General features: G+C 42.6%; 1 protein-coding gene across 1 annotated transcript; it reads right to left on the reverse strand.

The window, feature by feature from the left end:
* Positions 1–3,693: 3,693 nt before the first annotated feature.
* On the reverse strand, positions 3,694–46,769 carry LOC138367906 (sulfotransferase 1E1-like). The gene is made up of 3 exons (XM_069330186.1): positions 46,609–46,769; positions 33,989–34,091; positions 3,694–8,095 (listed from the first exon to the last, which is right to left on the reverse strand). The coding sequence occupies exons 1-3, from the start codon at positions 46,741–46,743 to the stop codon at positions 7,998–8,000; spliced, it is 336 nt and encodes a 111-aa protein (XP_069186287.1). The 5' UTR covers positions 46,744–46,769; the 3' UTR covers positions 3,694–7,997.
* Between the last annotated feature and the right edge of the window lie 25,320 nt (positions 46,770–72,089).

Consider the following 72,089-nt stretch of genomic DNA (forward strand, 5'->3'; position numbering starts at 1 on the left):
CTCTTTCTTTAACTGTCAATATTTATGGGACAGTTGTTAGCCAATTATATTAGAAGCTACGAGGATTCAACAATTGATACAGATGGGAAGCGTAACATGAGTTTATTGAGAACAAATTATGTAATTCACTACTTATAAAATCCTACTTTAATACTGGCAATTGCTACGGGATCCAGACATGGAAACGTATCAAAGATCACACACATTACCTTAAGACCATTCTCTGCCTCTCAGTCGGGTGGATTCACTCTGTCCCCCAAGGCTTGCCTGATGACCTGCAGCATCACTGACCTGCAGCCTCACACTCTCCGACACTCCAGCACTGTCTCTCTCTATGTTCTAACTATCATACAGGGGTATATATACAACTGAATCAGAAGGGGGGGGGGACGTTTTACACTGTTGTGGGAACGTCTGGTGTGGACCTGTTCCTAGCTGATTCAGCTAACTTGGTCAGCACATCAGGGCATCAGCTGCCCATGACGTACAAAAAAGCAATCAAAATGTATCATTAGTGTGTTTACTAAGACTATCAGGATTTTTCAAAAACAGGAAACAAGCTGACTAGGGTGGAGCCAGATGATATTTCAATTAACTCTAGCTGAATCTGAGGTACAGGCTGATCTTACCAGGGCGTTCCCATGGTGAGTCATGGGTGCACTCTCCCGGCGTTACAACTACTACTATAAGTTTTTGTCATCCAGTTACTACGGTACATGTTATGTAGTCACAGAAACCTTCACAGCCCTATATAACCATCTTCTCAAAACCCCAGCCTCTTCTTATCAGCAAAGCTACTCCACCTCCACCTCTTCATTCCCCATCTTTCCTTACAACACTGTATTCCTGCCAAAACACTGCATTTGTTATAGTTTTCTTTAGCTTTGTTACTGTGAGTGATATTATGTCTCGGTTTTCTTCTAGTGCCCATTCTCTAAGTTCACTTATTTTATTTGTAATCCCATCTGTGTTAGTGTACATTGCCTTGACGTTCTCTTTCTTGTGTTCATTCTCATGTCTCCTTCTTGGTGAGCGTTCTGCTGATGGAGGAAGTTATTGCATTGGTGTGAAGATTTGTGAGATGGTTAACAGGGTCTCAGATAATTCTGGGGTGCAGGGTAGGGTTCAAGGGAAATGGGGGGGGAAAGGGAGGGTATGGGTTAATGGGGGAGGGGAACAGGGAGGATATTGGGGTGAGGGGAGGGTATAGGGTGAAAAGGGTGGGGTAAAGAGGGTATGGGGTGAAGAGGGAGGGGGTACAGGGAGGGAAAGAGAGAAGGGGGTTACAGTGTGGGACTGGAGGAGGGGTGACAGGGTGGGTATAGGGTGAGGAGTGAGGGAGGGAGGAAGGGTTGAATGAGCATTTGAGTTGGGATAGGGAGGGTTTCTATGGGGAGGAGGGTGGTGGTGTTGTTCTCCCCTCTAGTGGTGCTGTGTTGCTCGTTGGGGGTTTCCCATTCACCTCTGAGAATGTTTTATTGGGGGGGGGCTGTGATTCCCTGGTTTTTTCCTCTCTCCATGCACTTCTTCCTTGTGTCTGCTGCCTTGGCTCTCTCTTCCTTCATTATGTTCCTCTGGAGGAGAACTTTTTTTTGTGTCCTCTAACATATTGCAGTTTGATGTTCTTTGCTAGAAACTCATCCTTTGTGGTCTCTTTTTAAACACTATCTTTATCAGACGATCTCTGTCCTTTTTGTACCAGCCTAACCTGAAAACCTTCTCAATGCTTCGTTCAATCCCTTTATCTTTAACCCCCCTTTAGTATCTCTCTTACTGCCACTCTGTCCTTTCCATTCCATTCTGTCTTACTGGAGCCTTCCTGTTATTTAATGTCCACTGCTATCACTGATATTTTCTTCTCCAGCAACTGATTAGTGCACCTGGTCCTGTGACGTAGCTGCTTTCATGGCTACTTCCTTCACTGTGGACATTGCTTCTGAACTCTTTCTAAGAATTTCTGCAAATGTTGCATGTACAGTGGCAGTCCCTTCTATTGATACATTTCCATCTTCTCTTGGTATGATTATCTGATGCTAACCTTGAGTAGGGTTCTCTTCGAGGCTTCTTATCTTCTCCTTTGCTACTATCAGCTCGCTTTGCAGGTTGCTTATTGTATTCCTTATTTCATGCATTTCCTTTCTGGTTTCCTCCCTGCTTGGGCGAACATCTCCTTCATTTGGTCACTCTGATTTTTTCCTTTATAAATATATGTATGTGATGGATTTTGTGTTGCTTTTAGAGATTTCAAAGCGCATTGTGTCATGATCTTGCCGATAATTTCGACATAGTAATGCTAAAATAAAGTGAGACACTTCTCAGTCCAAATTGTGTGCTATCTCCCTTGATTAATATGAAAGTGAAACTGGATTTTATTTATTCCTGTGTTCAATAAACGATCTTTGGCTGTACACTATATTTATTAGGTATAAATAAACAATCTGGGGCCCAAACAATGTTTTATTAGAATTTAATTAGTCTTTACTAGTTACAAAAAAGAATTGGATCAAATAGTTATGCGAAGAGTACAGTGTACCAGCGGATGAATGGGCATAATAAGGATATATTAATAGGGCCTTCTGCTTATTGATGGGATAACATGATTGAATGGTACAAGTGGATAAACAGGTGTAAAATCACCCATCTTTTACGGGTAAAATAGGGTCTTATGGAGTTGTATATATTTAACTTGCTTCAAGTTGATGGCTCTAAAGTGGTTTTAATAGGGTATTTATTCGACAATAGGTAAGAAATTGGTAAATACAGGTATAAACCTTGTGCTATTTCCCCTGCTTCTAAGTATAGACCTTCTGCAGTATTATTTTATGGTGGCAGTTAATGATTGGTTCAACATGGGCTGAAAATAAATAGGAGATGCTGTATGGGCCTAAAAAAGCTTTCTGCAACTTCATCCTTATGTTTAATTTGCAATCTTTTAATAATCAATTAAATTAATAACAATTTAATAATTATGAAAATGGGATTAAATAAGTGAAAATAGGATTACATATGCAATTATGGAAAACGAACATACTGAGGAAAAATGAAGACTGGCTGGTTGATCACTTCATTGAACATTAGAGATGGCTGGAACCACATGCGTTGCTGAGGTAACTAAATTTAGGGATGACGAAAGGGGGGCCGTTTAATCTTCATGGGAAAAAAAGTAGGAAACGGAAAGGAATCCATGTATAATCGTCATAGAAAAATATTAGAGGCCAGAAGGGAGGCATTTAAACTCCATGGAATAATGAAAACCCCCCAATGGGCTAAAGCCACCAGGAAATACGAATGAAAACACCCCCTGGGCTATGATGTGCCATCAGGACAAAAATTAAAACACCCCCAGGGTTACGAGGTGCTGTTGAATAAAAACGAAAACACACCCTTGGCTACTATGACCCGTCGGGGAAAAAATGAAAGCACATCCAGGGCTACAAGGTGCAACTTACGAGGTGCTGTTGGGAAAAGCGAAACGGCACCTTGTAGTCTTACTCCCCACTACTCTTGCTGTGTTGACGAGAGCTGAGAGAGGCAACGTGATACAAGCATTTCTTTGGGTCCCACAGCATGTGCTTGTTGTGTTGGCGAGAGTTGAGAGAGGCAGCGAATTTAGCAAATAAACTTTAGAGTAAATATCACTGCTCTCCTTACCTAGGTGTTCTTAAAGTGTTCAGGTTAGTGATAATACTGGCATTCTGGGTCTAGTAACTTTATCAAAGACTTGTAAATTTTATACTAATAAAGAGCAAGATTTTAGCTTTAATACAGTGTACAATATTTACCTCAGCACTATAACCCACATAATTAGAGCAGTTCTCAGCCTACAGGTTAATGAGCTCCCTGAATGTCATTATGACCTGCGGAATTACAATATAACAATCGTAGATCATTGAAACAAGTATGAGTTAGTATTATTATTAACATCTTGATTGAAAAAAATTATTTGCAATTTTACCTAATATGAGTAATTCATTTAAGTCTTATTACAGTGAGGTGCTGCTCATAATCAGTATCACAGGCCACAGAAACATACACAAGACAATAGGTCTAAACTGTAGTCTGAAGCACATACATATTTCATGAGGTTACAATCAGCTACATCAGATATTATGCATGTTTTAATTTATGAAGTTGTAAATCTTACTGTCTATTATTCACTGCCTCACAAGGGCAGAGATGGGTTCACAGAAGATGCAACTTAAAAAAAAAATAGTAAAATCGTTCTCCATTTTTTAAAAAGAACAAGACAACTAAGGATGAATTGTTAGGATGTCTTCCAATACACCAGATTCAAAGAAATAGTTACACAGTTGATTATACAATAGGCCAAGAGGTCTAAAATCTTTTACACTTTCACATTCAGTAATGTAATGTTCAAGTGAATGAGTTAATGGTTTGTCACAAAGTTTACAGGCTGAATGGTCTGGTAGTGACTCAGCCTCATTAACCTGCCAGATGTGCTATGACTTGCACGTCTGTGTAAGCAAAGGAGACTTGCTGCAATGACTATATCACATTGCCTGGTCCGGTTACTGTGCTCACCATATAAACCATATAAATACCTATTATTATAAAAGTAGTCATAGCTTATAATACTGTAGCCTTCAGGTCTTTGGGCATTTCTTAGTTCTTCTAAATCTGAAGATCTCTCTTTGTGACGATGTCAACGTCATCTGTTGACCGCACCTGACCATATTTTATGCTCCTTGGTGGAAGGCTGTACAAGCATTTCTCTGCCTGTACAGGCTGTACAAGTATCTGGGTGTACATTTCTTTTAAAGAGTTACTTGTACATAATATTGAAAAATATTTTTAATGATAGATTTTGTCTAGTGTTGTTTAACCCTCTCCCCGTTAGGTTGTCTATTACTGCTAGGTTCGTGATAACTTTACCCAGACCTCGGGTTGGATCTGTGAGTTAAAAAGAGGCGCTACGGCCCTATAGAAAGAGAGACGAAAAGAGCCCAAGTTATAGGCCAAATAAGGCCGTAACACTCTTTAATTTGTATTTTTTTAATAACTGCATTAGATGGTCCAAAGTCATAATCCGTAAATTATTTCCTGCAAGCCTCATTGGTCAGTCGCTCTCCTCCCCCAACATGGGATGGGATCCACTTAAATTTTCAACAGAACTTATTATCATTGGCAAAAATCACATTTCTTTTAAAATTACAAGCTACCTCAGACGTTAATTGTGACGGGTTGAGATTTAAAGACTGCAAAGCACTTTTAGTCACACAATACCACTGCACCACCATGAAGTTCAAGTTACTCAGTGGCAAGACAAATACCCAATGTCTCAATTTGTGATGTATAGTCGTTCATTCTTTGCATTCCAGACATAATCATTTCATTCATATTATATACAGCACATGCACAACCTACTCTATCTCAACTCATTTGCACAGAACTATCAGAAAAGGCATAGAATTCATTCATTCATTCGGTTTCATTGGTTTAAGATTTTGAAGATGACTGCCAATAGCTTGTAGTGTTAAGCATCTCAAAGTTTTATTCTTATAGGTTGACTTTAGGCTGTTTGGTGTATAATGCATAGAGACCTGCACATCTTATCAAGGAAGAATATCTTTAACAATTTTATCAGGACTTAGAGACACATTCATTGTCATAAGATTATTAGTACAACAACTGAGCCAACTCACTGTGAGGAGCTTTTAGTGGAGGATTCAGTAAACAGTCAAAGAAGATTAGAATAAATCTCAATTTAATTTGAATAAAGATGGGGGAACATTTTTGTTTTTAATTGTGGTACAAAAAATAATATAAAATAAAACTATTCTCTCATAAATAGAATATAGTCTTAGTTCCTTTCTCATGATTATAATTCTGACAATTCTAGGACAACTCAAGATGATGTGTACAGCCTCATTTTGTACTACATCTTCGCCATTTTCATTGGTTTGTAGAAAAATTAGCAACATGCAAGGCATAATAATCATAAACAGGTCATATAAAGGCAATATAAAAGCTATGAGCATATTTGTTGTTAATGAAAATCCCTTCGCCCACAAGAGTTTTTAGAGGTTTAAGTCGCTCAATAAGTTTTTTGTGAAAGTTGCTGATGAGATCTGAATAACTGACCTCTATTCCTAGATATATATAAGACTCACACGTCTACACCGGCTCCATCATTTGTATAATTATAATGGGGAAACAAGAAACCTGGTTTTTATCAACAGAGATAATGAGGCCATATTCTACTATTGTCTTATTGTCTATTGTGAAAATGCATCAAGTAATGCTTGTAATTCAGTGTTACTGAGGGCCATAATACAAACATCATCAGCGTAACATATAACAGTTTCCCCTAGATTGTACAGGCAAATCATGAATAAGTTTGTGCATAAGTATGTTAAATAGTACAGAGCTTATGTGCCACCTTGAGGTGCCTGGTTCACGTGCAGACCTTCTTGTATTCTTAACTCCTTTAAATTGGACTCTTGCATGCCTCTTGGATAGGTAGCTCTTTATCCAACTCAAAGGAAAGCTTTTATTCCAAATTCATAAATTTTATCTAATAATATTTTACCGTTAGCTACATCGAAAGCTGACTTTAGGTCAACAAAAGCTACTTGTATCCTATCCTGAGAGCATACACAATATTCAGCAAGACGTGTTTGTGCACTACACTTGGGCATGAACCCATATATGTAGAGTAGAAGCTAATTTATCTCTGACCTGAAACTATACACGATTGAGAACAATTCTTTCCAACACTTTACATATGCAGAATGTGAGTGAAGTGGGTCTGAATTGTTGAGTTAGATTTTGGAATTGGTCCTATGAGACTTTGTGTCCATTTTTTTTTTCAAGATACTGTGTGAGAGGTTCATTTGGTAGAGGTCAAGCAAAGAGTGGCCGGGGACACCATTCAGTTAGCTCATTGCATTATTTCACAAATATTCTTTATGCTTCATATGTCTTTAATTTAGTGAAATTATTCTCTGAAAATGTCTCCATCAACTCATAGATGACGGCTTACATCATATGACATATTTTGTTTCATACGTCGTGAATTATGTGACGTCACGTGACACATTTTGGTTCACACATGGGATGTGCTGCTTACGCCACATGACACATTTTGGTTCACATGTGTTTACTAGTTGTGTTTTTACGGGGGTTGAGCTTTGCTCTTTCGGCCCGCCTCTCAACTGTCAATCAACTGTTTACTAACTACTTTTTTTTTTCCACACCACACACACACACACACACCCACCCCAGGAAGCAGCCCGTGACAGCTGACTAACTCCCAGGTACCTATTTACTGCTAGGTAACAGGGGCATTCAGGGTGAAAGAAACTTTGCCCATTTGTTTCTGCCTCGTGCGGGAATCGAACCCGCGCCACAGAATTACGAATCCTGCGCGCTATCCACCAAGCTACGAGGCCCCTAAATCTTGTATGTATGTATGAATCTTGTTTCGTCACATGACGTTTATCAATACAGATTTTTAAGAAAACTTAGTTTTTCTTATGAGCCCTGTAAGTACCAATCTTTTGCATGTATCTGGATACTATTTATTAATAATAATCTTTGTTATGGTACATAAGAATCAATAATAAGAAGAATTTTTGAGCACATAAACTATCGTGCTCAAAAATATATCTTCAAAATATTTAGTTTGAGGGTAAACAATTGTTTTCTTTATTTACCTACATTTATTTTATATATCTCCTAATCCTACAAAAAACACAAGTAAAACTAAGGAGTATATCCAATGAAATAGTTAATATTTTTATATCCTTAACTCATAGGTAAAGAAGAAAGTATTAGGTAATAAACATATACGACCGGGGTTAGGATAACTGCGCACGCCAAGGGTTAATTGTACACCACATTATATTGACCTGATATTCTGCACTTCATTATGTTGACCTATTAACAGATTTTGTCGTTGTCACAATAGTAAAAATTTTAAATTTTTGTTGTAAACAGTAATTTATTTAGTTTGTTTTTCAGTGTATGGAATAAATTCACCTAAAGGTAATATCTGTAGAATTATTCTCAATCCATAGGTTCATCTGTTGATCCATCTCAGGTGAGAGGTGGTTCTTCCAGTCTCCTGTTTCACCTGAAAATATTAAACCTAATTAATTCACATGCAATTAAGAGAGACTGTAGGTACAGTGTGTTATTGTTCATTGTAAAGTTATAGATCTTTTACATGTGTCATATTAAAGAATAATATTATATTATACGACTGATCATATGTTTTTATACATTTAGGATAAGAAACATTTCAATCCAAAAGAAAACATTACCATGTGTAATGACAAGACACATGCACTTAAAGTGAACTGAATGGGACTTCAATAACATATTCAAAACAAATCTGGCACTACACTTGGCCCAAAGAGACAACATTGTATAATGCATAATTATAACTCATAATAAAAGTTATACAACAGTCCATTGGATTTGTTACCCAAAACTCTACCTTCCAATCGCTTTATATTGGCGTTCCCATCACTACTATGTGTACAGAGGTCAACAGTTGAAGAAAGAGGCCCAGTCGTCCCACCCTGGCCTGGAGCTGAAGCCTCACCCTCTCTCTTGTGAGGCAAGTGTTATGACCACTATACCACATCATGCTCCCTCACTCATTATTGAACGTTGCGAAGGAAATAACATAGCATATGTGATTCTGTATATCGTTGCTAAGTTCTCAGTTTCCACGATGACTCTACTTCAGTCTCCAAGAAAACAAGTTATTTGTAAAGATGCAAATGTCACAAGTTTTTTCCTCAGCTTGACCAGAGCTTGTAGCTACTTTCATGAGACAGATATGATCACATAACTAATGTTATAAACTATAGCTACCTCAAACATCGCTCTTGTTCACTAATACCCTCTTGATAATGGTCTAGGGTGAACACCCTTCCATTCTTATGTCTCGACTGTCATTGTAACAGCAGCTCCCAGTGACACCCACATCCACCAGTCATTGTAACAGCAGCTCCCAGTGACACCCACATCCACCAGTCATTGTAACAGCAGCTCCCAGTGACACCCACATCCACCAGTCATTGTAACAGTAGCTCCCAGTGACACCCACATCCACCAGTCATTGTAACAGCAACTCCCAGTGACACCCACATCCACCAGTCATTGTAACAGCAGCTCCCAGTGACACCCACATCCACCAGTCATTGTAACAGCAGCTCCCAGTGACACCCACACCCACCAGTCATTGTAACAGCAGCTCCCAGTGACACCCACATCCACCAGTCATTGTAACAGCAGCTCCCAGTGACACCCACATCCACCAGTCATTGTAACAGTAGCTCCCAGTGGCTAAACACCCACCAGTCAATGTAACAGTAGCTCTAAATGACTGCACCGCAAATAGTCATTATAAAAGTCGCACTCAGAGTCTACACACCCATTAGTAACTGTTACAGTCGCCTTGAGTGACTACACACCCACCAGTCGTTGTGACAGCAGCTACCATTGGCTACAATTCAACCAGTCATTGTAACAGTTGCTCTCAGTGACTGCACACCCACAAGTCATTGAATCAATCGCTCAGTAACTACAACTTCCAGTCATAGTAATAGTTGCTCTGAGTGATTACAAGCCCTATTCATTGTAACAGTAGCTTTGAATGACTACACTCCCACCAACCATTGCAACAGTAGCTCTGAGTGGCTGCACCCAACAGTCATTATACAGTATCTCTGAGTGACTACACACTATCCAGGCATTGTAACATTTGTTATCAGTCACTTCACACCCACCAGTCATTGTAACAGTAGCTCTGAGTGACTACACACCCACTAATCATTGTAGTAGTAGCTCCCTGTGACTGCACACCCACCAGTCATTGTCACAGTATTTCTAAGGGAGTACGCCCACAAGTCATTGTAGCAATAGATCTGAGTGACTACAAACCCACCAGTAATTGTAAAAGTATCTGTCAGTAAGTACACACCCACCAGACATTGTAAAAGTAGCTCGAGAGGACAACACACAACCAAGTCATTGCAACAGTAGCTACCGTTGACAACAATTAAACCAGTCATGGTAAAGCTCCCAGTGACAACTCACCCACCAGTCATTGTAACAATAGCTCCCAATGACAGCACACGATCAGGGGGTTAGTGGTTTTATAAACTGAATACTGAACTTAACCAATACTTTACTTACTGGCGAACAGAGACCCCAACCACTCTCTGATAAAATAAGTTCGACCACGGCAACCACACTGCTGCTACGTCAATCTCTCCCCAATCCTGGAGTAAATATAATAAGTAGGGAGATCACCCTGTGTTACGGCCCTCTCGGGTCGCAACTGGGTTCTTACTCTGATGTTGTTAGAGGAAGGGTATCCGGCCCCAAGCCAGTAGTGGCTTTCAAGGGATGTGATCCGTAACGCAAGTAAATTAAAGGGGAAGGGAAATAAAGTCAAAACTTAATATAATATAATTATCACCGTCACCAATAAATAAGATATAAACGATTACACGGGGGGGGGGGGGATATAAACACTATAATACACGATGTAGTCTTCCTCCAAAGACCCTGGACGTTCACGGTGCCAAGTTCTTGGTGCTCTCGTGGCCTCACGACGAATCCTTCGAGAATGAGTCTACCCCGGCCACAGGCCAGCCAAAACACAGTTCCACTGGGGGCACCGTCGTGGAGGCCGTCAACCACAAGTCCAGCAGATAGCTGGCAGGTTCCGAATCAGCGACGCTGGTTAGGCCACTCCACGAGCGATACTAGGGTCGCGCCCTAGTCAGGAGCCTCGTGTGATACCACAGATCACTCTCCTTTCCACAACACCCCAGTGGTTAAGCATCTCCACCAGTCAGTCCCGGGTACGACAATCCTTCAACTGCCACTTCACAGGCAGGGTAACACCACAGTGTTCATCCGGGGGGCGACTCACAGTTGCTGCAGCAAACACTTGGTGACGAGACGGCTGCCTTGGGTAGACTGATCCAACTTCCATTACAGCAGTCCCAGGTCGACTCTGTAATCAGACACGTCATCAGTAACAGGGACACACAAAAGCACCTCACTTACAGGCTCAGACACAAACGCCCGACGTATCCACTCCATAGATGGCGTTGTTGTCTGGGCACCACCTCACCAGAGGTCAGCAGCGGCTGTGTTATGAACAAATCAGGACTGAAAACTAGCCCTCGTGGCCAGTACACCTCGTCCTCACCAGGTGTCGTCGTCCACTTGGAGGGGGTTTCGGGAGCTGACCCACAGATGGCGCGGTTGTCACTGCTCCGTGCTCGGACGCTGGATTCGGGTCTGTAACACCCTGTAATCGCCGTACACTCGGGGAAGAGTTTATCGTCACCTTTATGTGGGGGTGCGGCTCCAGTCTGGCCCCCTTGCTCATGAATACTCACCCTCTCGAGCCGCCGTCACTTCCCTACACTCTTCTTATTATGAGATGACCTCCTAATTCCCCTTTATGATGTTACTGAACTCAGTCAACCAATTTGCAACCGTCTCTCTCTTTCTCTCTCTCTCTCTCTCTCTCTCTCTCTCTCTCTCTCTCTCTCTCTCTCTCTCTCTCTCTCCTCTCTCTCTCTCTCTCTGTCCTGTCTGTCTGTCTGTCTGTCTGTCTCTCTTTCTCTCTCTCTCTCTCTCTCTCTCTCTCTCTCTCTCTCTCTCTCTCTCTCTCTGTGGGAACCGACCTGTGAGATTTATATTTATTTAATTTATATGAATTTATATAGAATTTATATTTACGTTAATTTGCATACTTCGATAGCAATTTGTATGATGTTAAGTGGACTGTATTTCAGCAATAATCTCACAAATCGATCCTCTACACATTAGGGGGGGGGGTTTATATTGAATTTATATATGCAGCCAATCAAACTACAGTATTAACTACACATTAGTTTACATTGAAGAGGTTCCTTATCTTATTGTACAGCAGGCCTTAGTCCACCAGGTATAACCAGGATGTAGACACCAAATTATCCTCTTTGAGGTAGCTTCCATCACCCAGTAACTGGTACACAAAGCATGCTTCCTCGTCTTGACCTGTCAAAAAGGCGCTAGCTATGAAGCCAGAATCCTAATATATGACAGCTATATCAGAGAAAACTCTGTACATGGAACCATAAAGACTAGGCTTAATTACCTTGTTTGAGTCGATCATTCGTGTTCTAACTGGTACGCCCTATCTACTGACATTAATGGCCAAAAATGATTAGATAAACCGCGGTTTCGGAAAGACACTTCCCTTGAGATTGATGACAGCGTGTTGATGATGGCAGATCACTACTCTGATCTTCCATAACACTTCGTCCAAGAGAATTTATAGGAGCCGTAATTTGCCCCACGACTCTGTGGTCTTAAACAATAATAATGGCTGACCACTCCCTCCTCACTGACGCTACTGGCCTACATTGTCCAGATGACAGTAAGTGATAGAAGGGTCACATTTACTCTATTTTAATTCTGATAATTAAGTTAATTTATATGAGATGTTTTTATGATGGTAAAGTCCAAAGACTAATGTATTTAAGAATAATTCCCACCATAATAGGTGGTGAATTTATAATAGTATGTGGTAATGATATCCCATTTTCTATAGACGGAAATTCCACTACAAGTTACATTTTCTATGGGTTAACTTGTTTATACAACACAGCAATATTATCTGCCTGTATGATATTATTAAATGGTGTCGGATTTTCCGACATAATTCCCTGGGGGCTGCTCACGGGTCTAAGTCCTATTTAGAACAGACGAACACCGATACTCCTCCTTCGAATTATTAGATTAATTTGATGTTAGTAGTTAGTAATCACACATTTGTGCGTCTGTTCGTACAGGACGGATTTCCCATACTAGAGTTGCAGGGGTTAGAATTCTAATGCGATTTCATTTCCCTGTTAACTCTTGAACGGAAAAATTCAAGCCTAATTACATATTATTTAACCCAGAAGACTGAATGTGATCAAGTACTACAGTCAAGTATGATTCAGGGACTGCAGTGAGATCAGTGACATTAGATATAACTTGAAGTTTGTTTAGGTAACTGGTCACTGATATATAAACACTGAGGCCCATGGAATACATCTTGATTAAATAATAAATGTATCAAATCAGTCATCAGATTTATTGGGGTTTAATTTAGTTAATTGATTCAGAAGATTGAATAGCTCATCATGAAAGTAAAGTATGGTTCTGAGACTGCAATAGGTTCAGTGACATTGGTCGCAGTGATTTGTAGCTGTTTAGGCTACTGTTCACTGATTTGCCACTGAGGCCTCATGAACTCATCTTCAGCTTTAAATGATGATACTAACATCAACCTCTGTTACTATAGTCAGCTGTAATCTCCTTAGTATAATGCTACTGGAGAAATATAATCAGCTGACAAATTTAGATTTCTATTGGTATTGTTTATCTGCAGCCATAGGTCTCCCCAGGCTGATACTGGGCCTGAGAGTAATTTACCTCCTGCAGAGTTTAACATGGTTATGCCCTGATATTTAGTAGGGCTACCAATGAATCGATGGTAGTAGTCTGTCCCAACAAGGAGACTGAAGTCGGTGAGGTGATCAGACTAAATATTATCTGCCAATTTTATTCCTCTATTTCTCAGGAATTTGGCTGTTGCTCTCAGACCTTGACTTGTAGGTCTACTGGTATTTTGTCCACCACAATGGCTTGTACTTGACAGACGTACCTGCCTAAACGTACTGATGGTTGTACCACCTGGTAGACTTGAGGTCCTGCATCTGTTACAAACCCTGAGATATTGAATGACATCTGAGCTACAGGCCTTAATTGTAGTTCATCTGCCAACTTTTTAGTGACATATGTTCTCTGGGACCCTTGGTCAAACAACCCACGGGTATGGACCTTGGCCCTCTTATTCAGGATGGTAATTTGGGCAGTAGGCAAAGTCGTATTACCTTTAGACTTTGCCGATTGGACACTCTTTGTTTGTTGCACCTTGCAGTACTGTACTGTGGTGGGAATGCTATCTTCCACCTTGGGGTTTGGAGACGTTGTTTTGGTGTCTCTGCACAATGCTGCATGGTGCTGACCTTTGTTACACCTATTACAGGTGTGTAATTGGGTATCACAGTCGTTGATGTTATGTTTCCTGAGGCACCTCGTGCAATGTTGCAAATCTTTAAGTCGCTCAACACGGCGTCACTATCAGGAAAATTAGGGCAGTGGTACATGAATGTTTCTCATTGCAGAACAAACATGTTCCATAGCTTCCAGTACCTTTGGTTTACGTTCTTGGGTGACACAGTAACTATAGGCTTGGAGGGTCCCACTGCATATACGCCCATACTGCTACTGTTCCACTTTGGTGTTGAATTATATTGTCTAGATTGATTTGGAGTACCTTTGGTACTCTGTGGTTTACTATTATTGGTTTCTGAGGGTTTACTTGGTGGTTTTAATTTGTCATGTGTTCGTAATTGATGAACTACTGACTTTAAACCCTCAGATATTTCATTCATGGATAAGATACTTTTATTGTAATGAGCACTCATTTGTCTCAATATGTCCCTAGGTATTTTCTCCTGGACAATTATTTTCAAGACCGACTCAGCCCCGTTTGTATCTGCTGTCAGGCTGAGGGCATTGATCAATGATTCTACCTCCAGCTTGAAGACTTGGAGTGATTCAGCTGAAGGTAAATGGGGTAAATGCAACAGCTCATGAACTAAATGTGATGTTCTTACTTCTGGATCAGCATAATTGTCCTTGAGGAGTTTTACTGCCAGATCATAGCCGTCATTAGTTAATCTCAGATGGGATACTACTGTTTTAGCCTCACCTGATAATTGGCCTTGCAAATAAGAGAATTTACTACTCTTTGGTAAAGATTGTTTTGAGTCCACAAGGTCAACGAATTTGTTCCAAAATTCGTCCCAATCTTCCTCATCTTTTCCTGAGAAAGTGGGTAAATTAATTGGAGGGAGTCGAGCTTCTGCTTGACTCGTATTAGATGCAACTGTTGTTGTTGTTGCCTTGTTCTGGGCAATTAATTTGACGTAAGGCTGTAATGTGGCCTGAGTGTGATCTTCATAATTCGCAAGATCAACCATAATGTCGTCTATTTCTGTTTCTGATAAATTGGTGTTGGCAAGTTCAGCCACATATGTTGCTATTTGGCATTTGATTTGCTCAAATTTACCTGCAGCTGCTTGATAATAGCTTTCCAGGTCAGCATAATCAACTTGAGATTGTTGTGACAAATCTTCACATTTCTTGATCTGTCTTGTTAAGTGGCCTTTAAGACCTGCAAGGGTTCTTTTCATTCTCCCTGCATTATCCATACTGGCTAGTTGGTGAAGCCTTGTGGGACTTGTACTTGGGTCGCTCATAATACTGAACAAGCACTGATGTTAGACTAGGGTAAAATTTCTGCACTCACTAGGCTGTAATCCTACCTCTACTAGAGGTTAGCACTTAAAATTAATACACATTATATATATACAATCATACACACTAATGATTTGAGTGATAAACCAGTGTCATTGGAAGTACCTTTAGGTTAGCTCTTCTATTTCACCCTAGGATGGTATAGACACTAATAAATCACTCAAAGGTGTAATGATCATAAGTAAATTATTATATATACACAACTCGAGTTGATAAAATTTACACCCAAAATAGGGTCTGCACCATTCATTAATGGTGCTGGGTTGTTTAATATAGTACAACTAGACTATGGTAATGGGACTAGGATGAACAATAAATAGTTCAACTAGTCAATGGTAATATCCTACCCTGTTGTGGGTTGGCAATTAGTAAATATTATGTTGTGAACACTAGTGCAATATATATTAAATAATTCTCTATTTTGGAGAAATAATATGCACAATTATTGATAATAGCCTCTTAATTGCCTCTATGAAACTTCTAATATTATCAAGAAGTATTAAATATTATTAGTGACCTCGCGAAATAAAGTCCACAAAATTCGTGGATAATCTCTCGCGAAATTTAACACCACGAAACCCGTGAACAATCTCGTGAAGACACAGCCACTAATTTGGCTGGCTTCAATATTAGCGCTGTCATTTCACAGAATAACACGCCATCAAATCTGTGGGTGTGCATGAAACCGCTGATGAGGCTGATCTGAACTGAGGGGACTCCTGAGCTCGCACGAGGCAACGCCGCCGTCTTTGACTGGCTTTGTATAAATCACACTGCACTAGTATATTTAATGAATCCACTGGTTAACTGGTTCATCCGGTACTAAGATGACCAAATAATCTGTCATCCGACTCGCAGATGACCAATAATGTGGGTTCATCGGGCCAATAATCTGTCATCCGGTTCGAAGGACCAAATAATTTGGGAACCGACCTGTGAGATTTATATTTATTTAATTTATATGAATTTATATAGAATTTATATTTACGTTAATTTGTATACTTCGATAGCAATTTGTATGATGTTAAGTGGACTGTATTTCTGCAATAATCTCACAAATCGATCCTCTACACATTAGGGGGGGGTTTATATTGAATTTATATATGCAGCCAATCAAACTACAGTATTAACTACACATTAGTTTACATTGAAGAGGTTTCCTTATCTTATTGTACAGCAGGCCTTAGTCCACCAGGTATAACCAGGATGTAGACACCAAATTATCCTCTTTGAGGTAGCTTCCATCACCCAGTAACTGGTACACAAAGCATGCTTCCTCGTCTTGACCTGTCAAAAGGGCGCTAGCTATGAAGCCAGAATCCTAATATATGACAGCTATATCAGAGAAAACACTGTACATGGAACCATAAAGACCTAGGCTTAATTACCTTGTTTGAGTCGATCATTCGTGTTTCTAACCGGCACGCCCTATCTACTGACATTAATGGCCAAAAATGATTAGATAAACCGCGGTTTCGGAAAGACACTTCCCTTGAGATTGATGACAGCGTGTTGATGATGGCAGATCACTACTCTGATCTTCCATAAACACTTCGTCCAAGAGAATTTATAGGAGCCGTGATTCGCTCCACGACTCTGTGGTCTTAAACAATAATAATGGCTGACCAGTCAATCCTCACTGACACTACTGGCCTACATTGTCCAGATGACAGTAAGTGATAGAAGGGTCACATTTACTCTATTTTAATTCTGATAATTAAGTTAATTTATATGAGATGTTTTATGATGGTAAAGTCCAAAGACTAATGTATTTAAGAATAATTCCCACCATAATAGGTGGTGAATTTATAATAGTATGTGGTAATAATATCCCATTTTCTATAGACAGAAATTCCACTACAAGTTACATTTTCTATGGGTTAACTTGTTTATACAACACAGCAATATTATCTGCCTGTATGATATTATTAAATGGTGTCGGATTTTCCGACACTCCCTCCCTCTCTCTCTCTCTCTCTCTCTCTCACTCTCTCTCTCTCTCTCTCTAAGCCCATAATCTAGGGCTGTCAATCACCTTAAATTGGATACCAAGTCACATTGGCATTGATGGTAATGAAAAGGCAGACTCACTAGCAAAAACTGCCACTGCTCTATCTGTTGTACAGTTCAAATACCTCCAAGTTTCTCACAGATTATGCAGCAAATCTAGAAGAAAATATTCTCAACTATCAAAAGTCGCCACAGAGGTAAAGTAGCGGAAGGAAGATCCACTGCGATATGGTACGAACAAGCTACTGGTTACTCATCTTTCAAGCCTGGCAAAAAGATATTCAGAGACACTGCAGTAGCCATACAAATTGCTGGAAGGTAATGAACCCAATAGTTAACTTTTTATTCTAGCATAGTTGAGGCAGTTGATAGTGGTATGGATTGTGATGTTGTGTACCTTGACTTTAGCAAAGCTTTTGATACAGTACCACATGAAATACCGATTAAAATGATAGAGGCTCATGGTATTGGGGGGTGCTATATTAAGTTGGATTAGGACATGGCTAAGAACATAAAAACATAAGAACAAAGGCAACTGCAGAAGGCCTATTGGCCCATACGAGGCAGTTCCTATTTATAACCACCCAATCCCACTCATATACATGTCCAACCCGCGCTTGAAACAATCTAGGGACCCCACCTCCACCACGCTATGTGGCAATTGGTTCCACAAATCAACAACCCTGTTACTGAACCAGTATTTACCCAAGTCTTTCCTAAATCTAAACTTATCCAATTTATACCCATTGTTTTGTGTTGATACTTTTAGTACCCTATTAATATCCCCTTTGTTATGTCCATTCATCCACTTGCAAACCTCTATCATGTCACGCCTAACTCTTCGCCTTTCCAGTGAATGCAACTTAAGCTTTGTTAATCTTTCTTCATATGAAAGATTTCTAATTTGGGTAATTAACTTAGACATCCTACGCTGGACATGTTCAAGTGAATTTATATCCATTCTATAATACGGCGACCAAAACTGAACTGCATAATCTAAATGGGGCCTAACCAGAGCAAGATATAGCATAAGAACCACACCAGGTGTCTTGTTACTAACGCTTCGATTAATAAATCCCAGTGTCATATTTGCCTTATTACGAACATTCATGCATTGATTCATTTGTTTTAAATTCTTACTAATCATAACTGCCAGATCCCTTTCGCAATCCGAATTCGCAATCTCAACACCATCTAGCTCGTATCTTGTAACTCTATCATCATTACCTAGCCTCAGAACTTTACATTTATCAGCATTAAACTGCATCTGCCAATCCTTTGACCATTTCAAAATCCTATTTAGATCAACTTGAAGTGGTAGTGAGTCTTCTTCCGAATTAATTTCCCCATTGATTTTTGTATCATCGGCAAATTTGCAATTGTTGCTACTCAAACCTGAATCTAAATCATTTATATAAATTATAAACAACAGAGATCCCAGGACAGCCTTGAGGCACTCCACTTTTTTGGAGTGGAGTGAGAGAGAGAGAGAGAGAGAGAGAGAGAGAGAGAGAGAGAGAGAGAGAGAGAGAGAGAGAGAGAGAGAGAGAGAGAGAGAGAGAGAGAGAGAGAGAGAGAGAGAGAGAGAGAGAGAGAGAAAGTGAGAGAGAGAGAGAGAGAGAGATAGAGAGAGAGAGAGAGAGAGAGAGAGAGAGAGAGAGAGAGAGAGAGAGAGAGAGAGAGAGAGGAGAGAGAGAGAGAGAGAGAGAGGGAGAGGGAGAGGGAGAGGGAGAGAGAGAGAGGGAGAGAGAGAGAGAGAGAGAGAGAGAGAGAGAGAGAGAGAGAGAGAGAGAGAGAGAGAGAGAGAGAGAGAGAGATAGAGAGAGGGAGGGTGTAACAAGCTAGGTTTGTTGTAAGAAGGTTCCAGAAGGTTCCAGAAGTCTCGTGTAGAGACCTGACCCCAGCAACGCGCATCCCCCAGGGAATTCGCAATGAAAATAATTGACGCCTTTGTTCATAGTTTCGTATAATGAATCATCCTATAGTATTCACTTATTTAGAGAAATTAGCCTTCATTCATTTTGCATTCAAATTGTATTGTATAGTATTACTGTTTATAATATCAAGAGTATTCTAATTATTGAGTTAAGTCACCATCAGTGACGTCACGAGCCAGCACTACTCTTTATTGCGGAGTGACCTGGCGGTCATAGGTCACAAGGTTCCATGTCCTCTATTTCTCAAAGGTCAAAGAGCAATTTTGTAATTGGAAATAGCTCTTCCTTAAAATGCTTGGGTAATTTAACTTCAGTTAAAATAATTCAACCAATCTGGATCATTCAGTGCAAACAGAGGTTAATTGTTAAACTTAAGCCTTGCTAGTAACTTGGTAAAACTTAGACTATGCAGAAGGATACAATCAATGCTCTCGTCTGGGTAGGACCAGACGAGCATGGGTAGGACAGTGTGTTTTGAGAAACAACTCGGGCAGGTGGCCTTCCATCTTCGGCCTCCAGACCAGCTGGTCGTCTATAGAAGGTAAAAGTTTGCTCAGAGTTTTGTAGTATAGGGATAGTCAATTCGTTGCCTGACTGGGAGTGCTCCAATTATTTAGATTTTGCTTAATTCTGAATAAATTAATTAGCTAGTAATTTGTCTTTTTATTAGTTTCCATGTGTGTGTTATATTTATGTGAATTGGTCCTTGTCACGTGGTCCCCACGAGGCCGAGTTGAATTGGGCGCCGATTCTAACACCAAATCGAAATTCATCATTACCGTTGATTTTTAATTAATTCCACACTTAAGATCCAAAGTCATATGTTCCTAGTGGGGATCAAGCCCCAAGGTTGATTGGTTAGCATGATCGATCCAGACCTCGATCATTGCCCAGTGTAACTGGTCTGGTGGTGGCGGCGGAATGGCGACCCTTGGGTTTTGCTAGAAGCCTAGTCCACATCATACGGGTTGTAGAATCTCAAGCCGGTAAATCGTCTTGAAACCACGTGGCGTGGGGTCGGCTCAAGTGAAAGTTTTGGGGTCTCTTGGTAGAGAACAAAAGTAAGATACGGGTAGAGGGAGAGAAAAGGGGGTAAAGATTATTCAGAACCCCCCCCCCCATCTTACAAGGGAGAAAGAGAGAGGGAGAGGGTGTTACGAACCAAAATTCCTCGCCCAAGCATGAAGCCGTGATGTCCACACCATGTGTGAGTCCCCTCCCAAAAATCCCACAACATGGACAACGCCATCTAGAGATGCCGGGAGATGCCGGCAATAAGTGCTGGATTCCTGTCCTAATCGGCACCTCTGGTGAGGTGGTGCTTAGACAGTGAACGCCATCTATGGAACGAAGAGATGGACGTTTGTGTCTAAGCTAGTAAGTGATGTTTCCTAGTGATCCCATGTAGTGTCCCCAGTACTGATGACGTGTCTGCTTTCAGAGTCATCCTAGGACGGCTGTGAGGTACGTTGAATCAGTCTACCCAAGGTAGCCAAGGTCTCTTCACTAGTCTGCTTTGTAGAAGCTGTAAGCCACCCCCGGACGACCTCTGCTGAGTGTGTGATTGCCTGCCTGAGTAGTGGCATTAACGGGATTCGCCGTATCCGGGGCTGGTTGGTGGAAGAGACAACCCACTGTGGTGCCAACCGAGGAGAGTGACCAGCGAGTCACACGAGGCTTAGGGCTAGGGCTCGCAACCCTAGTATTAGTCGTGGAGTGGCCTAACAGCGAGGCTGACTAGTACCTGCCAGCTACAGGCTGGACTGTGGTTGTAGGCCATCACGACGAGGCACCCAGTGGGATTGTAATTTGGCTGGCCTGTGGCCAGGGTAGATTCATCGTGGGTTCTGGGCCACGGAAGAGGAAACCAGGAAAGGCTACGCAGAGTGAGCGTCGCCAAGTGATCAGTGTCTTCAGAGGAAGACGAAGATGTATATACTGTGTAGTAATAATTCCCTTTTGTGGTTTTAATTTACATACGGAGGTGGGAAAGGAATATATATATAAATTAGTATACTTGTGTATTTAATGTACCTCCCCCGTTGATTTTACTTGCATTACGGAGCTCACCCCTTGAAAGCCTCTACTAACTTGGGGCCGGATACCCAAAAAACTAATACCATCAGAAAAGAACCCGGTTGCGTCCCAGTAGGGCCGTAACATTATTGGCATCCCCAGCGGGATCCGACCCCTTGTCAAGTATGTTTGACAGGGGTGGTGACGTAGTGCAATCCCCTGTGAATAATTCCCCTGTTTGTAATTATTAGGACGTTATACGTCCTGTTCAGTGTAGCGTGATCACGTGCAGTATTGGCGAGTGCGGTGCTCGGTGTGATTAAGTGCAATATTGGCGAAGTACAGTGCTCGGTGTGTTAAGTGCTCAAGTGAAGCGGTGTGTTAAGTGTTCGTGCACCACTTAAGTGACAATGGCGGAGAAAGTGACTATTGAGGATCTGGACGATGTTCAGGACTTTCTGAACAACGAGGACTGTCTTGCCAGATTGAAATATCTGGGAAAGCAAGAACTTGTGCTAGTGAGTGCCTATCTGGAGATCAAAATATGTGAAAGTGATTCCCGTGTTGAGATCTTGTGAAAGGTTCACAAACATTTGAAGGCCGGGGAGAAGCAGGAAAGGGAGGCACAGAGTACAAAGGAAAGTGAAGTGGTAGTTGCCACTGAAAAGGAAGATAAAGGTAGTGACGGTGAAAGTGATGCAGGTGAACTGAATATAAGTTTTCTAACTGTCAGAATGCGTGCCTTAGAAATAAATAGTGAGATAGAGTGGAAGAAGTTAGAAATAGAACGGGAAATTAAAGAAAAGGAAATGGCAATGAAAGGAAAGGAAATAGAGAAAGAACGAGAAATAAAAGAAAAGGGAATGGAAATGAAACGTTTGGAATTACAAGAAAGGAAAGAAGAGCGAGAAAGAGAAGAAAGAAGAGAAAGAGAGAGAGAGAAGAACGAGAAAGGGAAGGAAAGGCAACACGAGTTAGAAGTGCTACGATTAGGTGGTCAGAGGAAAACAACGGAAACAAGTAGCTTCGATCCGGTAAGAAATATAAAGATGGTCCCAAAATTCAACGAAAAGGAAGTTTCGAAGTTCTTCGCTGCCTTCGAGAAGGTTGCTGCCTCTTTGGCTTGGCCAAAGGAGAATTGGGCCATCATGATACAGTCCGTCTTAACTGGGAAGGCCCAAATTGCCTACTCCACGTTGTCCCTTGATGACTCCAGTGATTACAACAAGGTGAAAAAGGTAGTGCTCATGGCTTACCAGTTGGTGCCTGAGGCTTATAGGCAGAAGTTCAGGAACCTGAAGAAGACCTCGGAGCACACGTTCACCGAGTTTGCGACCATCAAGGAACGGCTTTTTCAGGAGTGATGTGCTTCTCGGAAGGTGAAGACGAAAGAAGACCTCGAGCAGCTCATACTGTTAGAGGATTTCAAAGACTGCCTATTAGGGGATCTGAAGACATACTTAGAGGAACAACAGATGGAGACCTTAAGTGCAGCAGCCACTATGGCTGAAGAATACGTCTTGACGCATAGGCCTTCTGTTAGGTATGTCCCAAAGACCTACTCAAGATATTCGGCCAAACATAAACCTGAGGATAAGACCTCGTAGTGCCGCCAAGTCAACTTCAGATAGTCCTAGGAGGTTTAGTCCAAATTAAGGACATAATGTGTTGGACCTGTGGAAAGAAAGGGCACATCGCTGCTAGGTGTCGTAGCAGAGCGGGTAACAATCCACGTAGGGAAGTTATGCTGGTATGTAGTATAGTACCACCGATGGCCACCCTAGAGAAGAGGAAAGAGTTGTTCGCCTCATATACTCCACAAGGGTATGTATCAAGTGACCACTTTGGTAAGCCCGCGGTAGTACTCAGAGACAGTGGAGCTGCCCAGTCTCTGATTTTGGAAAAGTCATTACCTGAAGGTGTATCAGCGAATGGGACACAGAAGGTAATCCTAGGTGGTTTTCCTTCCACATTGTATACGTTGCCCTTTTGATAAAGGTGCATTTAGAGTCCCAACACTTCAAAGGCGAGTGTAAGTTAGCTGTGGTGGACAGTCTTCCCATAGAAGGAATTGACGTTATTTTGGCCAATGACTTAGCCCTAGGTTTGTTACCTAACCATACCCTGGTCATGGAAGATCCAGTGTGTGAAGAGACAAGTCCAATTGCGGTAGTGCAAACAAGGTCTCAGGCTCAATTCCAGGTACCATCAGATTTAAATGCTTTGTTTGACTCTCCTCCTATCCCACAGGTTACGAGTAGCCATTCACCTGACCCGCCAGTCCCGATGCCAGTTCCTGAATGCTGGACTTGAGCCAGTCTGCTAGAAGTGCAAAGGAAGGACCCTCAAGTACAAAAGTTGGCTAATACCATAGAGTCTCCTACGAAAGGAGGTGATCTGTACATCTGGTCGAATGAAGTACTATGTCGCAGGTGTCCACCGAAATACCCCCAGTCAACTGAGGTTGGTAAGCGGATAGTCGTCCCAGCCGTGTTCCAATCTAAGCTGTTAGAAACGGCTCATGCCAATAGATTTGCTGGACATGGTGGGGTTTCGAAAACCTTTCATCAACTAGCTAAGTGTTTCTACTGGCCGCACATGAAGAAGGACGTACGTCGCTTCTACAAAACCTGCCACGCCTGCCAGATGGCAGGGAAAGCAAACCAGCCTGTACCTAAAGCTCCTTTATGCCCTATCCCATCCATGGGTGAGCCCTTCGAGCACCTCATTCTGGATATAGTTGGCCCGCACCCCTTCTACCTCAGGGGTGCAGTATTTGCTCACTATATTAGATCGGGTTAGTAGGTACCCAGAAGCGATCCCTCTTAAGACCATCACAGCTAAGGTCTTGGTGAAACATCTACTCTGGTTCGTCTCGCGATATGGTCTCCCTAAGACCATTCAGACGGATCAGGGATCGAACTTTATGTCCCGTTTGTTTGGCCAATAGATCGCCGACTTGGGAATCCAGCAGACAACCTCCAGCGCCTACCACCCCGAGTCGCAAGGAGCTTTGGAGCATTTCCACCAGACGCTGCAGGGCATGCTTAGGAAGTTTTGCTATGACCGACAGAGTAAGTGGGTTGAAGACCTACCCTACCTCCTATTTGTGGTAAGATCAGTGCCTAATGAATCACTAGGAATCTCCCCATTCGAAATTATTTATGGTCACTTTGTGAGAAGTCCCTTAGAAGTGGCACGAGACCATTGGCTGGACGAGGAGACCGACGTAGACGTTGTGGACTGGCTATCTACAAATAAAGGCAGGTTGTTCTCTGCTTGAGAGATGGCAAAGAAAACCTTAGAGAACACTCAGAAGACCAACAAGAGCAGGTACGATAAGAGGACCAAACAAAGGGATTTCCTGGTAGGGGATCTAGTTTTCGTATGTACTCCTACAGTGACCAGAAGTTTGAGTGCTAAATTTGTAGGTCCTTACCAGGTGTTAAGAAAGGTTACTAGTCACAATTACCTTCTTAACACTCCAGACCGCAAAAAGAAGGAAACTTTAGTTCATGTTAACATGATTAAAAAATATGAGGGCCAAGATACACTCCCAATAACCATGGTGACAACTAAAGATGACATTGAGGAGGATGAGAATGTACTAATTCCGATATTCTGTGTAATTTGCAGGCAAAATTGACGCATGTGAACGGAGGAGATCAACCATCAATGCTGAAAATGATCCGGAGATACAAGACAATCTTCAGAGATGTTCCAGGACTAACATCTGTCCTACAGCATGACGTTGTACTGGAGGAAGGAATCCAGCCTATAAAGCAACACCCCTACCGACTCAATCCCCTAAAGAAAAAGGTGGTGGAAGATGAGGTGGAGTACATGTTGAAACACCATCTGATAGCCCCAAGCACAAGCCCATGGTCATCCCCGATACTACTAGTGCCCAAACCTGGTAAGATATACCGTTTCTGTATTGATTATCGCCAGGTGAATAAGGTCACAGTAGCTGATACCTATCTTCTCCCCAGAGTAGAGGAATGTCTCGATGCCATAGGCAAAGCTAGCTACCTGACGAAATTTGACCTATTTAAGGGCTATTGACAAGTTCCCCTCACGGAGAGGGCCAAACCCATCTCTGCGTTCGTGACTCCCGACGGCCTGTTTGAGAGATGTCAGGTGATGCCGTTTGGGATGAAAAACGCAGCATCCACCTTCCAGAAGCTGATGGGTATTGTGCTGCGTGACGTAGAAAACACCTTGGTCTACATCGATGATGTATTAATATATGATGTTAATTGGCAGGACCATCTACGTCACATAGAGAACTTCTTCGAGGCCATGCTCCAGTCAGGGTTGGTAGTCAACCTGCACAAATCTGAGTTTGCCAAAACCTCTGTCATCTTTTTAGGTCATAAGGTAGGAGGAGGATGGATTGCGCCAAAGGCCAACAAGATAGAGGCAATAGTCCAGTACCCTACACCAGCCACCAGGAAGGACATCTTGCGTTTCCTTGGTATGGCTGGTTTCTACCATAAGATTGTCCGTAACTTTTCATCCATAGTCCCCCCTTCCTGACAAATCGTTTGAGGAAGGGTGTGAAGCTGTCATGGGATGAACATTGCCAGGAAGCCTTTGAGAGCCTCAAGGCGATTCTAATCTCTTCTCCAATCCTCAGGTCCCCGAGTTTTGAGGATAGATTTATCCTAACAATCGACGCTTCCGACTATGGCCTGGGGTCCATATTATCTCAGAAGGATGAAAAAGGGGTGGAACATCCTGTAGCCTACCATTCTAAGAAGTTTACCCCCAGTCAGCTCAACTATTGCGTCATAGAGAAAGAGACGTTTGCTTTAATCAGTTCAGTCCAACACTTTGAAGTGTATCTAACTAGTAATAGTCATCCTATCCTAGTACGAACTGACCACAACCCTCTAAAGTTTCTCGCCCAGTTTAAACAGAAGAATCTTCGACTCACCAGATGGAGTCTATATCTGCAACTATATCCCCTCCAGATTGAGCACATCAAAGGAGTGATAACGTTGTAGCTGATGCATTGTCACGCATCTGAACAACTGATTAATTTGGTTTGTTTCCTTTATTGTTTTTAGAAACCCAAACCAAATTCTTTTGGTGGGAAAGGCTACCCAGAGTGAGTGTCGCCAAGTGATCAGTGCCTTCAGAGGAAAACGAAGATGTATATACTGTCTAGTAATAATTCCCTTTTGTGACTTTAATTTACATATGGTCGTGGGAAAGGAATATATATATATATATATATATATATATATATATATATATATATATATATATATATATATAAATTAGTATACTTGTGTATTTAATGTACCTCCTCCGTTGATTTTACTTGCGTTACGGAGCTCACCCCTTGAAAGCCTCTACTAACTTGGGGCCGGATACCCCAAAAAACTAATACCATCAGAAAAGAACCCGGTTGCGTCCCAGTAGGGCCGTAACAGAGGGAGAGGGAGGGAGGGAGAGAGAGAGAGAGAGAGAGAGAGAGAGAGAGAGAGAGAGAGAGAGAGAGAGAGAGAGAGAGAGAGAGAGAGAGAGAGAGAGAGAGAGAGAGAGAGAGAGAGAGAGAGAGAGAGAGAGAGAGAGAGACCTGGACAATGCTGGGAACCCCTTTCCAATACTATCCTATAAAAAAGAATGTCTGTCTGTTTCTCTTGCTTGCCTTTCAAAATTTATCTCCAGACTTTGCAGGGGGGTAAGGGACAGACATAGGCTGGTCGGGGAACCTTGCCTTATTATGATTTCGGGGTTCAGTGTCCCTGCGGCCCGGACCCCGACCAGGCCTCCTCAGGCTTAAATTAAATTCGTTAAGAAATATTAGCATTTCTAAACACCCCCTTGGTCATAGGTATTGAGACTTGCGAGGAGACAAGTGTGAAATATTGCGTGTGACTAATGTGAAGTTGTTACTGAAAAAAACATGGAAATAGGAAGATTAGAGAAAGAAAAGCAAAGCCTCTGAATCTGATATATTTCTTCAGTGGATCTTTTGAGGGGAAGCAGGTAGGTAGGTCGATGAGATAGCTCGAGGGAGAGATAGCTAGATATTGATAGAAATAGAGATAAAGATAATTACAGGTTGGTAGAAATAATGATAATTACAGGTAGGTAGTGATAAAGGTAAGTACAGATAGGTAGAGATAAAGATAGGTAAAGATCTTAAGAGATAGAGATTTGGTAGAGACGGAGATAGATCTAGAGATAGAAAGGGGAGACAAACATAGAGATCCAGGCATCCTCGGGTACTACCATAGTATATATAACAAAAATAAAAATAAATTGGAGAAGAAAAACGAGTGTTATCTGGACTTTCATCCCTGGGAGACTAGATAGCGCACAAGTACTGCACAAGCAGAGGAAGGTCAGGATAGCAGTGCAGATACTTCACAAGCAGAGGAAGGTAAGGGATCAGAGGATACTGTACAACAAGCCAGGGGGCCAGATTCACGAAGCAGTTACGCAAACACTTACGAACCTGTACATCTTTTTACAATCTTTGGCGGCCTTGTTTACAATTATTAAACATTTAATGAGCTCCGAAGCACCAGGCGGCTGTTTATAACAATAACGACAGTTGATTGGGAAGTTTTCATGCTTGTAAACTGTTTAATAAATGTAACCAAAGCCGTCAAAGATTGAGGAAAGATGTACACGTTCGTAAGTACTTGCGTAACTGCTTCGTGAATCTGGCCCCAGGTTTTTGAGGCAAGAAGGACTCGAACAACAAACACCTCATGCACAAGTAAAAATGATCACGGGAAAACAGGAACCAATATTTCGAAGGGGAAACCAAGGCATTCTTGCAGAGATGAGTACTGAGTAGCATTAAGGTTATGTTCGCCAATGAAGATGCAATTACAAATAAAGGTGTAGGGTTGGAGGTATAGAAGGCTGAATAACACCCACACATTATATAGCAATAACTGAAACGAAACTAAAGAGTGTTATAAAAATATTGCAATCTTCTCACAAGGATATCAAGTAATAAAATAAGACGGTGGTGTAGGTGGGGTAACCAACCACTACAATCTCCGAGGTGATTGTAGCCAGGGTAATGCTATAGTCACACTGGAGCTGTGAGGAAGTATAAGTATTAGAAGGAACAAGTAAGCAAGAGCACACACTAGCAATAGCAACAGTTGGTGACAAGAAGGTAGTAGTAGTAGTTGAAGCGAGGAGTTACAACCCATCGCTAAAAAATACAAGGCCTATAGAAAAATATGACAGATGCAATGAAACTTGCCTAAAGGTAATGTAAAAAGCACCAATGGTGGCAAGGGGGATCCAGGGCTAAGAATCTTATAGTTGCGAAGTTCAAATACAGAGAAATAGACTGAATAAAAAAGGACCCCCCCCCCTCCACAAGGGGCATGAAAATGGAGAACAAAACTGGTAGATACGGGACAACACTTCCTGAAGCAACATATTACAGAAGCAACGAGTCAGGGATCTACCAGCAACACTAGACATGGTATTTACCCAAACTGTCCCAGATATTAAGATAATAGTGTACGAGATGCCCTCTACTGCCAGTGACGACTGCACTATCATGCTAGAGAACATAATGAAACTAAAGGAATATGATTAACCAAGGAACACATTGACGAAGAAGATATATTAGAGACGTTGGGATTTACGTGAAAGTGAGGGACTATCTTAGTGAAGTCCAGTGGGGAAGGGAAATCAACAATAGGATTATGGAATTAATTTATCAGAAATGTTCATATGTAATGGAGAAGTTCATCCCATTCAATAGGGAGATGGACGAGAAAAGAGAAGTATACTCCTGGTTCAATAGGGAATGTAGAGAAGCAAAGGAAAGGACCAGGAAAGTACAGAAACTGAGAAGCAATTTAAAAACGACAATACAGCAAAGGTTAAGGCCCATCTAAAGCTGTTCTATAGCCAGATAAAGAGGAAATCATAAGGAATTGACATGTGATGAGGTTGGAGAGACATGGTAGAATGCTCACGGAAAATGACAAGGAGGTCTGTGAAACACTCAACAATAGATTTTAGGAGTCTTTAAGAACGAGCAAGTGTGGCGACCAGGCTAACGAGATGAAATACTAAGGTATCACTGGACGAAAAATGAGTCAACGTTGAGAACATTAGTAAACACCAGGATGAATTAGACACAACAACATCAATAGAACCAGGCCAATTATCACCATGGCGGTTGCAAGAGGCTGCAGAAGTACAATGTCACTCGTTGACTACAATTTTCAATAAAACATTTGAGACTGGAAAACTTCCAGAATTCTAGACAAAAGGCAAACATAGTTTTTGTATTCAAATGTGTGAAGACAGAAGAACCTAAATTACTCTCCAATGTCGCTGACAATATTCTGTGTAAAGTGCTGGAAAAAAGTAATCAGGTTGAGAATAAGTAAACATGTGCAGAGGATAAACGTTGTAGCGAAGATGCAACATGGATTGAAACAGAGAAAAGACGTGCCTAACAAACTTGATAGAGTTCTATGAAAAGGTTATTAAAATAAATAATGAAAAGAAAGGCTGGGAAGGGAATATTTGTCGAGATGGTTAAAAATCTTTAAGTGCAGTTGCTAATGAAAGGCTGGCATACAAGATGAAGAAGGAAGCTGTGATAAATGAAGAAACAGCTCTGGATAAAGTACTACCTGAATGACAGAAAACAGAGTCAGAGACGAGGGTTCGAGTTGGAAGGAGGTAACAAGTGGAATTCCCCCAAGGATCCTCGGACCTCCCTGCTGTTAACAATTGTTGTGAATGACCAACCTGATGGAGTAAGTTTGACATGTCAATGTTCCCAAAAGGCTGACGCAAATAAAGAAAGTAAACACCGAAGGTGACTGTAGAAATTTGCAGGATGACATTGACAAACCCCAGAAATGGCAAACATGTGGTTGCTAGAATTCAATATTAATAAATGTAACTTAATGGAGATGGCAAAATGAGAAAGGAGTCTAGAAGGTATCTACACCATAAATGAAAAAACCTACATGAGTGGGAAAGAAAAAAGGAGTTTGGAGAAGATATAATTCAAACACTGTCTCGACCAGAGGCACACATTATCAGGGTAACAAATTATGGGATGCTGCTAAACATTATAATGATATTAAGAAACATTAATCAAGGCTGGTTATTAAACCAAATCTGGAATAAGCAGCACCAGCCTGGAGTCTGCACCTCGTGAAACAAAACCAGAATTTACAAAGTACAAAGTTTTGCAACAGGATTAGTACCTGAGCTAAGAGAGATAAGCTCTTTAATTATTTTTAATTCACTGTGTTGGGGGACAGGAAGCCAGAGTGTATTCATTCAGAGGTTCCCCCCCCAGGGTAGAATTATTGACCCCGCGCAGGATGCAACCCCACAACAAGCTGACTAACTCTTGATTACTTACTTGCTGCTAAGTAAACAGACAATTAGGTGAAAGGAAACGTGCCCAACCATTTGTGTATCGCCCTGGATTCGAACCCGGAATTCTTGATTGTGCGTCGAGAACGAACCCGAGTGTACTACCGGGAACCTGTCTATGAAGACAGGTTCAGGAAATTAGATTTCAAATCCCCGGATGAGAGAAGAGAGAGGGTGGTTATGATCGTAACATACAAAATACGGAGAAAAATTGATAACGTGGACAAGGACAGCCTTTTTAAAGGGAGAAGAAGCAGGACAAGAAGATATAGGTAGAAGTTTAAAACGCAAATGAGTCGAAGAGACGTACGAAAAATCTGGTACCCTATACAGATGGTCAACAAGTGGAATGATTTGGAAGAGGAAGTTGTAGAAACCCCTTCCCTCCAGCCACAACTTTAACGTTAGATTCCATTTAGAATTCGAAAATCAGAATAGATAAATTATAGATCAACAGGTACAACAATGTTAATTAAAGGGGATGAAGAACTAGACCTCACTTCCCCGTAGTCAGTGATAGGTAAGTACTGATAGGTAAATACACCTTATAGCACTCACACAAGCCACAATGAGCAAAGAAGTCCAAGATAACCTTTATGTAAACTTTACTTCACATAAACTAAGCGAATACTCCATAACAACACAGAACCACACACTGCCAGAGTAGTTAGTAAATAATGCACTGTAACACCATAAGACTGTTTAGTTGGATTTAGTTAATACATGCATAGTACATGAGCCAGTCAGACAGGATTTTGAGAGGCGTCAGGGTGTCTGAGCCATACTCACACCTCTAGAGTGTTAATGACGACAAACTGACCAGTGGTCAGGTCGTGTGACTTTACCTTGCTTCTGCTAAACTAATAATTGCAGCCAGGTAGCCGGGTGTGTATTTCAAACAAGCCGCCCGTTAAGGCGTGGCTTGGTAGATGGTCTGGGGCTATCTATTTAGTTGGTGGAGTTAGCTCCCAGATTCCCAATAAATACCCAGGGAACTGTATATTCGAGAGCCTAGCACAGCATCAACAGAAAACAGAACAGACTGGGGGTGGACAACTGAACATCAGCCAGTCTAGGCTGTCAGGCTGGGTGGGGACTCTGCCTCCACCCCATCTCTACCCAGATTAGGCTCAGACTCTTGATGAGTTGAACCTTAGGGTGACTTATTTCGTGTTTCCCAAACTTTAAGGTGTTGTGTGATTAGCAGGGGCAGAGAGTCATAGTGCCCTCAAGGTCTTGTGTGGTGACTCACATTGGTTATTAATCTGGACAGTGTCAACATTAAGGAAAATTGCTTGAATTATGAATCTTATCATGTTAAATATACTTGATTAACTTACTTTTTAATCTGACTTTAATTGTGTTCCCTAGATCTTGGATTTTCTGATATATTGCAAATTAAGCGTAGAACACTCATGAGTTTATTGCCTTAAGGAATCTTGCATGGAACAAGATACATGATTCCAGTTTATACATGCTAAAGTAACATTGATAACAGCTTAAAGTACAGACGAGTTCCATTCCTTGTCTTGTATGTAATGAACTAGAATGGATGGTAGCAGCCCTTTCTACCTCTACGTCTATCTTTTCTACTTCACTTTCTACTATCTACCCTTATGCTTCTACCTTCTACTTTCAACTCTTCTCTAATTTCTACTTTTCCCAATGATCCCAATATCTTCCTCCCTCTAACTTTCCCTTTTACCTGACCACTCCTGCCTTACTCCCCCCTCTTATCACTCTTCCTGACCAACCCCGCTACTCCCTTACTACTTCCTCACTCCTCCCTCACCCTTTCTCTACCTCCCTCACCCTATACCTGATTGTTGTTTTTTTTATTGTTGCCGCCGAAGGCGGCTAGTTTATTGTGCATCCCATACTCATCCTGTGAGCGGTAGCGCAAAAGCATTACAAAGGGCACAAAAGGTCTTTATCAGACCTCATCTTAGATTATTACATAAACAATTTCATCTATCCTTCACACCTTATAGTTACAATGTCAGCTAGTTACAGAGAAAGTGCTATTTCAAGAGCTATATATTTACATTAAGTCATCATACATTAATGGTAGGTCTTATCGCTAATACATAATAGTTTGACCAATGGGGATATTACAGAGTCGTAGGGGTGCTTCTGTTTATTATTAGTCCTCACAATACACTACTTGTTTCTGAATCCTATATGTCGTTCATCTACTGGAAGCGAAATATGGATACAGTGCAAGGATTTCAGGTAATTTATCCATGGTAATAAGATAGGTTGCCATATCATACAGAGTGAGCTTAGATTTATCTCTAAATGGCTCAATTTCACTACAATCCAAGATATAGTGTTGGAGTGTGTGGCCCGGTCTTTGTCCACACACTTTACACTTTACTTCATCTAGATCCCTATACAAGCCGAACTGCCAGAGATACTTGTAGCCAAGTCTTATACGAGCTGTGACAACATCTGTTAGTCTACTGACTTTGTTACTTGCCCCATACACATGTTTTACTTCACACATTTCATAGTGATGAACTATGGACCTGCTAGTTTGCACAGTTCTACTTTCTTCAAATTCATCCAGGAGTTCTCGTCTAATGACACTTTTAAGGGACCTATTTGATAACTCAAGATTCAGTTCGATACTGTCTTTATTTACTGCAGCCTTAGCAAGGGCGTCAACTTTGTCATGTTCCTGCATGCCAATGATACCCTCACCAATTAAATCATTATTCTTTTCTTAGCATTTTCATTACACCCCTGTTCACCCTAGGAAGTGATGTGGTGGATGCTGACTCCATACATAGTTTCAAATATAGATATGGCATCTGGAGGTTATCTGGAGATGATTTCGGGGCTTTTAGTGTCCCCGCGGCCCGGTCCTCGACCAGGCCTCCACCCCCAGGAAGCAGCCTGTGACAACTGACTAACACCCAGGTACCTATTTTACTGCTAGGTAACAGGGGCATAGGGTGAAAGAAACTCTGCCCATTGTTTCTCGCCAGCGCCTGGGATCGAAGCCAGAACCACAGGATCACAAGTCCAGCGTGCTGTCCGCTCGGCCGACCGGCTCCCTTCCGGCATAGATGGAGAAGCTCAGGAATATGTACACCAATATATTGGCAGTTGAGAGGCGGGACCAAAGAGCCAGAGCTCAACCCCTGCAAGCATAACTAGGTGAGTACATGACAGTGTAGTCAACAATGAGTCAGGACAATGCAACTCACCTTTCCTAAAGAAGCCGTCTTTCTTCTTCTGAGCGCTCAAATAAATTTCAGGATTTTTAATGCTCCTATTTTTCATTGATGAGAAAGATGTGTGCTCGATCACCTAGAAAAAACAATGAATAAATTACTAAAAATAATCTTTACTTCTACAATAAAACTCAAATAATTTAACTATCATCATTATATCATGTTTAGACTGATATAATTATTGTTAAGATAAAGTGTTCCAAGACACCCTGAGAGCTAATCCTGCCTCATTGGTGCAATATATAGCATTCGTTATTATTAGTTAATAATAATGAATAATAATTAATAATGAATTAATACATTAGTACACCTGACTACCACTCTCCATCATTGGACCTCACCAACTTTCTCATTACCTGAACTTGACTAAGACTCAGGTAATGTCAACCTGAGTTGACCTTAGTACTTGATCACGAACTAACTTGACCCAGTCCCAGAACGTGGCTAGTTATCTCCATCCCATGAACTAACTCAACGTGGCTAGTAATCTCCACCCCATGAAGTACCTCAACGTGACTAGTAATCTCCACCCCATGAACTAACTCAACGTGGCTAGTAATCTCCACCCCATGAACAAACTCAACGTGACTAGTAATCTCCACCCCCATGAAGTAACTCAACGTGACTAGTAATCGCCACCCCATGAACTAACTCAACGTGGCTAGTAATCTCCACCCCATGAACAAACTCAACGTGGCTAGTAATCTCCACCCCATGAAGTAACTCAACGTGGCTAGTAATCTCCACCCCATGAAGTAACTCAGCGTGACTAGTAATCTCCACCCCATGAAGTAACTCAACGTGGCTAGTAATCTCCACCCCATGAACTAACTCAACGTGACTAGTAATCTCCACCCCATGAAGTAACTCAACGTGGCTAGTAATCTCCACCCCATGAAGTAACTCAACGTGACTAGTAATTTCCACCCCATGAACAAACTCAACGTGGCTAGTAATCTCCATCCCATGAAGTAACTCAACGTGACTAGTAATCTCCACCCCATGAAGTAACTCAACGTGACTAGTAATCTCCACCCTGTGAACTAACTCAACGTGGCTAGTAATCTCCATCCCATGAAGTAACTCAACGTGACTAGTAATCTCCACCCCCATGAACTAACTCAACGTGGCTAGTAATTGTTGGATATTTCCAACACCGAATACAGCATTGTTGTATTCTCATTACTTATTACTAACCATACTAAATATTGTAGTAAGTAAAGTTAACAACTCGTAGAATTCTCATGTACTAATATTTCATCTGTGCAGTAGGCTAGAATTCTCACGTCACCTGACGCCAGTATTGCGTCAGATTTCATTACAGTAAACACATTATATCCAATTTGTGTGAGAATTAAATACGATTCTCCATAATTAAAGCATTCTGTATGACAACTGATTGCAGACGAATTGTTCTCTAACTAAAAGCCGAATAGAGCGTTAGAATCATAGCGTCTACCTCGCGATAGAGTTAACGTCATCAATGAATGCCATGGGGAGACATTAATTCCTCTCCCTTATATATTTACTATTCTTAAATTAGTAAATATTAATAATTTGTTCCTCTAAATAATAAACCCGTCCAGTCTTTAAAGTTTTAAGCGCGAATGCGAGAAATATGAATGTTCGAGACAATAATTTGTGTTATGAACGTCGACTCGGCGTGGGTTGGAGGGACGCCATCCTCCTCAGTACGCGGACACGTGCAGAGCCGAAAGGAGGCAAAGCTGCGCTTACCGTACTCATAAAAGACGCCATTGTCCAGCAAATAGGACAGGTGTGATCCATCCTCAGATGAAAGCCGCCACTGTGAGGCGTGAATGACCTTGCAGATAATATCTTCAACTAGTGCTGGTGTTAAATAAGGGACCCCTTGATTTTTTTCCTGACGACACGTGGTCAGCCAACTTGAAGCGCATCACTATCCAGGATAGGTTCACCGGAGCCTGGGATGCGAAAATACGGCAATCTTAATACTTATACAGTGCCCACAGCTAAGTACTCCTTTATTTGATGCATCATTTACAGGTCTGATAATAGCAGGGTGATTGTTCGTTATGAAGCGGGATAACACCTAATAACAGGTGATTAGCATTTCATCTGTAAATCTTAACATTTTTGAATATAAATTGAGTAGTTAAATCAATTGCTACTGGTAGTTATTTATCTTGCAGCCCGAGAGAAGAATTCCTCATGCTGCCTTCTCCATGTTGAACCGTACCATTCGTCAGTGTACCGGATCTGGAGATTAAGAGGACTTCTATGGTTATCTAAAGGAATCTGCTTCAAGCTAAGATTTATTTCCTTTTTATCCATTCCTTTGCAATTTGATTTATTCAGAATGTTTTGATATTAATGTGTGATTTACTGTAACTCATTATTATGCTCATATTCATATTCTTCTTTATGTGAATGATATTGTATTCAGTATTATTTTATAGGATTAGATTATTATTAATTGAATTAGTGAACGAACCACACTGATTCCTGGACGTACTTACCTCCAGTAATAACCCCCCAATGTAGGTGTTTGAGGCTTTGTTTCTTTTAATAATACAGCCCATTAATTAATCTTATGATCATGATTTCTAGTTATATCCATAGTTACTGGTTTCATCTAGGAATTATTTAATGATCAGAAATTCTCAGTTTCCCTCTTTACTTTAAAAGCGGGTGGTCCTTCGTAATTTAATTTACTACTTTAATTATTAATTAATCAGAATCAAGCCCAAATATCCCACATTATGGTCCTTATCGAACCGGATAGGCATTAAATTTATAATTAAAATATTAACCATTAATAGCTAATCCTTGTGTGATAGAAGCTAGACTAACTATTTAATTAATTGTGTCAACTAACATTGTAACACATTAGTTAGCCTAGATCACACTAACATATTGCTACTTTTACCTCATGTATAAAGTGGCTTTAGTGGGTCATAGCCAATTACCCACAACACTTAGACCTATACCTCACACCGAGGTGAGAATCTTTAGGTCACCAGGAGCAACAGCTCATAACTTTTACAACAACACCACCCTAACACCTGCGTTAGAGTGGCCTCACCATCTAACTATTATATACTTAGGTGGCAATGACATCCACCCAACTCGTCATCCAGCCGAGGTGATCAAACACCTCAAAAACATAATTTCTTCTTTCAAGCTCATCAGTGAATCAGTAGTATTCACATTAGTGGAACCTCGCCAACCAAGTCAAGATAATCGTTGGGGAGTAACTCCGGAATACTACCTGAGAGCTGCTAAGTACATAAATTTCAGGCTGAAAAAACGAGTGAGATTGGATGCCACATATATCCAATTTACAGCCAGACCTTACAGACAGAACCTGACCAGAGACGGTGTACATTTGTCAGGGGAATCTAGGTTGCATGTGGTTGACAAGTTAATTAACACCATCAACCATCACAAAAGGCTGTGGCTGGCAAGCCAAACTTAACTGTACATAATTATTCACCTGTGTGTGCAAGAGCACTCTTATAAAACAAAAAAAACAAAAATACAGCACAACTATTTACTTTACTGCACCATAATAATCTTTACCCATGTTATTAGGTAGAATTTAGGCTGAGATTGTGCTGAATTTGGTACAAGCCCAGACTAAATAAATTTATAGTTCTTAGTTAGGAATTATTACGACTAGATCTAAAACTAGTCAGTGTTGTGTATTATATTATTTGTGCTGACCCTCTATAGGGTGGGATAAATTTTGAGATAACTCTGATTGGAGTGTCTCCATAATATTTCTCTTGTATGCATTATTTTGTGTATCTATTTTGTGTATTGCTGGATTATCTCCATTAACTCTGATGGTAATAAGGATGAGCTAACCAGACGAGAACTAGTGGTGGAGTTCAGACAGTACACAAAATATCTAGCTATTTGTTGTTAGGTAGGTAGGTACATTCAACCTCAAGTGAGGTAAAATATAAAGTAGTCACCTTAATTTAGGCTACAATTAATGTTACCTGTTCACTAATGAACAAGTATCCAAGCTTCATTAGTAATACATACCCTAACACTGTGAAGTTTGAACCTAAGCCCAACATGGCTACTCCTGAACAATTGAGGAGAACCTACATTGGCCTTAAAGGTCACTTGACCAGATTAATTAATAAGGCTGATGACTTAACTAAAGATAATCCCATTGACTCTTATCACTTAGAGTCAACAGTTAGATTGGCTGATCTGAAATTTGATCAAGTCAGAACTGCAGGTCAATCTTATCTTGATCTGCTAAATACTGTAGAAATTGATCCTGATGAAGTAAGTCAAATAGTAACCGACATCTCCCAATATGAAGAGGAGACTCGTGATAAAATTTTCAGGCTATCTAAATTAGCCAAACAGTCTGGAGCCAATGCCAGCAACACTGGGTCTCACTTCAATAATCACTTACCTGAGGTTCGTTTACCTACTCTAGACTTGCCCACCTTTTCAGGATTAGATACAGAAAATTGGGATAGTTTTTGGACTTCCTTTGAAGTTCACATCCATAAGAAACAGTCTCTAGACAAAGTTTCTAAATTTTCATACCTACTCAGTCTTCTCACAGGAGAGGCTAAAAAGGTCATACATAACCTTACTCTTAATGAGAGTAATTATGAGGAAGCTATAAAACTTCTGAAGTTGAACTATTGCAACAAAGAGTTAAGTATAGCTACCCTTTATTATCAATTGCTAGATCTGAATGCACCAAACAGTAGACCAGAGTCACTTCAAAGCTTCAGACTAGAAGTAGAGTCTCTAGTAAAGGCCTTAGGTACCAAGGTTAATATACCTAGTTCTGAATGGTCTATCAAGCTATTGTTACAGAGGAAATTACCTCGAAACGTCTTGACAGAGCTCTGCTCACATTATAATACTGAGTTTCTTACTCTCGATCAGATTTTCGAGGGGTTGAGGATCACAGTTAATAGGTTAAAGACTCATGACAAAATTAAACCTGAGTCCAAACCAATTAATACTGATATTTCAGTCAAACCTAAACAGACTCCAAGTAAGTCTAATAAATATAAATCCAAACCTACTCCATCCACCAGGAAAAGAAGTGGAAATGTAGGTACCTATTCAGTATCTCCTTCAGAGATAACCAATGACTTGTCTACTAAAGAGACTAAGTCTATTAACCAGAGAAAGTGTCTGTTCTGCAATCAGGAACACACCACTTACCAATGCTCTGCTTATCCTACGTATAATGCTAGAGTTAAAAGGTTACAGGAACTGCACAAATGCACTAAATGTATGGGTTCTCATGTTCCCAAGAAATGTGCAGTACCTTTACGTACTTGCAACCGTTGTAACCAAGGTGTACACCACTACGCCTTATGTAGGAAATCTCCTACACCAACTCTGACCACTGGAGAGAATTTTACTAATTCTACTGCAGTGCAATATTGTAAAGTACATCACGAAGTGAATGTACTTGCTACTGAGTCAGGCAATAGTACTACCTTGCCTACCGCTCAGCTTAAATTAATAAACCGAAGATCTAGAATTAACAGTAGAGGTCTCTTTGACCAAGGTTCCCAAAAAACCTTCATCACACAGCAGTTGGTAGATGATTTAAATTTAAAACCTACCAAAAGTGTGAAGTTAAACATTTCTGCTTTCCTGTCAAATAGTGGACCGCGTGACTACAAGGTAGTTAAATTACTAGTTAGATTAGGATCCTCTGCTAGCCCAATCCATGCGGTGGTAGTGGATAAGATTCCTACGGACCTGCAGGTCACAGGATTAGCTCGCACTGCGAGAGACCTTAAGCGAAACCGCATGAGGCTAGCGGATCATAAAATAAATTCCGATTGCCTCACAGATATTGGAATATTAATAGGCGCGGATCATTATTACAAGTTTATCACTGGATGCACTAGGCAACATGGTATGAATTTGTTGTCGTCCGCAGGTGGCAAATTGCTCACAGGACCCGTGCTTTTCAGACAAGGTCCAGCGCCCACAAACCAACAAACCAATAATGTAATTGTGGCGTGACTAGGCTTAGAGCAGTCACCCCTACGCTTCAGGGAAATAGCCGAGGACATTGAGTCTGACCCACCAATACATCGTTTGTGGGATTTAGATACGTTAGGCATCATCCCTGAGCAACCAAGTCCTGATGATACATGGACTTACCAGCAATATCTGGATACCGTTGTCTACTCAAATAAACAATACTGGGTAAGACTACCATGGAAGTTAGATCATCCACAACTTCCAGTGAATTATTTTATGGCAGCCTCACAATTGCAGTCTCAATTAACACGACTGCAGAAGCAGCCAGACAAACTAACCATGTATCACCAACTTATCCAACAACAACTTAACAATAAGTTCATTGAAGTTGTTGAACACGATGACCGAAAAACAGGTCATTATTTACCTCACCATGCTGTGGTGAAAGACTCACTGACAACACCTATTCGTATTGTCTTTAATTGCAGTGCTAAAGTAAAGCCTAACAGTGTGTCTTTAAATGAATGTCTCCAAACGGGACCTAGCCTAACACAAAGGCTACATGACGTGTTGTTACGATTTCGCACAGGTATTTTTGCCTATACTGCTGACATCAGCAAAGCCTTTCTCCGAGTAGGATTGCAGGAGGAAGATCGTGACTACACAAAATTCCTCTGGTACAAGGATCCACTGGATCCTAACAGTGAAATAATCACCTATCGGTTTGCCTCTGTATTATTTGGTGCTACGTCCTCACCGTTTCTTTTGCAAGCAACATTAGACACGCATTTGAGGAAATCAGACAGCCCTTATAAGGCAACCATTAGCGACAACTTGTATGTCGACAATTTCCAGGGGACAACTAATGATCAAGCTGATCTGGTAGAAATCTACCATGAGGCTAACCGGGAACTGTTAGGAGCCAATATGCCTCTACAGTCATGGGCCTCAAATAATAAACTGCTTAACCAGTTAATCGAGAAAGAATTTCCCGATTATCAGGTACCCAGTAAATTAAAGGTTCTAGGCGTGGAATGGAACACCAACACTGACGAGATGAATGTCAAGTCAGTGCAAAGTGATAACTCAACCCTTAACATGAGAACACTGCTCTCATTTGTCAGTCAACCATTTGACCCTTTAGGCCTACTTAGTCCTATATTAATAAGGGGCAAACTCCTAATGCAGGAGTGCTGGCAACAACATATGGGATGGGATGATCCGTTACCAAGTGAGTTACAAGCCAAATGGCAAATACTCTCAACGGATTTTAATCAGTTAGGTGTTTTGAAATTTCCACGTAATGCTTCAGGACCAAACTTACCCACCAATTTGCACGTTTTCTGCGATGCCTCTGGCAAAGCATATGGCGCAGTAGCCTATTTAGTTAACAGTGCTCAATCAATTTTACTCACATCTAAAGCAAGAGTTGCTCCCATCAAGAAGAGATCCTTACCTCAGATGGAGTTGACTGCATTGCTAGTGGGAGTAAGATTGGCTCATTGCCTGGCAAAAACACTCAATAATATCCACTTTGGTGAGATTGTAGTGTGGTCAGACAACGAGGCAGTCTTACAATGGGTAAGAAACAATAACAACAAAACTCCCCCTTACGTCAGCAATCGCGTCAGGGAGATTCATGATTTATCTGCTGGATATAAGTTTAGACATGTTCCTACTAAGGACAATCCTGCAGATTATTTATCACGAGGATTGACATTAAAACAACTTGTCAAGTCTTCGCTGTGGTTCAATGGACCTTCATGGCTTGTTGGTGGTCAGTGGCCCAAACAAAAGCCACAAGTCATAGTGACCAGTATCACCACTCCCATGAAGGACCCCGAGCCTCAGCGAACATTAGCCATTAATCCTCATCATTATTCCAACTTAAGCAAATTGTTACGAGTGACTGCACACGTGTTTGATTTCCTCTCTAAAGTAGGAATTCGACACAAATTTCCCAATCCTGTTCACTATTGGATTAAGCGGGCGCAGCAAGAGACTTACGGAAGCGAATTTGAGAATCTTCCGGATAAACTCACTAAGTCTCTGGGCATCTGGTACGATGTCAACACTCATAACATACTACGATGTGGAGGACGTTTGCTACATGCAAAGATTGACTTAGACACTAAGAACCCAATCCTTTTACCTCGCCACCACATCATAACTAAACTTCTTGTCTTACATCACCATCAATATGGTACCCTACATGGTGGAGTTTAGATACTCTCACCGACCTTAGACAAAAGTACTGGCTTCCTCAAGGTCGTCAGACTGTTAAGACCATTATTAAATCTTGTGTAATCTGTAAGAGATACGACGCTAGAGTCTGTCCTTACCCAGGACCTCCCCCTCTCCCAGAAGAGCGAGTGGTTCATCTTCGTCCATTCGAAACCACTGGAGTTGATTATACAGGAGCCTTACTCCTCACTGGTAACCCAGATAATATACCAGTGAAGGCGTACATTTGTCTCTTTACCTGTGCTACAACCAGAGGCGTGCACTTAGAGGTTACCCCAGACATGAGTGCTGAAGCTTTCATTCAAGCTTTCCGCAGATTTGCTGCCCGTCGATCATGTCCTAGATTAATGATATCAGACAACGGATCTAATTTTGTGGCAGGAGAAAGTTGTTTGCGAGAAGTCTGGAACCACCCTGAAGTGCAATCAGTCTTACAAAGAAGACAATGTCACTGGAAATTCATAGCACCAAGAGCCCCTTGGCAAGGTGGGTTCTATGAGCGAATGGTAGGCACAGTCAAAAGGTGTCTAAGGAAAACGTTACACCGACAAAAGGTCAGTTACTCAGAACTCCAAACTATTGTTGTGGAAATCGAGGCGCGAGTCAATAACCGCCCGATCACCTACCTGTCTGATGATTACACCCAGAGAGAACCACTGAGCCCCTCTCACTTGATCCATGGAGGTCTACTGAGCCCTCTCATCCCTTTAGCCGAAGAGGACCCTGTAGACCCGTCCCATGTGACCAGAGGAGACTTGGTGGAAAGCTACCAGCATCTTTCTAGAGTTATTAACAGGTGGAATGAGGTGTGGACTCGAGAGTACCTCACAGCTCTACGAGAGTACCACTATGGAGCTTCGAGTCCTTACAATAAGGTACAATTAAAACCTAGAGACCTTGTACTAGTCGACAGTGATGGACCAAGGTCCGAGTGGCCTATAGGAAAAATTGTCACCATTCACCCAGATCGACAAGGTGTCCTAAGAGTAGTTAAAGTCTTATGCAGAGGCAACACTACTCTAAAAACTTTAGAGAAGCTGGTTCCCCTTGAACTGACTGAACAAGAATATCAGCCAGATCCAGTTTCCCCAGTAATTTCAGAGGACAATGAATTTGTTCCTCCAAGCAACCGTCCCACTAGAGCTGCAGCTCAACAATGTAGGCGGAATTTGCGAGCCTATTATAACTCTGAAGAAGATTAATTTCCTTCACTTCCCACTGAGAAAACTGTGATGATACTACGGTGTGATATCACGTAACGAAACATTACACGTCACTATGACCCAAGATATCACATCACCGTAGATTCTGTTAGTTTAAATTGGGAGAGTTGAATTCTATAAATATTGTGTAGGCTACAAACAACATGTTTCAGTTGACATGTAAATAGCAAGACTCAAATTCTTGTAAGTCCTTGATAAATCCGGGACGTTTGTTATGTGTGTACTAACATACTAACATATTAACATACTAATGTATTAATCTTAATACCACTTCGGGATAGGTCAGTACGACACAGTACACTGCGACCCTAGAATCCGCCCCCCGGAGTTATGTTGGATATTTCCAACACCGAATACAGCATTGTTGTATTCTCATTACTTATTACTAACCATACTAAATATTGTAGTAAGTAAAATTAACAACTTGTAGAATTCTCATGTACTAATAATTCATCTGTGCAGTAGGCTAGAATTCTCACGTCACCTGACGCCAGTATTGCGTCAGATTTCATTACAGTAAACACATTATATCCAATTTGTGTGAGAATTAAATACGATTCTCCATAATTAAAGCATTCTGTATGACAACTGATTGCAGACGAATTGTTCTCTAACTAAAAGCCGAATAGAGCGTTAGAATCATAGCGTCTACCTCGCGATAGAGTTAACGTCATCAATGAATGCCATGGGGAGACATTAATTCCTCTCCCTTATATCTTTACTATTCTTAAATTAGTAAATATTAATAATTTGTTCCTCTAAATAATAAACCCGTCCAGTCTTTAAAGTTTTAAGCGCGAATGCAAGAAATATGAATGTTCGAGACAATAATTTGTGTTATGAACGTCGACTCGGCGTGGGTTGGAGGGACGCCATCCTCCTCAGTACGCGGACACGTGCAGAGCCGAAAGGAGGCAAAGCTGCGCTTACCGTACTCATAAAAAACGCCATTGTCCAGCAAATAGGACAGGTGTGATCCATCCTCAGATGAAAGCCGCCACTGTGAGGCGTGAATGACCTTGCAGATAATATCTTCAACTAGTGCTGGTGTTAAATAAGGGACCCCTTGATTTGGTTCCTGACGACACGTGATCAGCCAACTTGAAGCGCATCACTATCCAGGATAGGTTCACCGGAGCCTGGGATGCGAAAATACGGCAATCTTAATACTTATACAGTGCCCACAGCTAAGTACTCCTTTATTTGATGCATCATTTACAGGTCTGATAATAGCAGGGTGATTGTTCGTTATGAAGCGGGATAACACCTAATAACAGGTGATTAGCATTTCATCTGTAAATCTTAACATTTTTGAATATAAATTGAGTAGTTAAATCAATTGCTACTGGTAGTTATTTATCTTGCAGCCCGAGAGAAGAATTCCTCATGCTGCCTTCTCCATGTTGAACCGTACCATTCGTCAGTGTACCGGATCTGGAGATTAAGAGGACTTCTATGGTTATCTAAAGGAATCTGCTTCAAGCTAAGATTTATTTCCTTTTTATCCATTCCTTTGCAATTTGATTTATTCAGAATGTTTTGATATTAATGTGTGATTTACTGTAACTCATTATTATGCTCATATTCATATTCTTCTTTATGTGAATGATATTGTATTCAGTATTATTTTATAGGATTAGATTATTATTAATTGAATTAGTGAACGAACCACACTGATTCCTGGACGTACTTACCTCCAGTAATAACCCCCCAACGTAGGTGTTTGAGGCTTTGTTTCTTTTAATAATACAGCCCATTAATTAATCTTATGATCATGATTTCTAGTTATATCCATAGTTACTGGTTTCATCTGGGAATTATTTAATGATCAGAAATTCTCAGTTTCCCTCTTTACTTTAAAAGCGGGTGGTCCTTCGTAATTTAATTTACTACTTTAATTATTAATTAATCAGAATCAAGCCCAAATATCCCACAGTAATCTCCATCCCATGAAGTAACTCAACGTGACTAGTAATCTCCACCCCATGAACTAACTCAACGTGGCTAGTAATCTCCACCCCATGAACTAACTCAACGTGGCTAGTAATCTCCACCCCATGAACAAACTCAACGTGGCTAGTAATCTCCACCCCATAAAGTAACTCAACGTGGCTAGTAATCTCCACCCCCATGAAGTAACTCAACGTGACTAGTAATCTCCACCCCATGAAGTAACTCAACGTGGCTAGTAATCTCCACCCCATGAAGTAACTCAACGTGACTAGTAATTTCCACCCCATGAAGTAACTCAACGTGGCTAGTAATCTCCATCCCATGAAGTAACTCAACGTGACTAGTAATCTCCACCCCATGAACAAACTCAACGTGGCTAGTAATCTCCACCCCATGAACAAACTCAACGTGGCTAGTAATCTCCACCCCATGAACTAATTAAAACTACCAATCCCTGAACATCCATAGATCTGATTGGATTCTTCATCCATAGACTCTCCATCATTGTACCTAAGACTCCTTTTCAGGACCTCACTAAAACTCACTATCTCTGAATTTGACAAAGACTTACCATCGTTGGACCTGAACTGAGACTCTCCATTAATTGACCTAACAAATACTCTACAAGCTGGACCTGAATAAGAATCTCCATCCCTCCTCTCTACTGTTAAAGTTTCTTACAGTGGAGTTCAGGACATTTAGATCCCTATGCTGTTAAACGTTCGCAAATGTACAGTATTTTTACACTATGGTTGAGAGAGAACAGCTGTGTCCACCCCGTGTCTTCCAGGCGGCTCAGGTGACACCTGTCACTATATACCAGTACCTGGTGGTTTAGGTATAATTGGACAAATGTATTTCTTTCTCAGAGTCTAATAGAATGTAATGTTTGTGAGAGACAAGTTCCCTGTAAACGAAGGTTGCATCATGCCACTTCCTGGCATGATGCTTCAACATAACACTTCATCAACATTTTACTCTCCTAACACTCATATTCTCAAGCTACAACTTCTCATCCCAGTGTCACTAACTACCTCACATCTATGAGGAAATATAGAGGCCTGAAACTGCCCAAAACACACTGTGCTAAACACTAATAAAATCGAGAGTCATATAAAATAACATGTAATAACATAAAACATTTTCCTGTACCATAATAACAACTCTGCTTAGTAACCAAACAAAGTTCAGTAGACTTACATTATCAAGTTGTTGCTGGGTGAGGCGGGTACCCAAGAACTCATTCAGAGTTCTTAGTTCTTTCATTACGTCAGTTTTCAGGTCTTCATAAAAGAGAAAATGCATGTTGGGATGGTCCTTGTTCTTCCACGCCATCTTCACGTGGGGCCAGAATGGGTTGTACAATACTGTCGGCATATGGCAACTTTATAATACTCAGTTATGATTAATATATAGTCAAAATCTCATGCTATTACAATAAGGCTAATAATATTACCTCATGAAGTATGGAAAATAAAGTCTATTTTTATTTACAAAATGTGAAAAAGTTCAAAATAATTATTTTTCATCGACTGCTCTTCATTCTGAGAGATTTTGTTTATCATTTGAACAATATAGGAAGGAACAATATTATCTATGTTTTATGTTCCACGACACAATATTATCTATGCTTCAAGTTCCACGACACAATATTATCTATGCTTCAAGTTCCACGACACAATATTATCTATGCTTCAAGTTCCACGACACAATATTATCTATGCTTCAAGTTCCACGACACAAACTGCTACGGAGTGTTTGGTACATTTTTAGTTGACACCATTAATCTTTCTCTCTCTGTCTCTTCCTTCACTTTGTCCAAGTCATCTTGGAGCCCCATGCAGTTATCCTCTGCCATAATCCTCCTCATTATTTTTCACATCATCAGTAAATATTGAAAGTTTATTCCTTCTCGAAGAGTTTATTCCTTCTCGAAGAGTTTATTCCTTCTCGAAGAGTTTATTCCTTCTCGAAGAGTTTATTCCTTCTCGAAGAGTTTATTCCTTCTCGAAGAGTTTATTCCTTCTCGAAGAGTTTATTCCTTCTCGAAGAGTTTATTCCTTCTGAAAGATCGTTTACATTTATGATATACAGGATAGGTCCAAGGACTGAACCCTGTGGGACTCCACTTATAACATCTCGCTACTCTGAGATTTCACGCCTCACAGTACCTCACCGTCTTCTGATGCTTTGGTTTTGCCTTATCCACTGGAGTAAAATCCCTGTAACTCCTGCCTTCTTCCTCAACTTATGCACTGCTCTCTTATGGAATACTGTGTCAATGGTTTTCTGGCAGGCAAAAAAAATGCAATCTGCTCACCATATTCTCTCTTGTCTAATTTAAATCTATTAAACATGTGAGGCAAGATTTGTCACCTCTGAACCCATGCTGATGGTGTTACAAAGTTCCTTCTCTCCAGATTCTCTATTAATTTTTCTCACGCTCTTTTTCCAACACCTTGCATGATAAGAAAGTTAGGAGCACTGGCCTGTAGGTACTGTTTCTTATCTGTCTCTCGTTTTGTATACCGGGACGATATTTGCTGTCTTTCAAATATTTTATGGTTCTGTTACCAGTGAACTGTTACCATTAAGAGAGGTAAGCATAGTGTTTTTGCTCTCTTTTTTTTTAGTATCCATAGCGAGATTTCATCTGGGCTAACAGCCTTTGTCACATCAAATTCAAGCTTACCTCTTGATTGGTAATCTTAAGTTTCTCTAGTGGTGCTTGGTTAGGTGTCCCCTCTATTAGTTAAGGAACTTTTCCTTGGTCTATTGTGAAGACCTCCTGAAATCTCTTGTTGAGTTCCTTGCACCTCTCCTTGTCATTCTCAGTGAACCTGTTAGCCCCTATTTTTAGTTTCATTACCTGTTCCTTCACTGGTTTTTCCTCATGAAGTGACTGTGTAGCAATTCTGATTATCTTTGCTTTATTTGCTATGTAATTCTTATTGTCTCTCTGCTTCTCTTCTCTGCTTCTGCTTCTGAGGTACTCATTCTTTGCCTTCTGGTATCTCCCTCTGTTCTGCTTTGTACAAGGTCACTACATGACGTTGAACTAAGTTAATTTTTTGCCACCTTACGTCCCTGATTAAACCACGCGTTTCTCATTTGTATTTTGTGTTTTTTCTTTTGGACTGGTACAAACGCTGCCCCTTTTACAGTTCTGGGTGACGTATTCAATCACGTCTTGTGCAGCCTATCCTCTGAGCTCTGTTGCCCTGGTATTTCTATTAGGGATTTTCGTATCTCCTCGTAATTTTCCTTTCGGTATGCAAGCCTTTGTTTTCTTCGAGTAAGTTATACTTACCTCTACCAGATATTCAAAGAACAATACATTGTGGTCACTCATTCCCATGGAGAATAAGTAATCACAAAGTGATCACTTATATGTTAGGAATAAGTTGATTTTCCTTATATCTAAATCGCTTAAACTAAATTCTAGCTTGTTCGTCATTACCTTTCATTCATGTGCGTCAATTGACACACTGGTTGAAGACCGTTCTTATTGCCACATCCATTAGTTTAGCTCTTCTTGTCTCTGTTCTCCATGCAGTTCTTTGTTCAAAGATCCATGGTTGAAGTTTCCTATGATTAGAAGCCACGATCAATTTCTATAGGTATCAGAGGCTCCACTTTCTATTGTAGTAGTAACTACTATGCTGTTTCTGTAATACTCTTGCCTGAGTCTCCTGTCATTTAATGAAGGGTTATATATTACTATGACTACTATCTTTGGTCCTCCCATTGTCATAGCGTCTGTTATGTAGTCTCTGAACCCCTGGCAGACAAGGATATCCATATCCTAGAAACTTCAGTCCTTTTTGTATCAGTAGGGGCCACTAGTCCTTCCCCCCCCCCCCCCCCCCTTCCATATTACAGGCCCTGGCAAAACACTACATTTGTTATGATGCTTGTCAATTTGCTTTAAGTGAATGCTATTACACTTGGATTGTCCTCATTTGTTCTTTCCCTAAGTTTACTTGCTTTAATTGTAATTTCGTCTATGTTTGAATACATTTATTTGAAACTAACTGTCCAGTCACACTTTCCCTTGGTGTCGATACCACTGGTGGAGGAGGTTGCTTGGTTGGGTTACTGCATGTTGGGGAAGATTCTGTGGGCTGAGGGAGAGTAGGTGGGCAGAGGGGATGGGCTTATAGGTTGCTGAGGTGGGGAATGATGGAGCCGACGATGATGATGATAAAGATTAAGCCACCCTAAAGGTGGCACGGGCATGAATAGCCCGGAAGTGGTGGCCCTTTTGAGCCATTACCAGTATCAAGAGCTGATACTGGAGATCTATGGAGGTGCGACTGCACCCTGTGTGACGGGAGATGTCTCCCGACCTGTGAGAGATGGAGCCGACATATGGCCGGGAATTATATAGTAGGTGACTGGGAGTACATGGTAGCCCTGAGACAAGGGGGGCAGTGGGGCCCTGGGATGGAGATGTAGGAAGGGTTTGGGGTGGGGGTTCATGGAGGGTGTCGGATGGGTGGAGGCAGATAGGGCCAGGGATGGGAGAGCTGGGAGGGCATGGGACAGGGTAACAAGGGAAGCATGCAATAAGGAAACAGGTGGGGACCATGGGTGGGAAAATAGGAAGGGAATAGGAAGTGAATTGTAAGGGGGAATAGGGAGGGGTATGGAGTGGGGGAACAGGGAGGGCATTAGGGTGGGTGTGAGGTGGGGGAACAGGGAAAGCATAAGATGGGAGAATAGGGAGGGTATGGGGGGGGGGCAAGACGGGCATATTGTGGGGAGAAAGGGAGAAAGTTGGGAGGGGTGTGTCTCTATGGGATTAGGAGGTGTAGGTTGTGTTTGGGAGAGTAAGATTTTCGGGAGTGGGACAATGTGTGATCTAGCTTTCTGTTGCACATCTTTCTGGGGCTGCTCTTCTGCTGGTGGAGAGTTCATCACTCCCTCTGAAGTTCCTGAGCTGAGACCTATGGCTCTCCCAATCCTTCCCCTCTCCTTGTATCTCTTCCTTGCTTCTGACACCTTGACTCTCTCTTCCCTTGTCATGTTCTTCTGCAGAAAAACATAATTTTATTACATTTCATACCAAAGTTTATTTGTATTGGAAAAGATTTCCTTTTTTGTGGCAATTCATGAATACCATTTTTATTAGCCGATTTGTTTCCTACTTGAAACCTCCTACCATGAAACACTTTCTCTTTACTACCATCAACCCCTTCCATTTGCCAGCCCTCCTGGGTCTTTGTCATGGTTGTTCGGTCCTTTCTTTTCCACTACTGATTAGAGCCTTCCTGTTCATGAACTCTTATTATTACTACAATTGTTTTCCTTTCCAGCAGCTGACTAGTACACTTTGCTGCTTCCTGTGAAACATCTGGGCTTCTTTGGAACATTTCTGCAAATGAGGATATAGGTGGAAGAGGCCCTTCATCAGTTTCATTCATTGTTTCTTGGGAGATTGTTTCACTCCTACTGAGTTTCACTGAGATTTTCAATTAGGCTTTTTGTCTCCTCCGTATCTGATTTCAGTCCACTTTGAAGGCTTTAATTGTTCAATTTTTCTTTCAGTTCTCTGCAGAAATGTTCAAATATTCAGTTAATCATCTGACTAGTAGTATCTACTAGTCCCTGCCTTCCCTGTATGTTGTTGTTCCTTCCCTGTATGTTGTTGTTCCTTCCCTGTATGTTGTTGTTCCTTCCCTGTCTGTTGTTGTTCCTTCCCTGTATGTTGTTGTTCCTTCCCTGTCTGTTGTTGTTCCTTCCCTGTATGTTGTTGTTCCTTCCCTGTCTGTTGTTGTTCCTTCCCTGTATGTTGTTGTTCCTTCCCTGTCTGTTGTTGTTCCTTCCCTGTATGTTGTTGTTCCTTCCCTGTCTGTTGTTGTTCCTTCCCTGTATGTTGTTGTTCCTTCCCTGTCTGTTGTTGTTCCTTCCCTGTATGTTGTTGTTCCTTCCCTGTCTGTTGTTGTTCCTTCCCTGTAAGTTGTTGTTCCTTCCCTGTATGTTGTTGTTCCTTCCCTGTATGTTGTTGTTCCTTCCCTGTATGTTGTTGTTCCTTCCCTGTATGTTGTTGTTCCTTCCCTGTATGTTGTTGTTCCTTCCCTGTATGTTGTTGTTCCTTCCCTGTATGTTGTTGTTCCTTCCCTGTCTGTTGTTGTTCCTTCCCTGTATGTTGTTGTTCCTTCCCTGTATGTTGTTGTTGTTCCTTCCCTGTATGTTGTTGTTCCTTCCCTGTATGTTGTTGTTCCTTCCCTGTATGTTGTTGTTCCTTCCCTGTATGTTGTTGTTCTACAGTCATTCTCCTTCCCTGTGTTGTGTGTGTGTGTGTGTGTGTGTGTGTGTGTGTGTGTGTGTGTGTGTGTGTGTGTGTGTGTGTGTGTGTGTGTGTGTGTGTGTGTGTGTGTGTGTGTGTGTGTGTGTGTGTGTGTGTGTGTGTGTGTGTACTCACCTATTTGTACTCACCTGTTTGTGCTTGCAGGATCGAGCATTGACTCTTGGATCCCGCCTTTCCAGCTATCGGTTGTTTACAGCAATGACTCCTGTCCCATTTCCCTATCATACCTAGTTTTAAAGGTATGAATAGTATTTGCTTCCACAACCTGTTCCCCAAGTGCATTCCATTTTTCTACTACTCTCACGCTAAAAGAAAACTTCCTAACATCTCTGTGACTCATCTGAGTTTCTAGTTTCCACCCATGTCCCCTCGTTCTGTTATTATTACGTGTGAACATTTCATCTATTTCCACTTTGTCAATTCCCCTGAGTATTTTATATGTCCCTATCATATCTCCTCTCTCCCTTCTTTTCTCTAGTGTCGTAAGGTTCAGTTCCTTCAGACGCTCTTCATATCCCATCCCTCGTAACTCTGGGACAAGCCTCGTCACAAACCTCTGAACCTTCTCCAGTTTCCTTATGTGTTTCTTCAGGTGGGGGCTCCATGATGGCGCGGCATACTCTAAGACGGGTCTTACGTAGGCAGTGTACAGCGCCATAAAAGCCTCCTCATTTAGGTTTCTGAATGAAGTTCTAATTTTCGCCAGTGTAGAGTACGCTGCTGTCGTTATCCTATTTATATGTGCTTCAGGAGTTAGATTAGGTGGCACATCCACTCCCAGGTAGGTTTCTCGAATTGTCACAGGTAGGCTGTTCCCCTTCATTGTGTACTGTCCCTTTGGTCTCCTATCACCTGATCCCATTTCCATAACTTTACATTTACTGGTGTTAAACTCCAGTAGCTATTTCCCTGACCATCTCTGCAACCTGTTTAAGTCCTCTTGGAGGATCCTACAATCCTTGTCTGTCACAACTCTTCTCATTAATTTTGCGTCATCTGCCAACATTGACATGTATGATTCCACTCCTGTAAACATATCATTTACGTAAATTAGAAAGAGGATTGGTCCCAGCACCGATCCTTGAGGTACTCCACTTGTTACTGTTCGCCAGTCCGACTTCTCGCCCCTTACCATTACCCTCTGGCTCCTTCCTGTTACGTAGTTCTTCACCCATACTAGGGCCTTTCCGCTTACTCCTGCCTGCCTTTCAAGTTTGTATAGCAATCTCATGTGCGGTACTGTATCAAAGGCCTTTTGGTTGTCAAGAAATATGCAGTCTGCCCAGCCTTCTCTGTCCTGCCTTATCCTTGTTATTTTATCATAGAATTCTAAAAGGTTTGTTAGGCATGATTTCCCTGTCCAGAACCCATGTTGGTGCTAGTTTACAAACCCAATGGTCTCCAGGTGCTCAACAAGTCTTAGCCTAATTATTCTTTCAAGTATTTTGCAGGGGATGCTTGTCAGTGATACGGGTCTGTAGTTAAGTGCCTCCTCCCTATCACCTTTCTTGAAAATCGGTACGACATTTGCCTCCTTCCAGCAACTGGGCAATTCTCCCGACATAAGTGACTCATTAAAGATCATTGCCAGAGGCACGCTGAGAGCCTGCGCTGCCTCTTTAAGTATCCACAGTGATACTTTGTCTGGTCCAACAGCTTTATTTGCATCCAGTGTTGTCAACTGTTTCATTACCTCCTCTGCTGTCACCTCTATATCTGATCTTGGGTAATCGCTTCTAACAATGGGAGCTGCTCAGGCTCGGTTGTGAACACTCCATGGAAATTTGCATTCAGTACCTCGCAGATTTCCTTGTCGCTTTCTGTATATGCCCCTTCTGTTTTCCTCAGTCTTGTCACTTGGTCATTTACCGACATATTCCTTCTTATATGGCTATGTACTAATTTAGGTTGCTTTTTCGCTTTGACTGCAATATCATTCTCATAATTTCTTTCCAACACTCGTCTTATGTTAATGTAATCATTCCTAGCTCTGTTACATCTAATCCTGTTGTCCTCTGTCCTTTGTCTTTTGTACTTCCTCCACTCCCTCCTGCTTCTCACCTTTGCTTCCTGACACTGTCTATTAAACCATGGGTTATTATATTCCCTCCTGTTTTTTTCCTTTATTGTTGGAATTAATCTCTCTTCAGCCTCCTTGCATTTCAATATGACTTGGTTCATCATACCTTGCACTGTTTTTCCTCTAAGTTCTTTCTCCCACTGCACTTCTCCCAGGTAGTTCTTATCCTTCTGAAGTCCTCTTTTCTGTAATCAAGTCTCCTTTCCTCGACCTCTTGTCCTTTGATCACAATTTTAAGCTCCATCATGTAGTCAAAGACTAGGACACAATGGTCACTGGTTCCTAGTGGTATTTCATGTTCCAACTGCTCGATGTCTTCTACATTCTGGGTGAAAATGAGATCTAATAGGCTGGGCGTATCCCCTCCTCTTTCCCTAGTATCTTCCTTCACATGCTGTGTTAGGAAATTCCTGTCAATAACGTCTACCAGCTTCGCTCCCCAGGTCTCCTCCCCGCCATGGGGATTCCTCGTTTCCCAATCTATCTCTCCATGATTTAGGTCCCCTATGACCAGCAGCTTTGCTCTCATTCTATGCGCTATAGTTGCTGCCCTCTGCAGTTCATCTATACATATCTTGTTGCTGTCCTCGTACTGATAGGGCCTTCTACTGTTTGGTGGGGGATGGTAGAGTATCAAGATTACAATCTTCTTCCCATCCACTGTCAGAGTTCCATGTATGAAGCTCGTGCTTTCATTGGTACCCGGATTTTCCAGCTCATCAAACTTCCATTTCCGCTTTATTAGGAGTGCCACTCCTCCTCCCTGTCTCTGTGTCCTTTCTTTTCTTATCACCTGGTACCCCTCTGGAAAGATTGCATCCGAGATCATGCCATTTATTTTAGTTTCCACTATTGCCACTATGTCTGGGTCTGCCTCACTAACTCTTTCTTTTATCTCTTCTGCTTTATTGGCTACCCCATCATCATTGATGTACCAAACCTTGAGACTCTTCTTGGAAACTCGGGTTTTAGAGTTCCCCCTTTCACCGGGGGTCTGGAGGGGGACTGGGGGGTGTCTGGGGGGCGAGTGGGGGCTGTGGGGGTGAATGGGGGGTGCCTGGGAGTGCCTGGTAGGGGAATGGGGTCTGGGCATCTAGGGGGGTAGGAAGGGCATAATGGGTCTGAAAGTTAGGGGTCTGAATAGCATAGGGGGGTTGAGAAATAGAGTGAGACTGAGAGTCAGATAGAGGTTGAGAGGTTGGGGGGGAGAGGGATATTGAGGGCAGAGGGCTGAGAGGAGAATGGAGCATGGGTGCTGGGAGTGGAAGAGAGGGTGTATTAGTTAGGGGGGAATCGGGGGGTAGGTGGGCGTTTTGGGGTAGAAGAGGGGAAGAGGGAGATGGGGGAAGGTGTTAGGGGGTCACAAGGTGCGGGGGTTAAATGTGGGCTGGAGGTGCATAGGAGGGGTGAGGGTTGGGTGGGGTTTGGGGGTGAGTGTAAGAGGGGTGCAGTGGAAGCTGGGATGGAGTAAAAGGAATTGGAGGCAATGGGTTAGAAGGGGCAGGTGTGTAGGAAGGGGTAGTTGGGGAGGGGGGATGGGAAGGTGGGTTTGGGGAGGGCATGGCTTCACCCACTGTGGTCGTTGACAGGTGTGATGTAGCAGGGGCAGGGGAATCGTTGGGGAGGTGCAAATGTGGAAGGGACAGGGGGCTTTTGGGGTGATGAAGCAGGGGGGGTGGGGTTTGGAGGGCTGGGGCAGGGGGGAGGAATAGGAGGGCTAAGTTGGGGAGGATGCGACCTGGGAGGTGACCTGGGATGTGACCTGGGAGGTGGCCTGGGAGGTGACCTGGGAGGTGGCCTGGGAGGTGACCTGGGAGGTGAGACTACCTGAGAGGCTAGTTCGGTGTCATGCTTGCCATCTATTCTTGTGGGCTATTTGCTCATCTTTCGTCATAAACCTCTCTATAAACACATGTGTTTGTGTGTGTGTGTGTGTGTGTGTGTGTGTGTGTGTGTGTGTACTCACCTATTTGTACTCGCCTATTTGTGCTTGCGGGGGTTGAGCTTTGGCTCTTTGGTCCCGCCTCTCAACTGTCAATCAACTGGTGTACAGATTCCTGAGCCTACTGGGCTCTATCATATCTACATTTAAAACTGTGTATGGAGTCAGCCTCCACTACATCACTGCCTAGTGCATTCCATCCGTTAACTACTCTGACACTGAAAAAAGTTCCTTCCAACGTCTCTGTGGCTCATGTGGGTACTCAGTTTCCACCTGTGTCCCCTTGTTCGCGTCCCACCAGTGTTGAATAGTTTATCCTTGTTTACCCGGTCGATTCCTCTGAGGATTTTGTAGGTTGTGATCATGTCTCCCCTTACTCTTCTGTCTTCCAGTGTCGTAAGGTGCATTTCTCGCAGCCTTTCCCCGTAACTCATGCCTCTTAGTTCTGGGACTAGTCTAGTGGCATACCTTTGGACTTTGGCATGGCATACCCTTTGGACTTACGCATGGCATACCCTTTGGCATACCCTTTGGACTTTGTGTGTGTGTGTGTGTGTGTGTGTGTGTGTGTGTGTGTGTTCACCTAGTTGTTTTCACCTAGTTGTGTTTGTGGGGGTTGAGCTTTGCTCTTTCGGCCCGCCTCTCAACTGTCAATCAACTGTTTTACTAACTACTTTTTGTTTCTCCTCCACACCACACACACACACACACACCAGGAAGCAGCCCGTGACAGTTGACTAACTCCAAGGTACCTATTTACTACTAGGTAACATGGGCATTCAGGAAAGAAACTTTGCCCATTTGTTTCTTCCTTGTGCGGGAATCGAACCCTCACCACAGAATTACAAGCCCTGCGCGCTATCTACCAGGCCCCACGTATGTGTGTGTGTGTGTGTATGTGTGTGTGTGTGTGTATGTGTGTGTGTGTGTGTGTGTGTGTGTGTGTGTGTGTACTCACCTATATGTACTCACCTATATGTGCTTGCAGGATCGAGCATTGACTCTTGGATCCCGCCTTTCGAGCATCGGTTGTTTACAGCAATGACTCCTGTCCCATTTCCCTATCATACCTGGTTTTAAAATTATGAATAGTATTTGCTTCCACAACCTGTTCCTGAAGTGCATTCCATTTCCCCACTACTCTCACGCTAAAAGAAAACTTCCTAACATCTCTGTGACTCATCTGAGTTTCAAGCTTCCATCCATGTCCTCTCGTTCTGTTACTATTCCGTGTGAACATTTCGTCTATGTCCACTCTGTCAATTCCTCTGAGTATCTTATACGTTCCTATCATGTCCCCCCTCTCCCTTCTTCTTTCTAGTGTCGTAAGGCACAGTTCCCTCAGGCGCTCTTCATACCCCATCCCTCGTAGCTCTGGGACGAGTCTCGTTGCAAACCTCTGAACCTTTTCCAGTTTCATTATATGCTTCTTCAGATGGGGACTCCATGATGAGGCGGCATACTCTAAGACTGGCCTTACGTAGGCAGTGTAAAGCGCCCTAAATGCCTCCTTACTTAGGTTTCTGAATGATGTTCTAACTTTTGCCAGTGTAGAGTACGCTGCTGTCGTTATCCTATTAATATGTGCCTCAGGAGATAGATTAGGTGTTACGTCCACCCCCAGGTCTCTTTCACGCGTCGTTACAGGTAGGCTGTTCCCCTTCATTGTGTACTGTCCCTTTGGTCTCCTATCTCCTAGTCCCATTTCCATAACTTTACATTTGCTCGTGTTGAATTCTAGTAGCCATTTCTCTGACCATCTCTGCAATCTGTTCAGGTCCTCTTGGAGGATCCTGCAATCCTCATCTGTCACAACTCTTCTCATCAACTTTGCATCATCCGCAAACATCGACATGTAGGAGTCTACGCCTGTAAACATGTCGTTAACATATACAAGAAATAGAATTGGTCCCAGCACCGATCCTTGTGGTACTCCACTTGTTACTGTTCGCCAGTCCGACTTCTCGCCCCTTACCGTAACTCTTTGGCTCCTTCCTGTTAGGTAGTTCCTTATCCATTCTAGGACCTTTCCCCCCACCCCCGCCTGCCTCTCGAGCTTGAACAGCAGTCTCATGTGCGGTACTGTATCAAAGGCTTTTTGGCAGTCCAGAAATATGCAGTCTGCCCAACCATCTCTGTCCTGTCTTATCCTCGTTATTTTATCATAGAATTCCAGAAGGTTTGTTAGGCACGATTTCCCTGTCCAGAACCCATGTTGATGTTTGTTCACAAACCTAATGTTCTCCAGGTGTGCAACCAGTCGTAGCCTAATTATTCTTTCCAGTATTTTACAGGGGATGCTTGTCAGTGATACAGGTCTGTAGTTAAGTGCCTCCTCCCTATCTCCTTTCTTGAAGATCGGCACGACATTTGCCTTCTTCCAGCAACTGGGCAATTCTCCTGACATAAGTGACTCATTAAAGATCATTGCCAGAGGCACGCTGAGGGCCTGTGCTGCTTCTTTTAGTATCCACGGTGATACTTTGTCTGGTCCAACTGCTTTAGTTGCATCTAGAGTTGTCAACTGTTTCATTACCTCCTCTGCTGTCACCTCTATATCTGATAGTGTTTCATCTAGGGTAACCCCTTCCAACAATGGGAGCTGCTCAGGCTCGGTAGTGAACACTCCATGGAAACTGGCATTCAGTGCCTCGCAGATTTCCTTGTCACTTTCAGTATATGCCCCCTCTGTCTTCCTTAGTCTTGTCACTTGGTCGTTCACCGTCATTTTTCTTCTTATATGACTGTGTAGTAACTTAGGTTGTTTTTTCGCTTTGATTGCAATATCGTTCTCATAGTCCCTTTCCGATGTTCGTCTTATGTTAATGTAATCGTTCCTAGCTCTGTTGTATCTGCTTCTGTTGTCCTCTGTTCTTTGTCTTCTGTACTTCCTCCACTCCCGCCTGCTGGCCATTTTTGCTTCCTGACACTGTCTATTAAACCATGGGTTATTATATTCCTTCTTATTTTTTCCCTTTACCGTTGGTATAAATCTCTCTTCGGCCTCCTGGCATTTCTGTATGACTAGGTCCATCATATCTTGGACTGTTTTTCCTCTAATTTCTTCCTCCCACTGCACTTCACCCAGATAGTCCCTCATCCTCATATAGTCCCCTTTCCTGTAGTCAGCTCTCCTTTCCCAGATCTCTTGTCCCATGGTCATAAGTTTGAATTCCATCATGTAGTCAAAGACTAGGACACAATGGTCACTGGCCCCTAGAGGTATTTCATGCTCTAAATTCTCGATATCTTCTACGTTCTGGGTGAAAATCAGGTCTAATAGGCTCGGTGCATCTCCTCCTCTTTCCCTTGTGTCTTCCTTCACATGTTGTGTCAAGAAATTCCTGTCTATAACATCTACTAATTTTGCTCCCCACGTTTCGTTCCCTCCATGGGGATTCCTTGATTCCCAATTTATCTCTCCATGATTTAGGTCCCCCATGATCAGCAGCTTCGCTCTCATTCTGTGGGCTAGTGTTGCTGCCTTCTGCAGTTCATCTATACATGCTTTGTTGTTGTCATCATACTCCTGCCTGGGTCTTCTACTGTTTGGTGGGGGATTGTAGATTACCATGATCACAATCTTCCTCCCATCTACTGTCAGAGTTCCATGTATGAAGCTTGTGCACTCATTGGTAACTCGATTTCCCAGGTCTTCAAACTTCCATTTCCGCTTTATTAGGAGTGCTACTCCCCCTCCCTGTCTCTGTGTCCTCTCTTTTCGTATCACCTGGTACCCTTCAGGAAAGATTGCATCTGAGATCATGTCATTAATTTTAGTTTCCACAATTGCAACTATGTCAGGATCTGCTTCACTCACTCTTTCTTTTATCTCTTCTGCTTTATTAGATACCCCATCAGCATTGGTGTACCAAACCTTGAGATTCTTCATGGAAACTCTTGTACCAGAGTTCTCCCTTTCTCTGGGGGTCTGGGGGGATCTGGGGGATGTCTGGGGGGTGACTGGGGGCAGAGGGGATCCGGGGGATCTGGGGGGTGTCTGGGGGATGACTGGGGGCGGGGAGGGTCCGGGGGATGTCCGGGGGGATCCGGGGGGTGTCTGGGGGGGTCCGGGGGGTGTATGGGGGGTGAAAGAGTTCAGGAGGGGTGCTTGGGGGGCTACTGGGGGCTGGTCTTCTAGGAAGGTAGGTAGGAGGGTCTGGGGTAGGGCCTGGGTAGGTAGGTCTGGAGTAGGAAGGGCATACTGGGTCTGAAGATTAGGGAGGGCATAGAGGGGTTGGGAGATAGCGTAAGGTCGGGAGACAGATAGAGGTTGAGAGGTTGGGAGGGGGAAGGATAGAGGGGGTGGGGGGGACCTCCCACCTCCCTCGCAAGGGTGGGGGGTCACATGGAAGGAGAGGGGATGAGGAGGGGTGAGGGCAGGGTAGGCTTTGGGTGTTGAGGGGATGAGGTCTGGGTGGGTTCTTGGGGTTGAGGGGATGAGGTCTGGATGGGTTTTGGGGGTTGAGGGGATGAGAGCTGGGTGGGTTTTGGGGGTTGAGGGGATGATGGCTGGACGGGTTTTGGGGGTTGAGGTGATGAGGGGGTCCTTGGAATGTGGGATGAATTTGACTCCAGTGGGGTCAAGGGATGTGCTGGGGAGATAAGCAGGGGCGGCTGATTTGGGGAAGGGGTGACCTGAGAAGCACTTGTGAGCTGGTTAGCATGGGGTGGATTAGCACTGGGGTGTGTAGCTGCGCTCAAATGGGAAGAGTCGTATTGTTGTTTGAATGCTCTGTGGGCAATCTGTTCCTCCTTCGTCATGAATTTGTCAATAAATACGTTGTAGTAATTTTCGCTACCTCTGAGTAGGTGTTTGTGATGCAGTATGTAATCCACTGCCTCTTCGTTAGTGAACTGTACCAGGACAGGTCGTTTCCTGTTACAGTTGTATGGTCCAATGCGTCGGTGGACTTGCACCTCATTCCCTGCCATCTGGGCTCTCATGTCTCTCAAGATCCCCTGTAGTTCCAAATCCTCAATCTCCATCCTTTCCTGCCTCGATGGTGCCCTGGCTTCAAGTAATCCATGGATTATGATTGTCCTCTTTCTCAGTTCAGGGTCATGCTGGTGGCCCTCTCCCTGGCTGACCCCCACCCCTCCTACACCCGCTACTCCACCTACTACTACTACCCCTTCCCCTGCCAAGCTTCCCTTATTCCTGCCAAATTCATTAGTAAGCCTAGATATTTCTCCTTGCCATTCTACCCTGCTCTTCCTGATTTGTGTGTGTGTGTGTGTGTGTGTGTGTGTGTGTGTGTGTGTGTGTGTGTGTGTAATTACCTAAGTGAAGGTACAGGATGAGAGCTACGCTCGTGGTGTCCCGTCTACCCACCACTCTTTGTCTTATAACATTTTGAAACTACTGACGGTTTTGGCCTCCACCACTTGCTCACCTAACTTGTTCCAACCGTCTACCACTCTGTTTCCAAAAAGGAATTTTCTGATGTTTCTTTGGCGTCTTTGTTTAGTTAGTTTAAATCTATGACCTCTTGTTCTTGAAGTTCCAGGTCTTAGGAAATCTTCCCTATCAATTTTATCGTTTCCTGTTACTATTTTGTACGTAGTGATCATATCACCTTTTTTTTCTTCTCTCCTCTAGTTTTGGTATATTTAATGCCTCTAACCTCTCCTCATAGCTCTTGCCCTTCAGTTCAGGGAGCCACTTAGTAGAATGTATTTGCTCCTTTTCCAGTTTGTTGATGTGCTTCTTAGGATATGGGCACTATACAACCACTTCATATTCTAGCTTTGACCTAACAAAAGTCGTGAATTTTTTTTTAGTATTTCGCCATCCATGCATTTAAAAGCAATTCTGAAGTTAGAAAGCGTAGCATAAGCTCTTCGCACAATGTACTTTATGTGGTCCTCAGGTGATAGTTTTCTATCTAGAACCACCCCTAGATCTCTTTCTTTATCAGAATTCTGTAAAGATTTCTCACATAATTTATAGGTTGTGTGTGGTCTATGTTTTCCTATTCCACATTCCATAACATGGCATTTAGTCACATTAAATTCCATTTGCCAAGTGGTGCTCCATATACTAATTTTGTCCAGGTCTTCTTGGAAGGGCATGACAATCATCTAAGTTTCTTATCCTTCCTATTATCTTAGCATCATCAGCAAACATGTTCATATAATTCTGTATTCCATCTGGTAGATTATTTATGTAGACAATGAACATCACTGGTGCAAGAACTGAACCCTGTGGTACTCCACTTGTGACATTTCTCCAGTCCTATACATTGCCTTTGACTACTGCCCTCATATTTCTACCAGTCAGAAAATTTTTCATCCATGTTAGAAGCTTATCTGTCACTATTTTGTGTTATCAATTTTGATAATTGCAAATACAATTCGTCTTCATCTTGAAAAACGTAAATTGGTGGATGGGTCGCAACATGGTTTTGCGAATGGCCGTTCGTGTTTGACGGATTTGCTATCTTTTTGTTCCGGCATAGTTGAGGCAGTTGATGGTGGTGGGGATTGTGATGTTGTGTGCCTTGGCTTTGGCAGGGCTTTTGATACGGACAGCTTGAAAGACTGACTGGGGGAGTGGAGGCTCATGGTATTGGGGGGTGCTATGTTGGGTTGGATTGGGGCGTGGCTGTTCCGGGGGAGGCAGGAAGTTGGTGTGGGTGGGGTTGAGTCAGAGTGGGATAGTGTTGTTGGTGGAGTGCCTCGGGGCTCTGTCCTGGGGCCTCTGTTGTTTGTAGTGTGTGTGGGTGATTTGGATTCGGGTTTGAGTGGCGGCATCTGCGGGTTTGCAAATGATGCAGGGATCGGTGGGGAAGTTGGCGCGGGGGAGGACTCACTATCACTTCAGGATGGTCTGGGTGGGGTTTTGGAGTGGTCAAAGGATTGGCAGATGCAGTTTGGTGCTGGGTGTAAAGTTCTGGGGCTGGGTGGTGATTGTAGAGTTGTGGGATGAGAGCTGGATGGTGTTGGGGTTGTGGGGTCGGGTTGCGGGGGGGATCTGGGAATTGTGATTGGTGGGAGTTTGAAACAAGGGGGATCGGTGCATGAATGTTCGTGGTGGGGCAAATGGGACACTGGGATTTGTTGGTCGAGGCATTGGTGGCGGGACGCCTGGTGTGGTTCTTCAGCTGTGTCTTGCTCTGGTTGGGCCCCGTTTGGATTGTGCAGTTCGGTTTTGGTCGCCGTGCTGTGGAGTGGATATGGGTTCACTTCGACGTGTCCAGCGTGGGATGGCTGGGTTGGTTCCCCAAATTGGAGGTCTTTCGTGGGAAGAGGGATTGGTGGGGCTTTGGTGGCATTCGCTGGGGGGGCAGGGGGTTGGGGGTGGCATGGTGGAGGTTTGCGGGCGGATGAGTGAACACAACAGGGGAAATGTTGGTGGGGTGTTGGGAGTGTCAACACGGGACAGAGCACGAAGCGGTGGGTGTGGGTTGGATAGGTTTGGATTTGGGAGGAACTTGGGTGGGTGCTGGTTCAGTAACAGGGTTGTTGATTTGTGAAACCGGTTGCCGCGTAGCGTGGTGGAGGTGGAGTCCCTCGATTGTTTCGGGCGCGGGTTGGACATGTTTATGAGTGGGATTGGGTGGTTATAGATAGGAGCTGCCTCGTATGGGCCAATAGGCCTTCTGCAGTTGCCTTTGTTCTTATGTTCTTCCAATATTTTCCACTTTCCAGAACAACCTCTTATGTGGAACTCTGTCGAAAGCCTTTTTTAGGTCCAGATAGATACAGTCAACTCAACCATCTCTTTCCTGTAAAATCTCTGTGGCTCGATCATAGAAACTGAGTAAATTCGATACACAGGATCTTCAAGATCGAAAACCATACTGTCTGTTTGATATTATATAATTTCTCTCCAGGTGTTCTACCCATTCAGTTTTTATTATTTTTTCCAATACTTTGACTATTACACTTGTCAACAATACGGGTCAATAATTGAGGGGGGGGGTCTTCCTTGCTGCCACTTTTGTAGATTGGAACTATGTTAGCCTTTTTCCATGCATCTGATACGACTTCTGTACACATGGATGTCTGAAAAATCAGCTGAAGTGGAATGCTGACTTCATATGCACTTTCTCTCAGAACTCATGGCGAAACTCCATCTGGGCTAACTGCTTTGTTCATACTTCCCTGCCTAGCAACAAGTCTGTCCAATTACACTCATTAAAAAAATTCCGAAGTTCCCCATAGTGTCCTCTCATGAAATCAAGTTTATCAACTGTTTCAATGTCCCTATTTTCTTCTAGGTAATATCTTAAGGCATATTTAATGTCTAACAAAACATGATCACTCTTTTCCAAAGGCGGTAGGTACTGGATGTCAAATATCTCTTCTTCTTTCCTGGTGAATACTAGATCAAGCACTAACGGTACATCCCCTTCCCTCATTCTTGTGGCCTGCTTGACGTGTTGATACATGAATGTCTCAATAATGAAGATTACAAATTTGCATGTCCAAAAGTTCTCGGTTCTTGCTTCATAGGCCTCCCAGTCTATTGCTTTAAAGTTAAAGTTCTCCAGTATCAACAGTCGTGATTTATCCTAATCTGCTTGTACTATAATTTCTCTCGTGATCATAATGAGGCCCTCTCGTTTCTCATCCAGTTCTTCCTTTATCCATGTGTTGCTTGCTGGTGGGTTATAGGCATTTACAATTATCAGTTTATCATCCTGATTGTAGACCTGCAATGCCATTATGTCAAATTCACAAGGATTTTAAGTATTAACTCTCTTGCTTTCAGATGTTGTTTCACCAGCACAGCCACTCCTCCCCCCCCCCCTTCCTAGTTTTCCTGTCACGTCTCCAAACTGAGTAGACCCTTGGGAATACGACTTCATTTAAAATATTTCACTCAAATTTCGTCTTTGATAATGCGACAACATCTAGGATCTTAAGCTGATCTTTATCTTGTAACTCCAATGTTTTTGATCTAACTTCATCTATGTTGGTATATACAATTTTCAAGAACATGTTCCCTTTCCCTTTGTTCATTACTCCCCCTTCCACTAATGATTTTGTTACCTTGTTTTTTATGTAGCATTTCACCAGCTTTCCAGTCCCAGACACATTCTAGAAAAAAGAATTTCTGTCTTCTTCATTTCTATCCTCATTTAGACGTTTTGCTTCAATGAGGTTCATTTTCAGCTTTTCTCTGTCTTCCTTTGAGAGGATTTGTCTTATTGACCAAAGTTTGCCATCCTCATCACTCTGCAATTTCTTGGTATTTCTAAGCACTTCCGTCATGTTTTTCACTCCATTAAACGTCACGCTTAAGGGACAGTTCTTGTCTCTCTCATATTTTCCTATTTTTCTTAAATCACTGACAATTTCTTTAGAGCCTTCTCCTTAACCTTCTATTTTCTCTATGATTTTCATCTCTTCTGCTCCTCGGTCCACCCTAGATGAAATTTCTAGATGAAAAATGAAAGTGTGTGTACTCACCTATTTGTGTGTGTGTGTGTGTGTGTGTGTGAGTGTAACTTAACTTGGACTGTAACCAAACCACCCAGCTCCGGACGTGTGTGTGTGTGTATTCACCTAGTTGTGCTTGCGGGGTTTGAGCTCTGCTCTTTTGGCTCGCTTCTTAACTGTCAAATGTTTCTAGTACTACTACTCCTTTTTTTTCACACCACATACACACACCCCAGGAAGCAGCCCGTGACAGCTGACTAACTCCCAGGTACCTATTTACTGCTAGGTAACAGGGGCATAGGGTGAAAGAAACTCTGCCCATCGTTTCTCGCCGGCGTCCGGGATCAAACCCGGGACCACAGGATCACATGTCCAGCGTGCTGTCCGCTCGGCCACCGGCTCCCCTTATGTGTGTGTGTAATTATCTAAGTGTAGTTACAGGATGAAAGTTACGCTCGTGGTGTCCCGTCTTCCCAGCACCCTTTGTCATATAACGCTTTGAAACTACTGACGGTCTAGGCCTCCACCACCTTCTCACCTAACTTGTTCCAACCGTCTACCACTCTGTTTGCAAAAGTGAATTTTCTTATATTTCTTCGGCATCTGTGTTTAGCTATTTTAAATCTATGACCTCTTGTTCTTGAAGTTCCAGGTCTCAGGAAATCTTCCCTATCGATTTTATCAATTCCTGTTACTATTTTGTATGTAGTGATCATATCACCTCTTTTTCTTCTGTCTTCTAGTTTTGGCATATTTAATGCCTCTAACCTCTCCTCGTAGCTCTTGCCCTTCAGTTCTGGGAGCCACTTAGTAGCATGTCTTTGCACCTTTTCCAGTTTGTTGATGTGCTTCTTAAGATATGGGCACCACACCACTGCTGCATATTCTAGCTTTGGCCTAACAAAAGTCGTGAACAATTTCTTTATTATATCGCCATCCATGTATTTAAAAGCAATTCTGAAGTTAGGAAGCGTGGCATAGGCTCCACGCAAAGCATTCTTTATGTGTGTGTGTGTGTGTACGCGCGCTCATCATAGTTGTGTTCGCCGAGCTGTGCTTGTGGGGGGTTGAGCTTTGGTTCTTTGGCACCGCATCTCAATCGTTAATTATCTAGTGTATAGGTTCCGAAGTCTATTGGGCTCAATCATATCTATAGTTGACCCTGTGAATGAAGTCCACCTCCACCAAATCACTTTCTAGTACATTCAATTTATTAACTACACTGACAATAAAGAAAATCATATGACATCTCTGTTTCTCATTTGAGTACTAAGTGTCCAATTGTGTCCCCTTTTTCGTGTTCCACCTATGCTAAATAATTATTCTTTATTTATTTACTAAGTTAATTCATGGGCACACGGACAGCCAGGTATCTGGTGACACCTGGGCAGCCAGGTATCTGGTGACACCTGGGCAGCCAGGTATCTGGTGACACCTGGGCAGCCAGGTATCTGGTGACACCTGGGCAGCCAGGTATCTGGTGACACCTGGGTAGCCAGGTATCTGGTGACACCTGGGCAGCCAGGTATCTGGGTGACACCTGGGCAGCCAGGTATCTGGCGACACCTGGGCAGCCAGGTATCTGGTGACACCTGGTCAGCCAGGTATCTGGGTGACACCTGGGCAGCCAGGTATCTGGCGACACCTGGGCAGCCAGGTATCTGGTGACACCTGGGCAGCCAGGTATCTGGTGACACCTGGGCAGCCAGGTATCTGGTGACACCTGGGCAGCCAGGTATCTGGCGACACCTGGGCAGCCAGGTATCTGGTGACACCTGGGCAGCCAGGTATCTGGGTGACACCTGGGCAGCCAGGTATCTGCCGACACCTGGGCAGCCAGGTATCTGGTGACACCTGGGCAGCCAGGTATCTGGTGACACCTGGGCAGCCAGGTATCTGGTGACACCTGGGCAGCCAGGTATCTGGTGACACCTGGGCAGCCAGGTATCTGGTGACACCTGGGCAGCCAGGTATCTGGTGACACCTGGGCAGCCAAGTATCTGGTGACACCTGGGCAGTCAGGTGTCATTCCTCTCAGTTCCGGGACGAGCCTGGTGGCATACCGCTGAATCTTCTCTAACTTCGTCTTGTCTTTAACTAGGTATGGACTCCAGGCTGGAGCTGCATACTCCAGGATTGGTCTTACGTAAGTGGTATACAAGGTCGTTACGCAAGTTCTTATGTTGGCCAGTCTAGCATATGTCGCTGATGATATCCTTTTCACTTTAATAGCCACTTTCTAGAACATTCCTCCAGTTTGTCCAGGTCGTCCTCTTTGTCTATCTTCATCTGTCTTGATTTTTTTCATAATTTTGTTTCATCCTCAAACATTGAGAGGAATGAGTCTATACCCTCTGGAAGATCATTTTTGTATATCTGAAACAGGATGGGTCCATATACAGAGCAATATGGGACTCCTCTGGTGACAACTCCCCACTCTGATGGCTTCTCTCTCTGAGCTACTCGCTGTTACCTGTTGCTTAGATAGTCCGTTTTCTACTGGAGCATCTTACCTTTTTCTCTTGCATGTTTCTTCAACTTTTGTAGCAACCTTTTATGGGGTACTGTGTCAAAGGCTTTCTGACAGTCCAAGAAAATTCAGTCTGCCCACCTTCTTTTTCTTGACTAATTTTTGTTGCTTGGTTATAGATTTCTATTAAACCTGTGAGGCACGATTTACCATCTCTGAACCCATGCTGATGGTGTGTTACAAAGCTATTTCCCTCCAAATGCTCTACGAGCCTTTTCTTCACGATCTTCTCTATCGCCTTGTATGGTATACAAGTTAGGGAAACTGGCCTGTAGTTCAGTGCCTCTTGCCTGTCACCATTATGGTATATTGGGACTATGTTAGCTGTCTTTCAGCTTTCTGGTAGGTCTTCTGTTTCCAACGACCTGCTATACATCATAGAGAATGGCACACTTAGTGCTTCTTCGCCCTCTTTTAGTATCCACTGTGAGATTCTGTAAAACCAGACAGCCTTTCCAATAGCCTTTCATCTCCAACCTATTCATTTTGAACTCATCACTGGTGAGTTCAAATTTTCCAAGGTTGCTTGGTTTGCCTCTTCCTCATTTAGTACAGGAACTTCTCCTTGTTCTATTGTGAAGACCTCCTAGAATCTGTTGTTAAGTTCCTCACACACCTCCTTGTCATTCTCTGTGTATTTATTCTCCCCTTTTCTCAGTTTCATCTCTTGTTCTTTCACTGCTGTTATACTCCTAATGTGTCTGTGGAGAAGTTATGGTTGGGTCTTAGCTTTACTCGCGATGTAATTTTCATACTGTCTCTATGCTTCTCTCCTTACTCTGAGGTACTCATTTCTTGCATTATGGTATCTCTCTCTGCTCTCTGGTGTTCTTTTATTCCTGAAATTTTTCCATATTCTTGTACTCAATTGCTTCGCCACCTTTCATTCCTGATTGAACAATGGATTCATCAGTTGCTTTTTATTTTCTCCCTTTGAGCCGGGATAAACCTGTCTGCACCTTCCTGGAACTTATAGGTGACATTGTCCATCATATTCTGTATAGTCTTATCTCTGAGTTCAGTTTCCCATGGTATTTTCCTTAGGAAGTTCCTCATCTCGTCATATTTTCCTTGTCGGTAATATAGTCTTTTTCCTTCCAATCCCATCCTAGGATAGGTTATCCCTACCTTCACCGGTTACTCAAATGTTAATACAATGTGGTCACTCATTCCAATGAGGGCTTCAAATTTGACTTCCCTTATTTCTGATTCATTCAAGGTGAATATCAGGTCGAGTCCAGCTGGTTCGTCATTGCCTCTCATTTTTGTGGGTTCCCTTACGTGTTGGCTTAGAAGGTTCCTTGTTGCCACTTCCAAGAGTTTAGCTCTCCATAAATCTGCACCTCCATGTGGGTCCCCATTCTCCCAGTCTAAAATCCATGGTTGAAATCATGGAAAGATAGTTGTTGAAATGGTTAATTATGGTTTAAATGGTTAAGAGTCTGAATCCATTCCTGCAGGCAACTGATGCTGCTCTCTCTATTATACTATTGGTTACCATGTGGTTCCTATCAAACTCCTGTCTAGGTCTTCTGTCATTTAGTGGAGAGTTGTAAATGATTGCTACTATTATCTTAGATCCACCCATTGTCATAGTTCCAGTTATGTAGTCTCTGAATTCTTCACAGCCCGAAATTTCCATCTCTTCAAAACTCCAATCTTTCCTTATCAGCAGGACAGACCACTCCTCCTCCTCTACCTTCCCTCTCTTTCCTTACTATATAACAGTCCTTTGGAAATACAGCCTTTGATATAACTCCTGACATTTTTGTTTCTGTGAGTTCTATTACATCTGGGGTTTCTTCCTGTGCCCTTCCCGCCAGTTCACTTGCTTTATAGGTAGTCCCATCAATGTTTGTGTATTACCTTGAAGCTCACTTTCCTATATCCATTTTCACCCACCCTCTCCACTAGTGTAGTAAGCCGTTCCATGGACAGGGCTACATGTAGGCTCATCCTCCTGTGGAGTAGTTACCAGGAGTTTGGGGGGAGGTTGGGTGAGGGATGGAGGGCTTAGTTCTTGCTCCGGCCTGCTTGGGACAGGAAGAAGTCCTGAGGGTGGAGAGGCAGGGAGTGCTCGGGGTTGGGGAGCAAGGAGTGCTTGGGGTGAGGACTCGTCTTTCTGTGGTGTAGTTAACAGGGGTTTGGGGGAAGGTGAGGTCGGGGATGGAGGACTTAGATCATGCCTGGGCCTGCTTGGGGCAGGAAGAAAGCCAAGGGATGGGAAGGCAGGGGAATACTCGGGATATGGAGGAAGGGAGAATTTGGGTGGTACAGTGAGTATTGAGTAGGGCAAGGGAGGATTTGTGCTTGGGGTTGGAGGGACTCCTATGGAGTAGTGGGTTTCCTCTGGAGGTACCTGAATTGCTGGTTTGGGGTTTACAACTCCTCTCTGGGATTTCTGGGTTGAAGGCTGAGGTTCCTTGGTTCCTTTCCTTCAACCTGCGCCTTTTCCATGCATCTGCTGCCTGTATTATCTCGACCCTGGTTATGTCCCTCTGAAAGAATACTTTTCTTTATTTCCTTAAATTGTTCAATTTGCTCTTCTTTACTAGGATGTCTCTACGATGGCTTCATTCCTCAATATTACCTTGATCAATAGATTTTTGTTTTTGTTGTACTGGCCAATCTGAAAAACTTTTCCATACCTTGTTCAGCCCCAACCATTCCCATCTCCTTTAGTATCCCTGACACTGCAGCTTTGTCCTTAGCCCTCCATTCTTCCCGTTTGGAACCTTCTTGTTCCTTAATACCTACCATCACTACCACTCTTTTTCCTTTCCATTAGCTGGTTCGTACATCTAGCTGCCTCCTGTGAAATTACTGCTTTCATTGCAACTTCCTTGACTGTGGACATAGCTTCTAGGCACGTCTTCAGAATTTCAGCAAAGTTGGCACCCACTGAAAGGGGTCCCTGTCATTGCTACATCCCCTGCTACCTGGGGGTTGGTTGCCTAGGCCAGAAACTGAGGAAGGCTTTTTTTTAGTTTTTTGTCTCCTCTTGTGCGGCACTTAGTTCATTCTGCAGTTTACTTATAATTTCCCTCATGTCCTTTAATTCCCCTTTGATTTTCCTCCATGCACGAACAGTCATTTCTATGTATGACTCGCCCTGTTAATCTCCTCCAACTGTGTTCTGTTTCCTACCATCATGCTTGATCTATTTTTGTTCCTTAGGGTTAGTGTTTGTCTACAAGGATCAGAGTGTGTGTGTGTGTGTGTGTGTGTGTGTGTGTGTAGTCACTCACCTAGTTGTGTTTGCGGGGGTTGAGCTCTGGCTCTTTGGTTCCGCCTCCCAACCGTCAATCAACAGGTGTACAGATTCCTGAGCCTATTGGGCTCTATCATATCTACACTTGAAACTGTGTATGGAGTCAGCCTCCACCACATCACTTCCTAATGCATTCCATTTGTCAACCACTCTAACACTAAAAAAGTTCTTTCTAATATCTCTTGTGCTCATTTGGGCACTCAGTTTCCACCTGTGTGCGTGTTCCCCTTGTGTTAAATAGACTGTCTTTATCTACCCTATCAATTCCCGTCAGAATCTTGAATGTGGTGATCATGTCCCCCCTAACTCTTCTGTCTTCCAGCGAAGTGAGGTTTAATTCCCGTAGTCTCTCCTCGTAGCTCATACCTCTCAGCTCGGGTACTAGTCTGGTGGCAAACCTTTGAACCTTTTCCAGTTTAGTCTTATCCTTGACTAGATATGGACTCCATGCTGGGGCTGCATACTCCTGGATTGGCCTGACATATGTGGTATACAAAGTTCTGAATGATTCTTTACACAAGTTTCTGAATGCCGTTCGTATGTTGGCCAGCCTGGCATATGCCGCTGATGTTATCCGCTTGATATGTGCTGCAGGAGACAGGTCTGGCGTGATATCAACCCCCAAGTCTTTTTCCTTCTCTGACTCCTGAAGAATTTCCTCTCCCAGATGATACCTTATATCTGGCCTATCTTCATTACATTACATTTGGTTGGGTTAAACTCTAACAACTATATGTTCGACCATTCCTTCAGCTTGTCTAGGTCTTCTTGAAGCCTCAAACAGTCCTCTTCTGTTTTAATCCTTCTCATAATTTTAGCATCGTCCGCAAGCATTGAGAGAAATGAATTGATACTCTCCGGGAGATCATTTACATATATCAGAAACAAGATAGGACCGAGTACAGAGCCCTGTAGAACTCCACTGGTGACTTCACGCCAATCGGAGGTCTCACCCCTCACCGTAACTCTCTGCTTCCTATTGCTTAGATACTCCATTATCCACTTGGGCACCTTACCAGCTACACCTGCCTGTCTCTCCAGCTTATGTACCGGCCTCTTATGCGGTACTGTGTCAAAGGCTTTCCGACAATCCAAGAAAATGCAGTCCACCCAGCCCTCTCTTTCTTGCTTAATCTTTGTTACCTGATCGTAAAA

Source organism: Procambarus clarkii, chromosome 23 (genome assembly GCF_040958095.1).
Source record: "Procambarus clarkii isolate CNS0578487 chromosome 23, FALCON_Pclarkii_2.0, whole genome shotgun sequence".
NCBI lineage: Eukaryota > Metazoa > Arthropoda > Malacostraca > Decapoda > Cambaridae > Procambarus > Procambarus clarkii.

Bases quoted from the DNA above. Each gene is read 5' to 3' on its own strand.
- LOC138367906 (XM_069330186.1), bottom strand. From the start codon at position 46,743: ATGGCGTGGAAGAACAAGGACCATCCCAACATGCATTTTCTCTTTTAT. The intron at 34,092-46,608 runs GTAAGTCTACTG...TGTTTTTTCTAG, and splicing joins CCCAGCAACAACTTGATAAT to GTGATCGAGCACACATCTTT. The intron at 8,096-33,988 runs GTGAGTTGCATT...TAATATTTTCAG, and splicing joins AGACGGCTTCTTTAGGAAAG to GTGAAACAGGAGACTGGAAG.